This window comes from Musca autumnalis, unplaced genomic scaffold (assembly GCF_047663935.1).
Source record: "Musca autumnalis isolate F117 unplaced genomic scaffold, ASM4766393v1 scaffold_2, whole genome shotgun sequence".
NCBI classification, from domain to species: Eukaryota; Metazoa; Arthropoda; class Insecta; order Diptera; family Muscidae; genus Musca; species Musca autumnalis.
The window spans coordinates 252,283,208-252,344,155 of NW_027411755.1; the positions used below are offsets into that span (position 1 = coordinate 252,283,208).

Below are 60,948 nucleotides of genomic sequence, written 5' to 3' on the forward strand. Positions count from 1 at the left end.
ATAAAATAGAATAAAACTACAGAAATAAGAGGAATGACTAGGGGAAGGTAAATGATAGTGAGAAGTAAGGAAAGGTTGGGGTGGGGTCAGAGTGTAGCAAAACAAAAACTTATTTTTATATTAATAAAGAGATTTTCACTATCGTCCCTGGTCTAGTTGGTGAGTTGAAGGCATCAACAAAAACATTGGTGACCATGAAAACCCTTTTTATATTTCCGGTTTCCTGTTTCATTTTAGCATTTCCCTTTCTAGTCCTGTCCTAGTTACTCTTTCTCCTTTTTTGCCCATAGACCGATCTGGCCTTTTATTGTTTTCCACATTGCCTTTGATGATGACCAAACGATTATGGCGTAAAAACGTGTAAAATTTGCCAACCAGCCAAGCCTGGTAAGCTATCCAGACATTCCAATATACATAAATCCAACTAGTAAGGGAAGTAGTTGTTGTTGTTAGTCCTTGGTGTAGTTTTTCATTGCATTTAGGATTTTTTCCTATAATTTTTCACTTTGGCCTTTGTGCATCTGTGTCTGGATGGATAGGATAGGTGAAGGTGGCTTTGCCTTGTCATGAATTCCCTACTATTTTCTTTACATTGTGAATTGAAAACGTGATTTATTTCTTAAGAAGATTTTTTTCAATTGATGTTAAGTTCCAACTTCTTTTTCGCAGTCACAATGTAAGAGATAATGACTTTATTGCAAAGAAAAATAGAACAAACAATTCAAATCAATAATTTTGAACTGACTTTGGTGTTGTAAATAAGTAAAAGTGATAGGCAAAGAAAAGTGCGTATTAAAAATGAATCATCATCATGGGTATAGAAGACCAGCAAATGGAATTGAGAACTGAACTTGAATTAAAATTATTGGATGACAACTTTCTCGTAAACATACTGGTGCATCTGAACGTATACGTAACAACAGCAGTAATACGCTCCCAATTCCATTACCAACAACACGCTATCCAAATTATTTTATATTTTAATTTAATTTCTATATTATTTGTTATTAAATTTAAAATAATTTTATCAACTTCCATTTAAAGTTATCATTGAAAATCCACAAAATAACAGCAATAACACATAATTGTATATTATTAAATATGACAAATCAATTAGTTAATTAAAAACTGGAATGTTTGAAATGAAGTCAATAACATCCACGACAATCACACAAAAACACAACAACACAACAACAACTGTTACGACATAATTTGTGGTTGACATATTTCATCATCATTAACGGATAATGGCAAATAAAATTAACCTGGAATAACGGACAGTAAAAGTTACAACAAATTGAACTCGGGCACATGTATCGTCGATCTGGACACACAGTAACGGCAGCAGATACACAAACCAACATGACTGGCATCCATTATTTGCCTGTCGACAACAATTTTCATAAATATTTTGAAAATGCCTTTAAATAAAAAGAGAGATGAATGAACGAACACAAGCAGCGGGGTGGAAATGATGCTACAACCTCCCGCCTCTCATGTCACACGGTGGCGAATTGTCAACAGTATCATTGTTTGTGGTTCATAATTACACATAAATAACAAATAAAAATAAGTAAATCAACGACACAACTAGCAGAGATGAGATGTACGGGGTTTATGGCAAGCAGAATTTATAATATCCGCCTTTATAGGCGAACTGAAGCCCGTCATTATAGAAGGGGTGAAGTCCGTAATTATATACGTGATTACCGGTGAGTTGAATCATGTCTTTATAGACGAGCTGAAGCACGTATTTATAGACGAGCTGAAGTACGTCTTTATAGACGAGCTAAAGCACGTCTTTATAGAGAGTTGAAGCACGTCTTCATAGGAGAGCTGAAACATGTCTTTATAGACGAGCTGAAGCAGGTCTTTATAGACGAGCTGAAGCATGTATTTATAGACGAGCTGAAACACGTCTTTATACACGAGCTGAAACACGTCTTTATACACGAGCTGATGCACGTCGTTATAGACGAGCTGAAGCACGTCTTTATAGACGATTTGAAGCACGTCTTTATAGAAGAGCTGAAGCACGTCTTTATAGACGAGCTGAAGCACGTCTTTATAGAGGAGCCAAAGCACGTCTTTATAGACGAGCTGAAGCACGTCTTTATGGAGTAGGTGAACCACTTCTTTATAGAGGAACTGAAGCACGTCTTTATAGACGAGCTGAAGCACGTCTTTATAGACGAGCTGAAGCACGTCTTTATAGACGAGCTGAAGCACGTCTTTATAGACGAGCTGAAGCACGTCTTTATAGACGAGCTGAAGCACGTCTTTATGGACGAGCTGAATCACGTCTTTATAGACGAGCTTTATAGACCAGCTGAATACCGTATTTGTAGACGAACGTCCTTATAGACGAGCTAAAGCACGTCTTTACAGGCGAGCTGAAGCACGTCTTTATAGAGGAGCCAAAGCACGTCTTTATAGACGAGCTGAAGCACGTCTTTATGGAGTAGGTGAACCACTTCTTTATAGAGGAACTGAAGCACGTCTTTATAGACGAGCTGAAGCACGTCTTTATAGACGAGCTGAAGCACGTCTTTATAGACGAGCTGAAGCACGTCTTTATAGACGAGCTGAAGCACGTCTTTATAGACGAGCTGAAGCACGTCTTTATAGACGAGCTGAAGCACGTCTTTATAGACGAGCTGAAGCACGTCTTTATAGACGAGCTGAAGCACGTCTTTATGGACGAGCTGAATCACGTCTTTATAGACGAGCTTTATAGACCAGCTGAATACCGTATTTGTAGACGAACGTCCTTATAGACGAGCTAAAGCACGTCTTTACAGGCGAGCTGAAGCACGTCTTTATAGACGAGCTTTATAGACGAGCTGAAGCACGTCTTTATAGACGAGCTGATGCACGTCTTTATGGACGAGCTGAATCACGTCTTTATAGACGAGCTTTATAGACCAGCTGAAGGCCGTATTTGTAGACGAACGTCCTTGTAGACGAACTAAAGCACGTCTTTACAGGCGAGCTGAAGCACGTCTTTATAGACGAGCTTTATAGACGAGCTAAAGCACGTCTTTATAGACGAGCTGAAGCACGTCTTTATAGACGAGCTGAAACACGTCTTTATAGATGAGCGGAAGCACGTCTTTATAGATGAGCGGAAGCACGTCTTTATAGACGAGCTGAAGCATGTCTTCTATAAGAAGGCCTTTGGTTTTCTACGAGAAGATCAACTGCCCTCCAATGCCCTTCTATGAGATTACCAGCTGGTTTTCTGTGAGAAGACCTAATAAATTTCCGTAAGAAGAACTATTGATGCTCCTTGGCTTTCTATGAGCAGCCCTGTTAGTCTTCTACGAGAAGACCTGTTGGCTTTCTGTGAGAATACGTATTGATTTTAATGAGGAGACCTGTTCCTTCTTCAAGGAGAAATCCATTTATGTAAGCTATAAGAATAGCTGTGTTCAGGTATGTGTGCATTTTTGACAGTCCATCTCTGTTCTGTATTCCCAAACATAAGCTGAAGCTTGTAACTAAAATATAATGGTCCATTTCACGCACTAAATAATATCAGATCATCATCCAAAATCGTAGCCCTCTTCTTCGACCTAAAGTCTTACCTTGTGCAAAATTTCGTAACTATTGAGCTATAATTGCGACCTCCAGCATGCTAATGACAACACTACAAACAAATAAATGTATATATTAGGCTGTAACTCTATTATCTGACCTCATACATCAATATAATTAGCATCAATGGAAAGGTCGAGAGATCGTCTACCAAAAAAACTCACGTGGGCGAAATGTGTCTTCAAGGAATATAGATATGAGCTGTATATTAACAATTTTAACAAATTTTCACACATAAATTTAAAAACCTGAGAATCCGATCCTTCGAGACGATCGGACTATTTTTGCGATTTACAGAGCAGCTAGAAAATCGGATAAAAAATATGTTTTTGGTCCACTTCACCCGCTAAATAGTTCACGATCATCACCAATAAAAATAGGGGTACATCCTGGTATGAATCTGAACTCCATGCAAAATTTCGTGACGATCAGTCCACAATTGTGGCCTTGAGTTTGATTACAATTTATAATGGACAGACGGACGGACGAACACACATCTCAAAATAGCTTTATATCGTCGAGATATGATATGGTATCACATGGTCGGCCCAGTCGGACTATAACCCTCTCTTACTTGTTTATGCTTCAAATAAATAAAATGAAAAATAATTATTTTTTGTTCGGAAGTTTAAAGTAAATTTTCTGAGTTAATATAACATGAAGATGCCACACAACAAAATACTGTAATGATTGTATTCCGTCAAGCTAGAAGACCTAGTTTCTTGGAAATCTATTCTACATTCCGCTGGAAAACAAACATTTTGTTTGTCAAGTAACTAAATTAATTGCACCAAAAGGTCTTCCTCTTGCGCAACTACCTTCAATACACTTTTCTAACCAAACACCATCCATATGTAGTTACAATTGTCACAGAATAACTAACCTAGCGCAAATATCAAACATTAAAACACCTTTTAAATCAACTAAATTACAATATGTCACTTCTTAGCATTTCAAATAGAATGTTTATTGAATAGCAATAATGAATTTCCTCATTCTTCTTCTTGGTATATTGGATTTGCTGTGTGTTCCTAAGCGACTCATTTATGACCTTCTTTAACCTATAAAATGTTAATGAAGTGGTGATAATGATATCCATCCTGCAAACCAAACATGGCATGGCATATCATTCACATTCCATGCACATACTTTGAAACAAAAACACACGAGCCTATTTACGGATTTATTTTCCTACATTCTTCGGTGTGTGTTTGTGAATGTGTAAATGCATGCGTGAGTGGGTGTGTCAGAAGTTTCTTGTTTTCTTGGTATGTTTGTGAGACAAGATAATTTTGACTTTTAGCTAATTGACTAATCAGCTTCATTTACCCTAATGAGGTAACATATGTAATACTATACCCGAGCAAATGAAAAATAAAAAGGAGAGGAAGAATAATGGCAAATTACCTTCCAAACAAATGTTAACACGTTTCACATTAATTTCTGAACAAAAAACAACAACAAAGTGGAAACAAAAAAATCATCTTTAAATCATCAGTAATCGGTAAATGGGAGCAACCTTCGACCCGTTCCACTGAAATTATCCGCACCAACACGATTTATATATTTGGTTGCTAAATATGAATGCCTTGTTTAAGCTATTGTTCTTAAGCAAAGGGAAATTTGGAAGACAAGCCCATGGAAATGCCACACACACAAACATATGTATGTGTGGATGTTTTTTGTCGATTCTAATGTTTCCATTTAAGCACCTTCAGTTCAAAGAAGTGTTGACGTTTGGAAATTAATAAGTACCTGACACACCATAAAATTAAGGCACCAGTTGGTTCATGAAAACCCAACCATAAAAACAGGTAGAAGACGAGGAGTGATTTGATCTGTGAACTTTCAGTGACATTTGTATGTCGAAGTTTATTGCAGCTTTCTTAACAAATACAATACGTTTGTGTATGTATTTACATACATATCGACACCTCCAAATAATAGTATGCTAAGTCTAAAAAGTGAGTTTTGCAGGAGAAGCTCTCAAAGTGTGGAAATTTTTTTGAACTTCAGTACTATGCTAAGTCAATATTTGTTTATAACTTCTGTTCGGATTGACCGATTATTACCAAAATTTGACAGAATTTAAGTTAAAGGACGCTCAACACCTCCAAATAATAGTATGCTAATTCTGAACAGCGAGTTTTGCAGGACAAGCTCTAAAAGTTCGGAAATTTCTTTGACCTTCAGTACTATGCTAAGTAAATATTTGTTTATAACTTCTGTTCGGATTGTCCGATTATTACCAAAATTTGACAGAATTTAAGTTAAAGGACGTTAAATATAAAAATGTGAAGAACTTGAAAACATGCTAAGTCGACTTAGCATACTATTGTTTGGAGGCGTCGATATATTATATGAGGTTATACGTAATAGACTAGTCTAACAAGTAAGAGAGGGTTATAGTCGTACAGGGCCGACCATGTGATACCCTACTCCACTACACCTGGGCACTATTTTCCAAGGAATTTCTTTTATATGATTGCGACATATTTTAGCCGTCCGGTCATACACACATAAGTTGATATACATGGTACAATACCATAGATATAGAACAAACATACATATATACGCCGTCATTACTGGAAACGTAAGGTATTATTTTCCGTATTTTATAATGAACAAGTAAAAAGTGTCAGTCGGCTTTGCCGACAACATAGCATGTCAATAGCACATTTCAAATTGCTGTTTGTTACTTCAGTTTAGTCGATATCCGTGGATAAACATCGGGAAAGTTTACATATCTTGGTTTGCAATTTTATGAAGTATATTTCAAGAAAAAGTTTGGCTTCGATAACGTACCGTTATATTTTTTTTAATTTTCTTTCAAAAATCCCAAAAGTTGTACGGTTTAAATTGTTTCATCGGAATAGCACATTTTTTAATAACTTGAGCAAAAATGTAAATTCTTAATGCTACTGTTACGATTCTTTAAAATTGGAATAAATAAAAGCTATTTCAAGTTTAAAACGCTAAAATTGGTCGAACAATGACTTTAATACCGGGGAAATAAGACCTTATGAAACCTGTGGATTTTAATTGTCTATAATACGTTAACAATAAATTGACAGTTTCTTCTTAGTTTAAAAAAAAAAAAAAACTAAAGAAAAACGAAGGAATGAAGAGAGATGGTGCAAAATAAACTTGAAATTTTACTGAAAATTGGGTATTTTTGATCGAGAAACTTCAAATTCTACGACTTCTATTCCATAATACGGGTCAATGATGGCATTAAGATAAGTTAATCAATCCGTCCGGAGTTGTTTTTTTTTTTCATTTTTTTTTCTCCCATCGGACGCCTCCCCAGGTGGTGGATAGGGAAACGCTCGTCAGATATGGAGGGTACCGCAAAAATAAAATATGCGGGGCGAACCAAAAAACAAAAAATGGAGAAGGCAGCGTCTGATCAAGAATTGGCGGCTACAAACAGCGTCTGTACTTCATAGGAGCGGCTGAATGAAAGAAGGAAAACTATAAACCCTTTAGAAGGCAACGGGAAACCACTAAAGTAAATACCCTACAAAATCATACAAATGCAATGAATACAACAAATAACACACTGCCCTCAGTCTCCGGCCAATCGAGGGTGCTAAGAATCCCCGGAGGTAAAACCAAATTCAATATCGGAACCTGGAATGTAAGAAGTCTCTATGAAGCTGGAAAATTAGCTAATACCGTATCCGAGATGGACAGACTTAATATAGATATTCTTGGCGTATGTGAAACCTGGTGGCCAGATAGCGGCGATATATGTACTCGAAATGGTAAAATGTACTACTCAGGAAATCTCACAAACAATCACAGAAATGGTGTTGGAGTAATATTGAAACAAAATATAGCAAAATATGTTAAAGGGGGGTTCATCCCAAAATCTGACAGAGCTATGCTTATAAAGCTGGAAACCAAACCAATTAATATAAATATCATACAGGTATATGCTCCAACTGCCGACAAAAGCAAAGAAGAAATAGAAACATTTTATAAAGACATTGAAGATTTGGTGAAATTAACAAAACCCCACGAAATTACTATTGTACAAGGTGATTTTAATTCAAAAATTGGCAAAGGAAATGTTCCCGGTATAACAGGGCCATATGGATTAGGAGAACGAAATGAAAGAGGGGACCGTTTGATTCAGTTCTGCCAAGAATTCAACCTCAAAGTGACAAACACGATGTTCAGCCTTCCAGCGAGAAGATTATACACCTGGAAATCGCCGCAGGATAGACCAGGAAACATCGTACGTAATCAAATAGACTACATACTAATAAATCGGCGCTTTAGCTCGTCAGTAGTAAAAACCTCAACATATCCTGGGGCAGATGTCCCATCAGACCATATTCTTCTAATAATGAAGCTCAAGATAAAACTATCTGCCGTTCCCAAGAAAAAGACTCGGAAAAGGCTAAATACAGAACTACTAGGAGATCCCAGAATTAAAGCGAGTGTAAAAGAGAAGATAAACGAGGAACTATCTAATGTTGATAGAAATGATGTGGAACACATATGGGAAAAAGCAAAAAATACAATGAAATCAATCTCTGAAAAAAGCCTTGGCAAAAGCAAGAAGTCCAATAAAAATGATTGGATGACAAACGAAATACTGAAACTAATGGATGAGCGACGCAAACACAAAAATCAGAATTACGAATTATATTACAACATCAATAAGGAAATAAAAGCGGAAATCAGAATGGCCAAAAACAAACAACTGAATTTGCAATGCCAAGAAATCGAAAAGCTCCAAAGTTTACACGACGATTTTAATCTTCATAAAAAATTAAAAGAAGCAGCGGGAGTATTTAAAAAAAGAAACCTAACTGTCTTATACAATAATGACAACAAACCAATAATATCAATAGAGGACAAAAAGAAAGTATGGAAAGAATATATTCAACAACTGTTCACTGATAATAGTCGATCAGACAACAGTGAACAAATACAATTGCCACTTTCAGGAACCCGTATAACAAGAGATGAAATAGAGTCCGCTATAACATCACTTAAGGACAACAAATCGCCGGGTCCTGATGAGATTCCATCAGAAATATTAAAACTTATAGATTCCAACAATGTCGACTTACTAACAATACTATTTAACGAGATTTATGAGACGGGAATATATCCTCAAGATTGGTTAAAATCAACTTTCGTAACCATACCCAAGAAAAGCTACGCCAAATCATGTAATGATTACAGGCTAATAAGTCTTATGAGCCACGCTTTAAAAATATTCCTCAGGATAATCCACAAGAGAATTTATGAAAAATGCGAAAAATATATGGGCATATCTCAATTTGGTTTTAGAGAAGGTATAGGTACTCGTGAAGCAAATTACAAATTATTATTCAAAAATGTCGAGAAGTGCAGAAAGATGTTTTCTTATGTTTTGTCGACTATGAAAAAGCGTTCGACAAGGTACAACACGACAAACTAATTGATATCCTGAAATCAATTGGTATTGACAGCAAAGAAATCAGATGTATCAAAAATCTATATTGGTACCAATCCGCACAAATTGAAGTCGATGGAGATATAAAGGAACCTATTCATATATCGAGAGGCGTAAGACAAGGATGTATATTGTCTCCACTGTTATTCAATATCTACTCCGAAAAAATTTTTGAAGAATCCATCAACAAAATGTCCAAAGGCATATTCATTGGTGGTAGATACATTAATAACATACGATATGCTGATGATACTACAATATTAGCTGACAGTATCTCACAACTACAAGAATTAATGGACAAATTGGTAACATGCAGTAACAAATATGGCCTAAATATAAACACAAAGAAAACAAAATATATGATTGTGAGCAGGAGAAATAGCCACAACAACATTTCCCTAAAAATACAAAACTTCTTAATTGAAAGAGTCCAAAACATTAAATATGTTGGAATAGACATAAATGACGAATGGAATTGCTCCAAAGAAATAAGAAGGTGTATTGAAATTGCACGAAACTCATTCTTTAAATACAAGAAAGTTCTGAATAGCCATGATATTAACCTGGAAACAAAATGTAGATTTGTAAAAGCATATATATGGTCAACATTATTATATGCTATGGAAACATGGACAATAAAAGCAGTAGATGTGAAGAAATTAGAATCCTTCGAAATGTGGGTATACCGCCGAATTTTAAAAATTCCATGGACGGCCTTAATTACAAACAATGAAGTGATGCGAAAAATGAATCGAAGTAGAGAGATCATGATAAACATCAAGAGACGAAAAACAGCTTACCTTGGTCATATCATGAGAAATTCAAAATACAAAATACTGCAAGATATCTTAAAATCGAAAATAGAAGGTACAAATCCTAAAGGCCGAAAAGAATTATGTTGGATTGCGAATATTCAAGAATGGACAGGATTTCGAGATGTTGGATACCTACTAAGTGCTGCCAGAAGTAGAGACATATTTGCCGATATTGTGAACAATTTATGAATTTATCTAATATTTATACCCTATACCACAATGTGGAAAAGGGTATTATAAGTTTGTTTTGGTAAAAATTCATGTAACACCGCGAAATATTCGTCGGAGACCCCCAATGTGGTATACCAATCTTCATATCTCGACGAGATAAAGCGATTTTGAGATGTGTGTCCGTCCGTCAGTCCGTCCGTCCGTCCGTCTGTCCATTATAAATTGTAAACACGCTCCAGGCCGCAATTATGGACTGATCATCACGAAATTTTGTATGGAAGTCGGGTTCAGATCAGAATAGATCCCTATTCTTATTGGTGATGATCGTGAAATATTTAGCGGGTGAAATGGACCAAAAACATAATATTTATCCAATTTTCTAGCAGCTCTGTAATTGAGGCTTACAGAGCTGCTAGAAAATAGTCCGATCAACGAGTAATTTTAAATAAGGTAAGAGTATATCACAAAGGAGAAGCTTGCAATTTGAGATGGCGATCGGATAATATTTAGAGGGTTAAATGGACCAACACTTTTGTGTGAAAATTGTGAAAAATTTAAATATACAGCTTATATCTTAATTCCTGGAAGTGACATTCCCGACAAGTGAGATATACTTGAAAGTGGAACGCTTGACCTTTCAATTGATGCCAATTATATTGGTGTGCATGATCAGATAACAGAGTTACAGCCTAATATATTCCGTTATTTGTTTGTAGTGTAATAATAAACTCGCTAGAAGTCGCAATTATACATCAATAGTCACGAAATTTTGCACCGAGTAAGAGTATAGGTCGAAAAAGATGCCTACAATTTTGAATGATGATCTGATATTCTTTAGCGGGTCAAATGGACCATTACTTTTGTAAGAAATATAAAAATTTTATTTTTGGTCGATATTTTAATTCCTTGAGGACATATATATTTCGCAAAGTAGCCTACATATGGGAAAAAACTACTGACCTATCCTCTGATGTAAATTGCAATAAAGTGTTTGCTAGATAACGGGCCTACTGCCTAATATATAATGGGTTCTGTGTAGAGAACCACAGTTTTATCCCATGCTACATATTGTCTCTCCAAAAGTTTATGTAACAACACGAAATATTCGTCCTAGACCCCATATTTGGTATGCCAAAATTCATATCTCGACGAGATAAAGCGATTTAGCGATGTGTGTCCGTCCATTAAAAATTGTAAACAAACTTAAGGCCGCAATTATGGACCGACTGTAACGAATTTTTAAGGAGGTTGGGTTCGGGCCAGAATAGAAATGATTAGTTTTTGGTGATGATCGTGAAATGTTCAGGGAATGAAATGGACCAAAAAGAAAATTTTAACCAATTTTGTAGCGGCTCTGTAGGTCAAAATAATAACCCACAAAATTTTGAACAAAGTTTGTGTTTATGATGAAGAAATTGTACAAACCAACGTGCAGATCAGAGAATACTTAGCGGGTTAAATGGACTGAAACTTTTGTGTGAAATTGGTAAACATTTCAATAACGTAACTACATAAGTGGGTTTCATTACATTTTAGTTTGTCTGAACTAAATTTTCCTTTCCTGCTACAAAAATGTCTTTGTCATGCTAGATAACTTTTTGGTTTTGGTCATAACTATTATACATTACGTCTCTGATATTTGATAATTAAATTTTCACAATCATTGAAAATAAGTTCCGTGGAGAGCGAATGCCCAGGGATAGTGGTATAGGGTATCCCATGGTCGGCTCCGTCCGACTATAGACTTTTCTTACTTGTTTTATTTAAAATCGAATTTTTATTGTAATTGTATTGATCGCTAAAATTCGTATGACGAATAGGCAAATAAAGAAGAAAGAAGAAGAATCATTAAAATATCAGGTGATTGTTATTGCTCTGGGTCTGAGCCAACATACTTTCAAGAAAAAACCAGGTCCTTCCTATACAAAGCGATTCGAGAGATGGCCCTAAACTGAACTTTTCTGAAATTTTGTGTGGGGGTACCCGAAGGAGTTGACCGATTGAGTCCATATTGAAACGTTATCTAAGTATGGTACACGTTTCACGATTGACAAAGTATGGACCAAATCGGTTACTCCCTTCAAAAGTTATCGTGCGCACAAATTTTCCGAACATTTTCGAACTTTTGAGGGGGAGGTACCGGAAGGAGTTGACCGATATAGCTCATCTTCGAACTTAAACTAAGTTTGGATAAAATATTGCAAAAACCAAATTTTGGACCGAATCGGTTGATCCGTTCGAGAGTTATCGTGCGCTCCAGCCAGACAGACGGACGGACAAATTGTCTGAAACGGATTTCGTCCAAACATACTTAGTGTCTAAAACCATTATTTCGATGAGGCACCTTTTTCCCGTATGAAAGTGTATATACCCTCGTTAGCATAAATGCTGAGGGTATAATAATGTTGTGCAACATCTATGCACTTACATATGTATCTACATATGTATGTAGCAATGAAATATTCTGTTACACATTTACATAACAATATACTTTATCATTGTCTGACTGCTGATGTTACATTCATATGTAGTGCATAGATCCGGACGGAGTGCTTCTCTTTCCCCATGAATATTGCAGTGGAATTACATCACTACCCCCACTATGACATTTGGAACATGTCTCGATGGTGTTACTGTCGCTTTTGCTGTTATTGTTATTGTTTTGCGAACACATCAGCTCCGACCGATCACAATGCATTAAATGCAACAATGCACATTTGATGGAGATTTAACATGACATTACACACATACGACAGCATCAGCAGAACCACATATTATTCCAAATAAAAATCTACAACTATGGTAATGGGGATAATATAAAGTGAAAGGAATAATTGTTTATTATGTGTATTATGTAAATAATAAATAACTTAAATATTAAAAAATGGTAAAGGCGTATGAGTGACGAAGATAAAATAAAACATAAAATTCATCATACGCCTAATAGAAGTACTTGTAGTAAAACACATAATAATTTTGTGGGGTTTGGAGAATAAGGACACTTGTGCCTTCATGTTTTTACTGCTGTAGAACTTGTGCGTTGCGGAAGAGGTACCTGAAAGAATGGACCTAAGTCAGTCAATTCTGTAAGTGGGTCTTATTTTTTTAATCATTCCTTTCAATAGATATTGCGCCCACAGACACTTCATTTGTTTGGATTTAGAGCTTATGGGTACAAGGTACTCCTTCGGTCAACATTTTCGAAGGATCTGCGAACAGACCTGCACTTAAACAAAAATGTTGAACTTTTGTGATGAACATACCCTTAGAAGTGGACAGATATTACCCATTATCGAACCTAAATTAAGTTTGGACAAAATATTACGAGATCCAAAGTTTGAACTAAATCGGTTGCACCATTTATGAGATATCACGCATACCATGTTAGCGAATATTTCTGATCTTTAGTGAGGGAAGTATCAAAAGGAGTGGAGCGAGTACCATCTACGAAATGTGTCTAAAATTTGCAGAAATATTAGGATATTCAAAGTTTGGAACAACGCAGTATCCAGTATGTAAATTGTCGTGCACACCATCCACTACATATAGTGGCCGTAGGGGGTTTTTAAGCTTTCCAACAAATTACTCAGCGAGTGGGGACTTGCCCCCGAAACAAGTTGTTTCGTCACAATGTGATTCATAGTACTGTGATAACTATCCGCAAGTTTAACATTTTATACGCAGGCAGGTCGCATCCTGTTAAGTGCAATGATTTGCAAACGCGAATCGTACAGACCGATTTCGATTTTGTCGATGACGCTTGTGGCTTTAGTGATCGCCTGCGTTAGAAATAGCTATCCAGTTGCCGATTTTCACCATGGGTTCCGTAAGCATCACATCACGACAACAACGCTGCACGCCATCTCCACGCATATGTATTTGTCGAGGACTCAACCAGAGCAAGCCGTGTAATAGAACAATGATTAAGCATCCTATCGAAGCAACACATTAAGCAGAAAAATTAAAATATCAAATTCTGTTACAACAAGTAAAAAAGTATCAGTCGGCTTTGCCGACAGAGATATACCCTCAGCCTGTGTGGATTGAAATACTTTTTTCCCCAAAAAATGCATTTAGGGGGTTCTCAAAGAATTTGCGGGGATATGGATAGATAGGGCTTTTTTATCACACTAACCTAGGAAAAACATAATATCGCTGTAAACAGGGTCACTAGGAAAACCTTCGGTAAAAATATCCAAGGGATCCTCGGACCACACAAAAATGTTTAACATTTGTGTGGGTGGTACCACAAGGATTGGGCAGGTAGGGCCAAAATTTTAACATAAACTAAGTTTCGACAATATTTAGGGATCCAAAGTTTGGACCAAATCGGTTGCTACGTCTATGAGAAAACGCGCGTATCATTTTAGCGAATATTTTCGAACTTTTGTGGGGGAGGTACCGGAAGGAGTGGATCTATAAGCACCACCTTCGAATTTCATCTAATATTCGAAGAAAATATTACAATATCCAAAGTGTGGACGAACGCAGTATTCGGTTCGAGCTCTCCAGTCACTGCATATGGTGTCATAGGTTTTTTTACAACTTTTGGGCTGTTTTCTCAAGAAATATGGGCTGTTTTCTCAATAAAAAAACATTTACTGTCGTAATTGAGGCAGCGAATGCAAGTTGCTTTAACAAAAAACAAAGTGATTCGATATCAGGTCTTAAAGTGAACTTATCCGAAATTTTGTGTGGGAGGTACCTGATGGAGTGGACAAATATAGTCCACATTTGAACCTGATCTATATCTGGTAGATATATTAGGATGTGTAAAGTATAGACCAATTCGGCCACTCCCTTCAAGAGTTGCCGTACGAACAATTTTTCCGAACATTTTTGAACTTTTGTGGGGGAGGTACCTGAAGGAGTGGACCGATATGGCTTGTCTTCGAATTTAAACTAAGCTTGCACAAAATATTAAGAAGGCCACATTTTGGACCGAATCGGCATATCCGTTCGAGAGTTATCTTGCGCTCCAACCACTACACATGGTGTCATAAGGGCTTTTTGCACCTTTAAGGTTATTTTCTCAGGAAGTATGGACTTGCCCCTGATGAAACTTGTGCCGTCGTATGGCAGGCAGTGAATACAAGTTGATGCATCAAAAATCAAAGCGATTCGAGAGCAGGTCCTAATCTGAACTGTGGGAGGTACCCAAAGGAGTGGACCGATTGTGTCCACATTGGAACCCCATCTTTGACTGGTAATAATTTTAGGTTTGCTCGGTTGCTCCCTTCAACAGTTATCGTGCGCACAAATTTTCCGAACATTTTTGAACATTTGTGGTGGAGGCCCATCTTCGACCTTAAACTATGTTTGGAAAAATATTACGAAAGCCAAACTTTGGATCAAATCGGCTTATCCGTTCGAGAGTTATCGTGCGCACCAGCCAGACAGACGGACGGACATTGCTAAATCGACTCCAAATTGTCTGAAACACATTTCGTCCAAACATACTTAGAGTCTAAAACCATTATTTCGATGAGGCTCATTTTGCCCGTATGAAAGTTTATATTCCCTCGTTAGCATAAATGCCGAGGGTATAAAAAGAAGGAAATAATATCGTTTGAATTGTGTGTGGTTTTGTACAGCATATTACCATAATCTAAGCAACAGTAGTTGAAGCGTTAACGTTCATCTTCATTCATGGCGCACACCAACAAACGCAATCACACCCAGTAAAATGGGTTACTACAAAGAATATGCAGATATATAACAACAAAAAAGTACAGGCAGGCAATACATAGCAGCTGACTAAACGTAACGAAATAAAAACGATGTGTGATACAAACAACAAAAGTAAAAACAACGTTGACAAGTGCTATGGCAGTAACGGTAGCAGTTACTGTTTATACCCTCAGCCTTTAGGCTAAAGAGGGTATTTACACTTTGATACGACCAAAAATGTACCTCATCGAAATAATGGTTTTAGACCCCAAGTATGTTTGTACGATATCCGTTTCAGACAATTTTGAGTAGATCTAGCAATGTCCGTCCGTCTGTCTGTCTGTCTGTCTGTCTGTCGGTCTGTCTGGCTGGTGCGCACGATAACTCTCGAACGGATCAATCGATTCGGTTCAAATTTTGGGTATCGAAATATTTTGCGCAGATTCGATTTAAGTTCGAAGATGGGCTATATAGGTCCACTCCTTCAGGTACCTCCCCCACAAATGTTCAAAAATTGTCGCAAAACTTGTGCGCACGATAAATCTTGTAGGGAATAACCGATTTGATCCATACTTTGCACATCGTGTAATTTCTACCAAACTTAGATGAGGTTCCAATATGGACTCAATCGGTCCTTCGGGTACCTCCCACACAAAATTTCGGAAAAGTTCAGTTTAGGACCTGGTCTCGAATCGCTTTGATTTTTGTTTACGCAAGTTGTATTCGCTGTCCTCTATACGACGCTGTAAGTTTCATTAGGGGCAAGTCCATACTTCCTGAGAAAATAGCCTGTAAGTTACAAAAAACCCTATGACACCGTGTGTAGTGGTTGGAGCGCAAGATAACTCTCGAACGGATCTGCCGATTCGGTCCAAAATTTGGCTTTCGTAATATTTTGTTCAAACTTAGTTCAAGTTCAAAGATGAATTATATCGGTCCACTACTTCCGGTACTTCCCCACAAAAGTTCGAAAATGTTCGGAAAATGTGTGCGTACGATAACTCTTGAAGGAAGTAACCGATTTGGTCCATGCTTTGCACATTATGCAATTTCTACCAGACTTAGATGAGGTTCCAATATGGACTCAATCGGTAAACTCCTTCGAGTACCTCCCACACAAATTTTGGGAAAAGTTCAGTTTAGGACCTGCTCTCGAATCGCCTTGGTTTTTGTTGTAACATCTTGTATTTACTGTCCCCTATACGAAGGTACAAGTTTCATTAGGGGCAAGTCCATACCTCCTGAAAAAATAGCCTGAAAGTTGAAAAACAAACCCTATGACACGGTGTGAGATGGTTGGAGCGCAAGATAACTCTCGGACGGAAATGCCGATTCCGGCCAAAATTTGGTCTTCGTAATATTGTTTCCAAACTTAGTTTAAGTTCGTAGATAAGCCATATCGGTCCACTCCTTCAGGTACCTACCCCACAAAATTTCAAAAATATTCGGAAAAATTGTTCGCACGATAACTCTTGATGGGAGTGACCGATTTGGTCCATACTTTACACATTCTCATAATATCTACCAGATATAGATCAGGTTCGAATATGGACTATATTTGTCCACTCCATCCCGTACCTCCCACACAAAATTTTGGATAAGTTCACTTTAAGACCTGCTATTGAATCACTTTGATTTTTGTTGAAGCAACTTACATTCGCTGCCTCAATTACGATGGTAAAAGTTGTTTTAGGGGCAAGTCCATACTTCTTGAGAAAACAGCCCGAAGGGTGTAAAAACCCCCTATGGCACCCCCATGTTCTATGTCGGTCCATTCCTTTAAGTACCTTTTCCGCAACATTTTTGAACTTTAATCCTAATCAACATTTTTGTCGGTTCATACTACCAAAATTTTGAAACCCCCTAAATACATACGTTTTTTGTGAAAAAAGTGTTTTAATTTGCACAGGCTGAGGGTATATCTCTGTCGGCAAAGCCGACTGATACTTTCTTACTTGTTTTAAGAGGAATCTGTTGGGATGTCTACTGTTACTGGTGCTGCTGATATTGCTGCGTTAGTAGAATTGAGCATCTGTTTGTGCTACATAATCGTTTCTACTTATGCGAAGTTTTATTGTTGAACAGTAACAATATTTGCCTGCTTATTTTGGTTCTCCCCTTTAAGCAGTTTTTTGTGGCACTTTCGCCACTTGCTTTGGTATGTGGAATGTGATTTTTCGTCGTATTCTCGTATTTTTCACTTTTTCGTTACTCCCTGCCTGGCTTCTTGGTATTTCAATTTCGTTTTTCTTCTTTTTTGAGAAATGGGGATTTGCGTATATTTCGATATGGTTTGCCAGCGATAAGCTGAATAATCAAACATGTAAAGATCTTTTATAATTTCCTAGCTTTTCTTTTTTACGTCAAAGACTTAACGTATTCGCAATTTTGCGATAGCAGAATAGGGTAAAACTTACACTAGCGGTCATCTGAATAGGTTTGAATTTTTTTCTTTTTATATGTTAAGGTATCTTCTGATGTGTTCGTATTGCAGATCCATACTATTGAGTTTTTGAGAGTCCTATACTATGCCAACATTCCCAAGAAAAAACTTGACGGTGTTCCCATATTTTCGGAAAATATCCCAATTATAATAAAAAATGTACAAAAAAGTGACCAATTTTTGCGATCATCAGAATAGGTTTGAATCAAATAAAATTGAAAAATTGTACTATCCAAGCAAATATTGCGCAGTTTTTTGGTTTAGTTTATTAAAATGGAACATTCTGATAAATCCTACAACAAATTTGACCGGCTTTATTTGGAACGTGGGTTCAATTCTCAACATTGAAAAGTTACCAAAAACTTTCAGATAAAATCAAGAAATATTCAAACCAAAACGTTTTATAAACTTGCTTTAAATGACTTTTTGATTTCGTTAGATCTGTTCTGAGCTTCGAAAATTGTCTGAAAGCAAATACCAAGTGTAGCCATATTATTAGGATCGATAAAATAGAAAGGTCATTGAAAATAGTTGATATTTTAGTACAAGTTTCATTTTTTAACTATCCTTGCAGTACAAATTTATGTGCTATCATGCTCACAAATCCACCACAGTTGCCCACATGTATCATAAATGTTCGAAAATTGGTATGGAAGAATGTTTCTTCGACGACAATAAAGTAGAAAATTGTAATTCAAATTTAAGTCAAAGGGGCATGATATCACCTACTGTTATAGAGCTGTAATACCTATATAGTCAGGTCAAAAAGTTTTTTTCTGTTCACAAGTCATAAAACAAACACGAATAAGTACAAAAGAATGGACTACTGAGGTTATACAGCACTATAAAAGTCGGCGATATCATGCCCCTTTGACTTAAATCTGAATTACAATTTTCTACTTTATTGTCGTCGAAGAAACATTCTTCCATACCAATTTTCGAACATTTATGATACATGTGGGCAACTGTGGTGGATTTGTGAGCATGATAGCACATAAATTTGTACTGCAAGGATTGTTAAAAAATGAAACTTGTACTAAAATATCAACTATTTTCAATGACCTTTCTATTTTATCGATCCTAATAATATGGCTACACTTGGTATTTGCTTTCAGACAATTTTCGAAGCTCACAACAGATCTAACGAAATCAAAAAGTCATTTAAAGCAAGTTTATAAAACGTTTTGGTTTGAATATTTCTTGATTTTATCTGAAAGTTCTTGGTAACTTTTCAATGTTGAGAATTGAACCCACGTTCCAAATAAAGCCGGTCAAATTTGTTGTAGGATTTATCAGAATGTTCCATTTTACTAAACTAAACCAAAAAACTGCGCAATATTTGCTTGGATAGTACAATTTTTCAATTTTATTTGATTCAAACCTATTCTGATGATCGCAAAAATTGGTCACTTTTTTGTACATTTTTTATTATAATTGGGATATTTTCCGAAAATATGGCAACACCGTCAAGTTTTTTCTTGGGAATGTTGGCATAGTATAGGACTCTCAAAAACTCAATAGTATGGATCTGCAATACGAACACATCAGAAGATACCTTAACATATAAAAAGAAAAAAATTCAAACCTATTCAGATGACCGCTAGTGTATGTTATATGCTGTTAACGTATTGTGTTGTTGAATGATGGAGAACGGAGAAAGGGGAGGGGCGTATAAACAATCCACTTTGGTTGTACTTAATAATCATACGCTCCGTAGAAAATTTATAATGCACTCGCTGGAAGTTTTATAAATGGGTCTGGTTGTTCAAGGATTTTGTGGGGGTAAAAAATATTTGGATGGGATTTATGCGTTGAATATTTAGGAGAAAATTTTAAGTAGGGCATATTATGCAGAATATATTGTTTTTTTTTTTTTAATAAACAAATATAGGTAGTTGAACAACGTATTTTACACTAAATTGTTTTGGCCCAAAAGCTCCTGACACCCTTAAATGTTGTTAAGTGACACAACTCTCTTTTTTTGGTATGAATCTTTAGAAAGGAGAAGTTATCACATGTCATCTGCAGAACACAAAAAATCTTTACAAAATGCTATTAGCATAATCTCAATCATAAAACGTTTATAATTAACATGTCTTTTAATTTTCATAAACCTCTTAAAATATTTATTTATTTTTGTTTTTTTGCTTTTTTTTTTTTTTGAACAAAAATACTGACAATGATTCACAGTGTCTATCCCGCTGTCCTTCCTTTCACATTTCAAAAACTAAAACAAAGTTTTCATAGCGGCGCGTAAGCGAAAAACTATAACTGTAAATCTATCAAGCAGGCATCAATCAACGGGTAAAATATGTGTGTGGAGAATAACGTCCTCCAGACAGAATAAATAAAACAAAATTCTAAAAATATTCCAAACAAAACAAAGAAAATCCAACTGCAACACCATGAATACAGTTAGAAAAAGTTTAACTTGAACCCATGGAAAGCAAAAAATAATACCAAAACTTCTTTTGAACAAGATTTATTATTCATGTGGATAAGTATTGCTTTCGAGGCAGACCAGTGCGGAAACCTTCAACATTGTAATTGTGTTGGACTTGAGTAAGTTCAAAGAGATTTTGAAGTGTTGTTTTGGAATAGTTACAAAATAAATGCGATGATTGGGGTTATATGAAGTGGTATAATAAATTTAAACAATTACCATGTTGGACTCTAAATCACCCTCTACCATGAAATGTTCTGAACTAAATTAAGAGCCTCAATTGTAGAATTTCCGCTAATAATACCGTAAATCGGGAGGTACCGTTATATGAAGGCTAAAACATAAACCCATGTGAAAAAATTTAGTGAAGAAATTTTTATACCCTCAGCATTTATGCTAACGAGGGTATATGGTAAATTTCAAATTTCCTTTACAATTCCATCGAAAAAAAAATTAAAAAAAATTTGTACAAGCACATTCACGATTTTTGGTACATGGGTTAAGAAAAAAATCGTGGTTTCAAATCTGACGCGTTCACAAAATCGGATGCTGCGCCCAAAAGTTAGGGGGGATTTTATTCCCTTATAAAGAAAATAATTTTAAAAATTCCCTTTGTGTTGTAATAAGAAAATTTATATATAAAGCGTTAACAGCATTTAATATCTATCCGTAGATGCCTAAATATTTACTAAATGTATTTCTATTTTCGCGAAAAATCAAGAAATACTGAAAAAATCTTGGAGTAAATTTAATTTATTCTAATTTAGAGTCCAAATAAAACTCGAAAAAATAAATTAAAAATACGTACAGATTCTGGACAACGCGTAGAAAAATATGAGACCAAAATTTTAAAGATAGGATTTATAACTGCCATATTACAGCAACAACAAAAGGCGAAAACTTATTGTTGGAATATTATTTCAAAAATATATTTTTTGTTCAATACAGAAAAACATTTTTGGGAGTTATTCTACTACTTCGCTTAATTTCGATGCAAGGACTGACGGACCTTGCTGAAACTTCTTCAGGGAAAATGCGATGATAAACCCGAAAGTGTATTTGCATACTTTGATAAACAATAGGATTATGAAATAGAAAATAATATTGAAATTACATCCAAAGAAAAAACATAAAAGTTAAAAAAAGTATAATTCACGAATTCGTTAAAATCAGTTAAGGCGCATGCGCTTTTCAGATACAGCTAGTGCATCTCTATCAATATGTAGCGATTTTTCCACTTTTCATTCAGCGGCCAAAGTGTGCTGTCAGCTGCATCTTACTGTTCAAAAAACCTTAATGTGGGTAAAAATTGCGTGATCTACATAAGATTATAAGGCGCATCCGATTTCAGTGACCGCCGATAAAAAATACGTCATTATAACAAATCTATATATATAAAATAGAAAAATGTTTGTATGTTTGTTTGTTTGTTTGAAATTTATAGACTCAAAAACCGCTGAACCGATCTTGCTGAAATTTTCAGGGTATATTACTACATCGCCTGAAAGTAGCATAGGCTATAAAAAGTTTCGAAATTCCGCTCTGATCCGGAGATATAGCATCAGAATCGGAGGTACCTCCAAAAAATTTAAAATTGTATGCAAATATCTATAGAACGGTTAGAAATACAGGCTCCAAATTTGAAATGTGTGATGGATTTTAGCCTAAAAATAAATGTGCCAAAACATATCGAAATCGGTCCAGATTTGGATATAGCTCCCATATATATTTTCGTCCGATTTCAAGTATTTGATGTACCAAACACGCTATATATGTCCGATTTCCATGAAATTTGGAATGCGTGACGGAACGTGGCTTAAAACAAAATGTACCAAACTATATAGAAATCGGTTCAGATTTGGATATAGATCCCATATATATTTTCGTCCGATTTCAAGTATTTGATATTCCAAACACGCTACATATGTCCGATTTCAATGACATTTGGAATGTGTGATAGAATTGGCCTATCTTCTATATATATATATATATATATATATATATATATATATATATATATATATAAAATTTAAATTTGTTTGTACGTTTGTTTGTTTGTTTGTGCTTATAGACTCGAAAACCGCTGAACAGATCTTACTGAAATTTTTAGGGTACATTGCTACATGGCCTGGAATGAAAAAAGGCTATATCATTTTTTGATATTTCGCGTTGATCTGGAGATATAGCATGAAAACCGGAGGTACCTCCAAAAAATTTCGATTTTGTATGCAAATATCTTTAGAACTATTACAGATACAATCTGCAAATTTTGTATGTGTGACAGAATTAAATTTAAATTAACCAAACCGGTTCAGATTTTGATATAGCTATATTTTCGGCATACATATATTTTCGGCCGATTTCCTTATTTTATGTACCAAACATGCTATTTATGTCTAACTTCAATGAAATTTGAAATGTGTGACGGAACTTGGTCTGGAAATAAACGTGCCAAATTATATCAAAATCGGTTCAGATTTGGATGTAGCTCCCATATATATTTTAGGCCGATTTTCCGCATTTGATACACCAAACACGCTATATATGTCCAAATTCGCTGAAATTTGGAATGTGTAACATATCTTTGATCAGAAATAAATGTGCCAAATTATATCGAAATCGGTTCAGATTTGGATATTGCCCCTATATATATTTTCGGCCGATTCTGTAATTTATGCACCAAACACTGTATGTATGTCCAATTTCGCTGAAATTTGGAAGGTCTGACGGAATTTGGTCTATACATAAATGTGCAAAATTATATCGAAATCGGTTATAATTTGGATATAGCTCTATTATATATTTTCGGCCGATTTGCTATATTTTATGCACCAAACACGTTATTTATGTCCAATTTCAATGTAATTTGGAATGTGTGACGGAATTTGATATAGAAATGAAGGTGCCAAATTATATGGAAATCGGTTCATATTTTCGGCCGATTTCCTGTAATTTATGCACCAAACACGCTATGTGTGTCCAATTTCGCTGAAATTTGGAATGTGTGACGGAATTTGGTCTAGACACAAATGTTCCAAATTATATCAAAATCGGTTCAGGTTTGAATATAGCTCCCATATATATTTTCGGCCAATTTCTTGCATTTTGTGCACCAAACACGTTATGTATGTTCAATTTCATTGCAATGTGGAATGCGATCGGAATATAGCTCCCATATCGGAATATAGCTCCCATAAATATTTTCATGTTTTTGTTACATATGTCTAATTTGAATGAAATTTTGAAGATACTTAGAAGTCATCATTATATACACAAGTACGAGTACTTATAGTTGAGAAGGAATTGACCAAGGCTACAGCATTAAATATTATATCTTTGAGAGACTTCTTAAGAATAATGTTTTAATATGATATAACTAAATCATTATTTGAGTAAAAATTTTGAATACGAGTGGGAGTTATCGTAAGAGTAATTTCAGATATCACAATATGTTAATATGTATATGACCTGGAAATAATAAGTCCCATTTATAAAATAAATTACAACTATCATCAAACCTAAGGTTCTCAAACCTGGTTCTATTCTTAATTTTATTCACTCCAAATCCAATCTGTACAAATAAAGAGAAATTAATACTGTAAGAGTATATAACTACCGTAGGAATACTTATAGTCGAAAAGGCTTTAGGAGGAGTGTTACCTTCTGAAACATACAAAAATACCATAGTAGCTCCAAAACAGCCCTGAATGGGTAGAGAACGCCTTCATATCTCCTATATTTATACGTTAAAATATTAAAAAAGCATTGCATTATATTTTATCTAAGTCGGGGTAGCAAAGCGCACCGGGTTCAGCTAGTTTTAAACAAATTCTTCAAGAGCCGCGGATGTGCTACCAAATTCTATTTTATATGAAATACGAATATTACTCCAGAATCTCGATAATTTATGCCACACAGTTTTGGAAAATAATATCATCGGGAATAAAAGGTTCCATTTATGTAAAAATAACAAAAGAAAATCGCGGTTCAATGCGCGGAATCATCAAAATATAATATTGCAGAATTTCCTACTTTCAAGGTATCTATAACCGCCGTTTTAGTGGATGGATTTGAAAGCGGAAGGGTTCATTACATCCGGCGCGTAAAAAAACTAAAATCACGCGGGGTTCAAGGGTACCTAAGTCACAGTTGTAAATTTTGAAACCAAAAAATAGGTTTTTAAAGAAAATTTACGCACCAAAATCTCGACTTTGGACTTCTATTACTAGGAAGCTGTATGAAGCACATTCAAGAGATATACATCAAACGACGTGGAATCACGAGTTCTAAAACCCAGATTTCAAAACTTCAAAATGTCAGCATCGATTTTAGGGGGATGCAGTGTATATATCGAAAAGTCATACATTAGAACCATGTTGCCCAAGGGGTATTCTTCAATTCTTTCTTTAGGCTCAGGTCTAAATTTTCCGTGGTTTGACCAGAAACCAAGAAAGAACACAAAAAAACTTGTAAACTTCAACACATTTTTATCCATTTTTGATATTACCACCAACACAGCTTCCACATAAATTATTTTTTATGTGTCATTTTATGCGACCCCGGCTAAAACACTTTAATTAATATAAATATATTCATATTGTATAAAATATATTGACAGTTCGCGACTTATTAAATGGTGAACCTCAACTTCAACGATTGTAAAACATTTTTGAATATTACCATATACACTTTCATACGGGCCGAATGTGCCTCATCGAAATAATGGTTTTAGACCCCAAGTAAAGGGTGTTTTTTAAGCTCGATAGAACTTGAAATTGTAAAAAATAACACAAAACATTAAATTGTAATCAAAAAAAAAAATTTTTTCGAAAGATCAATACGTGACATTAACATTTGAAAATGATTTCGGGCATATGGGCACCGCGGCTGTTCTTGACGAAGTGCATTCTGGACGTCCAATTTTTGGCCACTTTTTCGAGCACTGCTGGCCGTATGTCACTAATAACACGAACAATGCTGGCCTCCAAGGCATCAATTGTTGCTGGTTTATCAGCATAAACCAGTGACTTCACGTAGCCCCACAGGAAATAATCGAGAGGTGTCAAATCGCACGACCTTGGAGGCCAATTGACAGGTCCACTTCTCGAAATCAACTTATCGCCAAATTTTGATTTCAATAAGTCGATGGTTGCGTTCGCCGTATGGCACGTAGCTCCATCCTGTTGAAACCACATCTCCTCCGGATCAATGTCATCCATATTTTCAAACAAAAAATCATTGATCATGGTGCGGTAACGATCTTCATTGACCGTAACACGAGCTCCGGCCTCATTTTTGAAGAAATAAGGTCCGATGATGCCACCAGCGTGAAAACCGCACCATACGGTGCATTTTTCTGGATGTAATGGAGTCTGTAGGGATGTGGATTGTTTTTGCATCCTCTAGAGAGTATGTGGTACGAAATCTATCCACAGTTCGACGAATGGCTTGTTCAGATGGATGATTATGTACGCCATACAAATGACGAAGTCGTCTATAAGTTGCGCGAATCGACGACTGATTTTCAAAGTAAATTTGGATAATTTCGTAGCGTTGTTCAAGCGTGAGTCTATTCATGATGATTTGTCAGAGTATACTGAAACAAGTAAAAAAAGTTTCATCAAAATTTAATTTTTTGTGTTACTTTTTACAATTTAAAGTTCTATCTAGCTTAAAAAAACACCCTTTATGTTTGGACGAAATCCGTTTCAGACAATTTGGAGTCGATTTAGCAATGTCCGTCCGTCTGTCTGGCAGGCGCGCACGATATCTCTAGAATGGATTGCCCGATTTGGTCCAAAATTTGGCTTTCGTAATAATATTTTGTCCAAACTTAGTTTAAGTTCGAAAATGTTCGGGCACGAAAACTCCTAAAGGAAGTAACCGATTTGGTCCATATTTTGCACTTCGTGAAACTTCTACCAGACATAGATGAGGTTCCAATATATCTATCGGTCCACTCCTTCGGGTAGCTCCCACACAAAACTTCGGAAAGTTCAGTTGTTGCGCACGAAGTTGCACATCGTGAAACTTCTACCAGACATTTATGAGGTTTCAAAATGGACTCTATCGGTCCATTCCTTCAGGTAGCTCCCACACAAAATTTCGGAAAAGTTCAGTTTAAGATCTGCTCTCGGATCGATTTGATTTTTGTTGCGCCGATTCGGTCTAAAATTTGGCCATCGTAATCATTTGTCTGAACTTAGTTTAAGTCTGAAGGTGAGCCATATCGGTCCATTCCTTTAAATGCCCCTCCCACAAAAGTTCGAAAACATTCGGAAATTTTGTGCCCACTATAACTCCTGAAGGCAGAAACGGATTTGTTCCATACTTTTCACATCGTAATATTTCTACGAGACATAGATCAGGCTTGAATATGGACTATATATGTCAACTCCTTCAGGTACATACCACACGAAATTTCGGAAAAGTGCACTTTAAGGCCTGCTTTCCAATCGCTTTTATCTTTGTTGTAACAACTTGTATTCACTGCCCCCATTACGAAGGTACAAGTTTTATCAGGGGCAAGTCCATACTTCCTGAGAAAATAGCAAGAAAGTTGTAAAAATGTGTAGTAGATGGAGCGCACGATAACTCTCAAACGAATCTCGTAATATTTAGTCCAAACTAAGTTTAAGTTTGAAGATTGGCAATATCGGTGCGCTGCTTCCGGTACCTCCCCCCACTCCACAAAATTTTAAAAATGTCATAAATTGTTGACCAGAAGATATTTTTAGATGGATCTGCTTGCGCACAGAACATTTGTTCCATAAGTACAACTAAGCATAGATGTTCACCTTCCCCGATCATTTGCACTCCCTTCCCAGTTAAAGAGGTATCACGGTTTTCGATGTCATCTTTCACCTTTTCTTTCCATCTACCAACTACCAAAGGACTATGAAAAGGCTAATATTTGACAAAGATGTGGTAGGTGTCGATCTGTTTCTCTTATATATATCATTGACATACACCTTTCTTGGAGACGGGACATAACATTCTCAGGTTCACATTGTCGGAAACGCGTTCCTCCTGCCTGATGGTGCTAACTAGCTGATGCATACACCTTCTCGGCGTGTCGCCTCCGGTTTTAAACAGCTCGGCTGGTACGCCATCAGCTCCTGCTGCCTTCTTATTCTTCAGCCTGTTTATTGCTGTCTTTAACTCATCTTGGCCGGACGGTATGCATTCAATACCATCTTCTGGGATTGGGACTGTGGTATCTTCGTCGTATTCGCTGCTATTGGATACCAACAGTTTTGAAAAATGTTCTTTCCATATCTTGTGTACACTATCTGTATCAAATTGCTTTGCTGGTCTCTACAGGAGGATGTGCCTGTACCAAAGCCATCAGTTTGATGCTTGACTCTTTGGTAGAATTTTCGGACTTCTTTCTGGCTCATGTACATCTCGATTTTTTCACACTCCCGCTTTTCCATCTCTCTCTTTTTCCTGCGGAAAGGCGTTTCTCCTCTCTCTATTGCTCCCTGTATCTCTCTCGTGCGCTACGCGTTGCTACGGATTGTAAAGTAGCCCTATATGCCGCATTTTTCTCTTCGGTGGCAGCACGACACTCCTGATTATACCATGGATTCCTTGGTGGAGGTCTCTGGTATCCAAGTATGGATTTTGCGGCTGTTTGCATGGAGTGGGTAATAATTTTCCATTGCGCTGATATGTTATCAGAATGAGGAGTGCTTTGATTAAGCAATTGGGCTAGTTGAGTGGAATATGCTGTGGCTATCTGTTGTGATTGCAGCTTACCGATGTCTAACTTTCATGTTGTGTCTCTTCGTACTTTGCAGCTAAGTAAGAGCATCGATAACATTCGATTTGAATACGACTTCACATATGTATGTAGGAAAGACTCGGTTTATCTGATTTAAACTGTACGTATCAATTCTGTGAGTATGTGCGTCTTGGTTTAAGATGGGCCTTCACACCATCTCCAAGTGTTTGGGCGTTGCTCCAATTTGACTGTCAACACTTTTTCTTTGTCATTTTTTATTTTTTGTTTGGAATGAATGGAAAGCAAAAATATGTTTCCGTTACAATTATGGCTTCGTTTCCTGTCTATATTCATTAACTTCCGTCTACGGCAATAATTTCTTGCATTTCGATTTTTTTTCTGTTGATGTTCTTGTTGTTTTTTTATAAATTGATGCTTATCTGAATGCTTGGATGCTCCAGGATGGTATGGCTGATTCTTCAAGCTGTTGTTGGTGTGGTTGTTGTAGCTGCTGTTTTGCAGGCATTTTCTGCTCAGTTATTTTTTGTCTTTCCTTCATCGTTTTTCTATTTTCAGTTCAACTCACTTCGAAATCGTATTGAGTTGGAGGTTTTCCCAACTGTTACACACATTCAACATTCAGTTGCTCCATGCCATCCATCCGCTGTTCCTCCATTCATTCATTTTTTTCTTCATTATCAGAATATAATGGTTTTTCCATGTCACCAGGCATAAAATATCACTTTCTGCAGTTTTGCATTCATTCCCTCAGTGGTTGGCGGAGAAACATTCGTTGTAAATTTTTCACTTCCAACTGTTGTCCTTCCCCTCTTCCCCGCGAGTATTTTCCATGCTGCTGCTGTATTTTTAATGTTTCACAAATTTATGCCTTTTTTTTTTTGCATGTGAACGAAGTGAAAAGTATCCCATATTATATTGGAATATTCTATAAGAATTGTTAAAAGGAAAATGACAAACGGGAAATTTACTATTTCAATTGGTGTAATACCGACATGCAGATGCATGAATACATATAAAAATGTTGGCATGCATGTGTGTGTTAAGTTTGGAGATCGATGACAGCAATGAGTTATTGATTGTACAGATTTATGTGTCTGTCTACACATATTCGGAAAAGTGACACTTTGGAATTGGATGCTTTAAATAATATGGAAAGGGTAGAATATATGCATATGTTCCTACGAACATCCCTGACAGAACGAGGGAGACTTCTCTCTAAAAATTATATCAATTCACTCAGTGAAAAAATAATACTTATCTCTCAAGATTGGAACACGGTTCTCAACGAATATAATCTTGAACCTCTTCAGACCAACACATTTGTTTCAATCCCACGGCAGCGGGTTCTCTGTACCGGATTGGCCCGGGACCACACAACATCAGCGTTTCGGTCATCGGCTGCCACCTCAGTCTAATGTGTTTGTATTTGTTTCGTTTTTCTGTGCTGGGAGCGGCATAACCCGGAATGTCAGCTCCGGATTCTTTTGGTCCGTGCCGGGACGGATGAAACCCCAGAACCAATATATTTGTGCTCGGTTTGTCACATCCACATCTTCAGCCATATCCAATCTTCGGTGAGATGCAATAGATGTCAGGAGTGAGTGCATTTAAGGGGTTGCTCTGGACTTGTCCACGCGAGGGACTACGATAGGGACTATGTTGCTGCATGCTGCGCGAACACAGGCCCCAGTGAGTCGTCGTCAGATTACGAAACTCCTTCGTCGTCAGATTATGAAACTCCCTCGCAGTCCACCCAACAGCAGCCGCACGCGCAGCTTGAGCCTGCCTCTAACGACCTATACATGGAATGTATGGCGTAGCAGTCAGGTGTGGAACTGCCAAGATAGAGTTGCTGAACGAATACATCCCGCCAAGAAACAGCTGTATCTCAGATTATAAGCCTGACATTAGCCCGGTTTTTGAAGGGCATACTCGTCTGGTCCTGGGGGACTTTAATGCGCATCATGAGATGTGGCATTCGGCCCCCAAACCGACCAGACGTTTGACGTTTTGCTTTACTTCGTTCGTCAATCATGGGAAAGCTGATTGGTCGAGTTTCAGAGAGTTCACCAATCACCGCTTCAGAGAATTGCCCAATCCTTCTGATGTTCGGGTAGCGGAAAGGACGTTCAGAGACATCATCAATGCTGCAGCCGCTCGCCATATACCTGCCGGTCGAATACCTGAAGTAAGACCAAATTTCCCAGCAGAGGCGACGGGATTAGCAAATGAGCCTGATGAGCTTCGTCGAACCAACCCCGACGACCCCAGAGACAGGGAGCTGACACAGGAAGTTAACATGCTGGTCGGCACACATAAGCGGAACAAGTGGTTAAATCATCTGAAGAGTTGCAACATTGGAGCCGGTATAAGTAAATTGTGGGCAACGGTTAAGTCACTCTCGAACCCCGGAACGACGTTACGTTGACTGACTTGAAGATGTGTGCAAGTTACTCCAATCGACAGTTTGCCGAGCACCCCGAGAGTGACAGGGCGAAGAGAAGAGTGTTACGTCGCATTAGATTTCTTCCTGCCGAGGATGAACCATCACCGTTTGCAATGGATGATGTTGCGAATGCCATCAGAAACGCTAAATCATCCAAAGCGTTGGGCCCTGACGGAATTTCCATGATAATGTTCAAACAGCTGGATGAGCCGGGAGTGGAGTATCTCACTAAAGTTCTCAACCTGTCGCTAGGCACCCTCATTGCTCCCGAAGTCTGGAAAATGGGCAGGATGGTCCCGCTACTGAAGCCAGACAAGGATGCCAACAAAGGTGAATCGTACAGACCGATTTCGTTTTTGTCATCTATAGCGAAGACCCTTGAGGCCTTAGTCCTCCCCAGCATTAGAAATAGCTATCAAGTTACCGATCATCAGCATGGATTCCGTAAGCAGAACAGCACGACAACAGCGCTGTACCCCATCTACACATATATTTGTCGAGGACTCAACCAGGATCGGCCTTGTGGTAGAACAGTGATGGTGGCGCTTGACTTATCTGAAGCCTTTGATACTGTCAAGCATTCCACGCTGTTCGAGGACATCGAGCAGACAACCCTCCTGCCAAGTGTGAAACGTTGGATAGTCAACTATATGTGTGGTCGCCAGTCGTATGTGGAATTCAGGTACAAGAAATCCAAGCCCCGTAGAGTGAAACAAGGAGTTCCCCAAGGAGGGGTGATATCTTCGGAACTGTTTTACCTCTACCTTTCCTGTATTCCGCCCCCTCCAGACGGCATTGAGATCTTAACGTATGCGGATGATTGTACGATCCTGGCGTTAGGTACCTACGACATCTGTGAGAGACTGAACTCCTATTTAACCGATCTAAACACCTTTCCACGCTATATGCAGATAGCCGCTACTAAATCGACGGCCTCTCTGCTCACCACATGGACGGCGCAGTATAGAAGAGAATTGAATATCAGGGTCGATTGTAGCAGAATTCCGACCACAAACTGTCCAAAATGCTAGGGGTCGCATTCGACACCACTTTCACGTCGTCCTCGCATGCCACAAGGTCCTAGCCGGCAGCACTTGGGGTGCAAATAAAGAAACCTTGTTGACCACGTATAAAGCGATAGGTCGGTCTGTGGTAAGCTATGCGGCGCCAGTTTGGTCCCTGCATTTATGGTACACGCAGTGGGATAAGATTTAAATTTGTCAGAACGCCGCCCTGAGAACAGCAACAGGGTGCCTCCTCAAATCTACAGTGGACCATATACATGAGGAGGCAAAGATTCTTCCAGTACGACAACAAAATGAGATGCAGTACTTGCTCGGATGTTACCGTGAGAGCCATCCCAATCACCAGAAGGATATTCATGCTCTAGAGACGGCGGTCCAACAATATAGGAGAGAACCTCTAGATCAACAGGCATATCAGGCAGGTTTGAATAGCATACACACGGACACTGTTGCTAAGACCATAAGCAATTATACGGGTATGTTCTGGGACACATTTCACGCCTCAAGCATTTCGTTCACATTATTCACGGTTATTTTTCGAGTGTTTTATGGATGGACTAGGGTGTACTCTTCTTTTTACATACCCTGATGATTCTTAGGCCCAAAAAATTCGGAAAAAATAGGAGTAAATTGGGTGAACAAAATGCTTGAGGCTTGAAGTGAGAGGTGAAGTGTGTAGCAGAACATACACGATTGTGTGAATGCAGTCATCGGAGTATATCCCCCATCTATCGCAGCTGAAGAGCGTCAGCTGCCACGACAAACCAGAGTAGTTTTGGCTCAATTACGCTCGGGATTTGCAGTCGCCTAAATTCCTATTGGGCGGGAACGCACGATACTAAGCACCTATTCAACTGCCCCTACTCATCGGACCCGATTGGATCTGTGGTTACATCCCATCGAAGTAGTCACCTTCCTGGAACTTGAGATAGACCCAGAGCCAAATTGAACAGGAGAACGAACATAATAATAAAACACTGTTACAACAACAACACATTTGTTTATACTATTTCTTTAGCTTTGAAACCAAACAATGCTGAGTTTGATACTACTCCGAGCGGAGAGCTTTCCAGGGAGCTCACATTTAAGGATTTGATATTAAATAATTTCTTTGTTGCATTCTTCGACCTTAGACGAGGAGCCCTTGGAAGGTAATCAGTGTTTCTTTGCTTTCAGAGTTGATCAAGATTTTTTGCTTCCTGTAACACCAACGATCGTCCCAACACCGGTCTCCCCTTAGGCCGCCATCAAGCCATCTGCTTTTTTACATGTATGACATCAGCTGTTCTGTATATTAGTATACCCAAAGTGACAACATATATGTGAAAAGGCAGATGGTCTGATGGCGGCCTTAACTGGCCTTCAGTTTCACCCCTTTGTATGGTAGATTTCAACATTAGTCATGACTGCGTCCATGCACCGCAGGAAGACAAGGACGATCAGACCAAAGATATATTTTACGAGCTCCTACAAAAATGTACTGCCGGTATGCAACATTTGACATTCATATTCTACGTGGTTTGAATTCCGAAAATTGGAAATGAGAATATCCTTGACCTAACTAACCTAACCTTGACCTAACAGCGGCAAAACATATGGTAGGTATTAACAGGAAGCCGTTGGCCGGAACACGGATGTTTTATGGTTTCGCATCAATCGGGTGTCGAAGAAGAGGAAATGAGGGACTTCATAAGTCTGAAGAATATCATGGTTGCGGCGGTGCAAGCTCAATAGCAACAGCAGCTTACAACGTTATGATGGTTACAACGTGGAGGTGGAGGTGGTGATCAATGTAGACCTACATCACTTAACCCTTGTTCTAATGACCATACATGAAATGTATGGGAGTAGCAGTCAGGTGTGGAATGCTGAGTTAGAGTTGTTTACGTATGTTTCCCGCCAGTAAATAGCTGTACTAGAGGTTATAGGCTTAACATTATACCGATTTTGGAAGGTCCTAACTGACTGTGCATATCATGAGTTGCGGTATGCAATCCTAGGTAATGCCCAGAGGGTTATAGCGCAGGCAGGGCAAATTTATTGCCCGGTCAAGGAGAACACCTCTAACAGAATCAGGGGACAGTGTCAGAGTTCGCAAGACATTACCTTCGTGTCACCTTGTCTGACAAGTGATGTCATCAGGCAACCTGTAATTTTTCTTGGGTCAGACCATAATTGTCTCCATCAGCATACCGCCCGAAGTCATCACTTTAAACGCCGCACTTTCATCAATCATGGGAAAGCTAATTGGCCTAGCTTCAGAGAGTTCACTTATCATCCCTTCTTAGATCTGATCAACCCTTTTAATGTTCGGTTAAAAAAAAGATGTTCCGAGACATCACCACTGCTGCAACCGTTCGCTGATAGAATACACGATGTGAGATCAAAATTTCTAGCAGAAATGAACTTCGTCAAAAACATAGGAAGGAATTGTTCTAGTTTCAGATTGTTCGCCAATCAACGCTTTGGAGAAGTGTCCCATAATTCTGATGTTCTGGTAGCAGAAAGGACTTTCTTGGACATCATCATTACTGCAGCGGTCACTAGTCAAATTCCTGAAGTGGGACAAGTTTTCGACTAGACATATAAATGTGATGAGCTTCATCGAGTCAACCTCAGTGACCTCTTAGTCAGGGAGCTGAACCTTATACGATTGCATAATGAAAACACTTCTGGTTTCGATAACATATTAGCGCAGTGGTAATTAATCGTCAAAGAGAAGATTGCTGTCGGAACATGTGGCTAGATCATCTCAAGAGTTTCAACATTGCAGCCGGAATTAGAAAATGTTGGACAACGCTTAAGCCACTCTCGAACCCTACAAAGGAGAAAAATAGAACCTCAGTAAATATCGAGAAAGATACGCTCACTTATCCCAATATGTCCGAAAGTTATTTTAATCGACACATTGTCGAGCGTCTCGATAGTTACAGGACGAATGGAAGAGCACATTGTCGGCTAAGAAAGAAATTGTGGAACCACCACAATTTACAATGGCTGATGTTGCGCATGTCATTTGGAATGCTAAATCATCCAAAGCGTTGTGCCCTGACGGATTCTGCATTGTAATGCTGAAACAGCTGATGATTCGGGAGTTATGTTTCTTAACAAAGTTCTAAAACTGTCGCTAGCTACCCACATACTACCCGAAGTCCGCCACTAAAGCCAGGATGGATGCCAGCAAGGTAAATCTTGCAGACCTATTCCGGTTTTGTTGCACGTAGCGACGACTCTTTTCTTTTCACCAGCGTCAGAAAAAGCTATGCACGCTATCTTCATACATACCAGTCAAGGACATAACCCGAACAAGTCGTGCAATAGGATAGTGTTGGAGGCGCTCAACATATCGGATCCTTTGAGCAGACTACCCTTGGGCCAAGTTGAAATCGTTAGACAATATCGACGACAGTATTACGTGGAATTCTGGATCAAGAAGCACCGAAGAGCGCAACATCGAATTACTCAAGGTGGGGTGATATCTCCGAATCTGCTTAACTTCTACCTTTCATTTATCCACCCCCTCCATACGGATTGAGATGAAATGTAGGAACAAAGTCTTCTAGTCCTTAGCCGATTGCAGAAAAAGAAACCTTGTTGACCACACACATATATCGCGATAGTTCGGTCTATGGTAAGCTATGCAGTGCCAGTGTGGTCCGCGAATATAAGTGCAACCCAATGGAAAACTCTTCAAACATGTCAGAATGCCGCCCTGAGAACAGCAACAGGATGCCACCTCATATCTTCAGTGGGCCATCTGCATAAGGAGGGTAAAATTATTCCTGTACGGCAACACAGTGACAGACTTTGGTTGCAGTATTTGCTAGGGTGTTACTGTGAGAGTCATCCTTATCACCACCCAGCAAAAAAATCCTCCCAAAATAATGGGTTTTGTAAGTGATTTTTGGCAGCCAATCCCCCTACTAACCCATTATTTTAACAAGGGCATGTCGCACAGAATTACTATGACCACTAGAATAACTAGCTATGAAATTTTTTTTTTTTCAAGTTCAACACATTTCATATTTTTATTTTATTTTGCTCCTTACTGGATTTGAACACACGAACTTCTGCTTTGTAGCCGAACACCCTACATACTAGGCCACATACACGAACACTAAGGGTTGTTTTAATGTTTACATGTGCACCACCAACTGTTCATTGGGTTACAAAATGACTAACAGATCCGAGTTTTTGCTAGGCATACATTGGATAGGACATCCTCCCACCCATGATCTAGAGAAAGAGAGGACCTACTTAAAAAATGAACCCCTACGTAAGCAAGCTTATCAGACAGAATTTAACAGCATTCACACAGATCCAGCCGCAAATACCATAAGCAACTATCGTGTGAATGAGGACACTCCGCTGAAGAGTAATAAAACCGCATATCAGCCGTCTAATCGTGGATTTTTTAAGAACATCTTTTTTATCGCATATCCCCATCTAAGAGTGAATTTTAAGAAGATCTTTTCTATCGCCTATCCCCCATCTAAGCGTGGATTTTTTAAGAAGATCTTTTCCGTGGTCTATCTCCCATCTAAGCTTGGATTTTTTAACAAGATCTTTTCCATCGCCTATCTCCCATCTAAGCGTGGATTTTTTAAGAATAACGTTGCACAGATAAACAGCTATGCCAACACCCTTTAGTTAAACCTTGCCCATTATTACCTTATCGTTATGCCAATGTTAATTGAGTGTTAACCCAAATTTCTCTGAATGCAAATTTCGACAGAATATTATAAAATTTGCATATGACTCAATCTTAGACAAAAGATTTACTGACAAATTTTTCAGTGACATCCCGCTCCCACTACTTCTGTACACAATGGAGTCTGCTGTCGGTCTGTGTATTTCGAGCAATCTTGTTTTCGCCTTGTATGGTACTTGAAAATGTCAAAATCTTGCAGATAGAAAAATGTAGCGTAGCAATCATATTTGTATGTGGCTTCCTTAAAAGACTACAAAGGCGATTTGGTGACTTTAGTAAGTGTGTGTGTGTGCGCTTTGACATCCCTTTGTTTTTGCTTATAGGAGAATGCTCAACAAAACGAAACGTAAAATATGAAAAATTGATTCACATTATGCGACGTTTCTGCTCAACTTCTTTGTACCATAAAAGCAACCTCCTTAGTAGGAGAACAAAAAGAGGGTTGGCATTTGATTTCCCTTTTTCTTGCTTTGGGAATTCTTGCTACCACTGCCGCTGTCATGTAAAAATTTTGAATTTTAATGTTGTAATAACTTAATTTGCTGTTGTTTTTCGATTTTTCAATCGTTCTTTCCAGTCTTGTTTTCGTGTTTTTTCGACATGGAAAACACTATGCAACACTGAAAATGCAAACAATATCTAGCATGAAATTTTTTAAAGTACATATTTAGACTACAACAACTAGACTACTAGTTGGGTTTTGTCCTGTCAGATCCAGTTCGGATTTTATGGCCTCATCTAAACCGGGCTAAAACTACACTTTTTTGTATTTTTCAGGACTACATCTCAGAAACGAATAGGAACTTGGCATTGCTGTCTTTAGCATTATTGTAGCTCTAAACTAGTAGAGCTTATCTGTTGAAGAGACCACAAAAGAAAAACTTAATCTAGGCCATCAAAATCGATAAAATATAGAAAATTTTACATAATTTGTGGAATTCTGGTCGGTATCAGCTAAACTATTAGGAGTTGAACCAAGTAGCCTTTTGCAAAAATCATCCAAATAATGTTCTCAGCAATTCTTGAGAACATTCTGAAACCCTAAAATGGTTATTTCATGTTGTTTCAGCGGTATATTTTATCATATCTTTTACAACACCTATTTCAAACACAGTTCACAGCAACAGATTACACTATGCAACACTGAAAATGCAAACAACTTCTAGTATGGATTTTTTGAAAGTACACATTTAGACTACAAAAACCCTAGTTGGGTTTTGTCCTTTCAGATCCAGTTCGGATTTTATGGCCTCATCTAAAGCGGGCTAAATCTACACTTTATTGCATTTATCAGGCCTTTATCTCAGAAACGAATAGGAATTTGGCCTTGCTGTCTTTAGCAATATTGTAGCCCTAAACTAGTAGAACTTATCGTTTGAAGAAACCACATAAGAAAAACTCCATGTAGGGCATCAAAATCTATAAAATATAGAAAATTTTGCATAATTGCTGAAATTCTGGTCGTTATCGGCTAAACTATTGGGAGTCGAACCAAGTAACCTTTTGCAAAAATCTTCCAAATAAAGTTCTCAACAATTCTTTAGAACATTCTGAAACTCTAAAATGCTTACTTCATGTTGTTTCAGCGGTATTTTGCATCATATCTTTTACAACACGTATTTCAAACACAGTTCACACCAACGCACTGTAGGTCAAACGGGCCATTTTGTTGGCCAAAAGTCTTAAAGTTAAAACAAGTATTTGGTTTAAGTTAATAAAGCGTTTTTAGATTCAGGGAGAAAAATGGAACAACGTGGGCGAAAAAATTAATCCTTTATGGACCAAATACACAACTGGTACCTTAACCCTTTGGGAGCAAAAACTGGAAGGAGTGTTATTTATCTACAGAATTGAAGGCATCGACGTCCGATAAGTCCATAAGCTTTTTTGTTGTGTGTCGTTTTAGTTTTAATGTGAATATGCCTTAAAATTATTACCTTGAAAATCCCAAAATATGATGTGACATATTTTGACTATAACTCTATATATTTATAAAAGATTTGTAAATAATTTGACTTTAGAACACAGCAGAATGCTGTAGACTCCAATTTGGCTAACAATATTTGGTAAGAGGTTTAATCCTGACTTCAAAAACATCAATATTATGGAAAATATGGTAACCTAAAAAAAGTTGTATAATTCTTGTCGAGCAAATTTACGCAAAATCACATAAAATTTTCTGCATTCGGCACGAGTTAATGAACCAATTTCAATTTTCACTTTCATTGCCGAACGTTGCCGAGACTTTAAAAGCTTACATAACCTCAAAATGTTCTACTTTCTTTGAAAATTCAATGTTAACACCCATTTAATAACTATTTATACACATAAATAATGATAATAGGGCATTTTTGATAAAAGATATCGAATACTTTCTAATCAAATCGTTACTTATGTTAATATTGTGATTTTGTTTCACCCTGAACGTATACAAGTAAACATATTTCGTTAACAAGTTTTTAAAGATATTTGGATAATACATATTTGGCAGCCTGCCATGTAACGGTATTATTTCTCATACAAAAACAAAATTTATTTTTATTGTATTTGAAGTGTTTCCTACATGTAACTAACACAAAATAAGTAAAAATACAAAGTGCGAAATCTGACTTTTGGCCAGTAAAATGAGCTGTTTGACCTATAGTGCAACGGTTTATTCTCGCATTTCGGATTTCACTACATTATTGACATTTTTATTAAATCGTCGTTGAAAAATGTACTAAAAACAACGGGATAGAGGACAACAATGACGTGTTCTGAAGAGTTGTGTATTACATTCCAGGGAATATTTTTCCAAAATAAAATATTCAGAAAAAATTAACGGTTTTGGAGATACGGTGAGAAATGTATAAAAATTATGGTATTTTTGCATATATTTTGAAATTTGAGGCAATAAATGTAGTTTCTCGAGTTCATTATTTCTCCAAATACTTTATTCTTGTCCTTATCTACAAATTTGCTTCAGAGGTCAGAAGAAGATTCGCATTGATTTCCGAGATATAGCCCCGAATTTCTTTAAAAACTCAATATTTAACCATGTTCAGATGGGGCCATAATATCCGAGCTGAATCTAACACAACAAAACCCAATTAGGGTTTCTTGTCGTTTGGGTCTGTAATTTCAAAAAATCCTCAGTTCGAATTGTTTGCACAAGATTACCTTAAAAATGTTGCACAGTGTTATTCCCGCATCTCGTATTTCACTACATAATTGATATATTTAATAAATCGTCGTTGAAAAATATAGTGAAAACAACGTGATGCTCTTAAGAGTGGTGTATTCCATTCCAGCGAATATTTTTCTAAAAGAAACATTAAGAAAAAATTAACAGTTTTGGAGATATGGTGCGAAATGGAATTTTTAGATATATTTTGAAATTTGAGGCTATAAATGTAGTTTTCATTTCATTATTTCTCCAAATATTTTATTCTTGTCCTTATCTACAAATATGCTTCAGAGGTCAGAAAAGATTCGCATTGGTTTCAGAGATATAGCCCCAAATTTCTTGAAAAACTCAATATTTAACCATGTTTAGATGGGGCCATAAAATCCGAGTTGGATCTGACACAACAAAACCCAACTAGGGCTTTTTATCGTTTGGGTCTGTACTTTCAAAAAATCCTAAGTTCGAATTGTTTGCACAAGATTGTTTTAAAAATGTTGCACAGTGAAATCAAATCTCAAGATGATGATATTCCTTGTAGTGGCTGTGAGGAAAAAAAGTAAGGAATTGTTTGCAACTCCTTGTAGGACTTTGCAAATCTTTTATCTTGTTTTATTTGTTTTCCCATTATATTATAGTTAGTTGTTGCTGCTGTTTCCCATTATATTCGGTTTGTTTTTTATACCCTACACCACTATGTGGTAAGGGGTGTTATGTGTTAGTACATTTGTATGTAACATACAAAAGGAAGCGAGATAGACCCATAGTTCCTTCTAGGGATATACATAGAATCACTTTCTGAGTCGATTTATGCATGTCCGTCCGTCCGTTCGCAACATACAGGTCGCATTTGTTGACCGATTTCGCTGAAAATTGGGGAATACCATTTTTTTAGCCGTCCGAAGATCAAGTTCGAAGATGGGCTATATCGGTCCAAGTTTTGGTATAGCCCCCATATAACGGTACCTCCCGATTTAAGGTATTTTAAGGATCTTAGCCGCATTTGTTGCCCAAACCAGCTGAAATTTTAAATTTGAGGTTTCCAATGACCGCGAAATTGCTCCACTAAAAATTCTCAAGATAGCTCCACGGTTCGGTATAGTCCCCATATAACGATACCTCCCGATTTAAGGTATTTTATGGATCTTAGCCACATTTTTTGCCCAAACTAGCTGAAATTTTACATTTGAGGTTCTCAATGGCCGCGAAATTGCTCCACTAAAAATTGTCAAGATAGGTCCACGGTTCAGTATAGTCCCCATATAACGATACCTCCCGATTTAAGGTATTTTATGGATCTTAGCCACATTTTTTGCCCAAACTAGCTGAAATTTTACATATGTGGTTCCCAGTGGCCACGAAATTTCGCCACTTAAATTGAGCCAAATTATATCGAAATCGGTTCAGTCCCATATATATGTTCGCCCGATTTCACGTATTTGCTGCACCAAACACGCTATATACGTCCGATTTTGATGAAATTTGGAATGTTTGACTGAATTCGGTCTAGAAATAAGTGTGCCAAATTATATCGAAATCGGTTCCGATTTGGATATAGCTCCCATATTTATTCTCGGCCGATTTCACGTATTTTCTGTACCAAACACGCTATATATTTCCGATTTCGATGAAATTTGGAATGTGTGACCGAATTCAGTCTAGAAATAAATGTGCCAAATTATATCGAAATCGGTTCAGATTTTGATATAGCACCCATATATATTCAGCTCCAAACACGATATATAAGTCCGATTTCAATGATATTTGGAATGTGTGACTGAATTCGGTCTGGAAATAAATGTGCCAAATTATATCAAAATCGGTCAAGATCTGGATATAGCTCCGATTTATATTTTACACATTCACAGTGGTGTAGGGTATTATATAGTCGGCCCCGCCCGACTTTGATCCTTTCCTTACTGGTTTTTATTTTTATTTTACCACTCTGCTTTCTTTTGTGTGTATGTATGTAGATTGTAGATTGTGTTATCAGTTGTATTCATTATTTCTACTTGGTTTACCATAAAGCATATGAGTATGAACACTGCACGTTTTCTAATGATTCGGAGGCACTGAGAGAAATTTTCGAAGAGATTTCAAAATACAACAATATAGATGACTGATGAGTATGAGGGCAGTTCGGAAACTTCTTAGCCTAGCACAAAAATCGCGGTATAAATAGAAAAAAGTTAAGTGTTTTGGAAGCTTCCATCTCTGTTATGAACACATGTTAAATTTTGTTTCGATATAGAAACAGGTGTTCAAAAAAGACGCATCCGCAATTTTTTACAATGGAAAAATTAGAAATGCGTGCTGTCATTAAATATTTACATAAAAAAAGGTTTATCGGGACAAGAAATTCATAATGATAATGGTGAATGTGTTAGGTGAAAGTGCTCCTTCATATGCATCAGTAAAAAATCGGGTTGCTGAATTTAAACGTGTTCGTACAAGCATTGAAGATGAACCACGTAGTGGACGTCCAAATACAGCAACAACAACCGAAATTGTAGCCAAAGTGCATGATATCGTATTAAATGATCGACGAATAAAAGTGCGTGAAATTGCTAATATCATGGACATCTCAAATGATCGAGTCCATGGCAACGGTTTTTTGGGACTTCAAAGGTATTTTATTAATTGACTATCTGCAAAAGGGTAAAACAATAAATTCAGAGTACTATTGCAACCTTTTGAATCAATTAAATGTACAAATTCGAGAAAAACGTTCTGACTTACAACACAAAAAAATACTGTTTCATCAAGACAACACATAAGCGCACAAGCGTGTTTTAACAATGGCTAAAATCAACGAATTAAAGTACGAGTTGCTTGACCACCCACCTTATTCTCCTGATTTAGCTCCCAGTGACTTTTACTTGTTCCCAAATCTAAAAAAAATCCTTGCTGGCAAGCGTTTTACCTCAAATGAAGATGCAATTACAGTTGTGAACCACTATTTTGAAGACATTGGGGAAAACTATTTTAATCAAGGGATAGAATTGCTAGAAAATCGTTGGACTAAGTGTATTGAAGTTTCAGGGGATTATATTGAAAAATAAAACTATTTTTGAAAAACTATCTATTCTCTTTTATTGATAGGCTAAGAAGTTTCCGAACAGCTCTCGTTGTGGGAAAATTATTCTTTAAAAAATCCACGCTTGGATGTCTGAAAAATATTCCTAACAATCCACGTCAGAATGGCTGATGGGCTATGGAAAAATATTCCTAAAAATCCAGGTCTGTGTAGCTGATGGGCTTGGAAAAATATTCCTTAAAATCCACATCTGAATGGCTGAGGGGCTGTGGCAAAATATTTTTAAAAATCCACGCTTAGATGGCTGAGGGGCTATGGCAAAATATTCTTTAAAAATCCACGCTTAGATGGCTGAGGAGCTATGGCAAAATATTCTTTAAAAATCCACGCTTAGATGGCTGAGGGGCTATGGCAAAATATTCTTTAAAAATCCACGCTTAGATGGCTGAGGGGCTATGGCAAAATATTCTTTAAAAATCCACGCTTAGATGGCTGAGGGGCTATGGCAAAATATTCTTTAAAAATCCACGCTTAGATGGCTGAGGGGCTATGGCAAAATATTCTTTAAAAATCCACGCTTAGATGCCTGAGGGGCTATGGCAAAATATTCTTTAAAAATCCACGCTTAGATGGCTGAGGGGCTATGGCAAAATATTCTTTAAAAATCCACGCTTAGATGGCTGAGGAGCTATGGCAAAATATTCTTTAAAAATCCACGCTTAGATGGCTGAGGGGCTATGGCAAAATATTCTTTAAAAATCCACGCTTAGATGGCTGAGGGGCTATGGCAAAATATTCTTTAAAAATCCACGCTTAGATGGCTGAGGAGCTATGGCAAAATATTCTTTAAAAATCCACGCTTAGATGGCTGAGGGGCTATGGCAAAATATTCTTTAAAAATCCACGCTTAGATGGCTGAGGGGCTATGGCAAAATATTCTTTAAAAATCCACGCTTAGATGGCTGAGGGGCTATGGCAAAATATTCTTTAAAAATCCACGCTTAGATGGCTGAGGAGCTATGGCAAAATATTCTTTAAAAATCCACGCTTAGATGGCTGAGGAGCTATGGCAAAATATTCTTTAAAAATCCGCGCTTAGATGGCTGAGGGGCTATGGCAAAATATTCTTTAAAAATCCACGCTTAGATGGCTGAGGAGCTATGGAAAATTATTTTTAAAAATCCACGCTTAGATGGCTAAGGGCCTATGGCAAAATATTTTTAAAAATCCACGCTTAGATGGCTGAGGGTCTATGGAATATTTAAAAATCCACGCTTAGATGGCTGAGGGTCTATGGAATATTTAAAAATCCACGCTTAGATGGCTGAGGGTCTATGGAATATTTAAAAATCCACGCTTAGATGGCTGAGGGTCTATGGAATATTTAAAAATCCACGCTTAGATGGCTGAGGGTCTATGGAATATTTAAAAATCCACGCTTAGATGGCTGAGGGTCTATGGAATATTTAAAAATCCACGCTTAGATGGCTGAGGGTCTATGGAATATTTAAAAATCCACGCTTAGATGGCTGAGGGTCTATGGAATATTTAAAAATCCACGCTTAGATGGCTGAGGGTCTATGGAATATTTAAAAATCCACGCTTAGATGGCTGAGGGTCTATGGAATATTTAAAAATCCACGCTTAGATGGCTGAGGGTCTATGGAATATTTAAAAATCCACGCTTAGATGGCTGAGGGTCTATGGAATATTTAAAAATCCACGCTTAGATGGCTGAGGGTCTATGGAATATTTAAAAATCCACGCTTAGATGGCTGAGGGTCTATGGAATATTTAAAAATCCACGCTTAGATGGCTGAGGGTCTATGGAATATTTAAAAATCCACGCTTAGATGGCTGAGGGTCTATGGAATATTTAAAAATCCACGCTTAGATGGCTGAGGAGCTATGGCAAAATGTGTTTAAAAATCCACACTTAAAAGTCCACAATTAGCCATCTAAGTGTGGATTTTTAAAATTACTATTTTGCGGTAGCCCCTCCGCCATCTGAGCATGCATTTTTAAAAATATGTTGCCATAGCTCCTCAGCCATCTAAGCGTGGAATTTTAAAAAATATTTAGCCATAGACCACCAGCCAACCAGACGTAGATTTTAAAAATATTTTCCAAATATTTTTCCCATGCTTAGATGGACGGGCTATGGAAAAACATTAATAAAAATCCACGCTTACGAGTAAATGGCTATGGAAAAATTATTGTTTAAAAAATCGACTCTTAGTTGGAAGAGGGGAATGCTGAAAGTCAGTGAAAAAATATTCTTCTCCTCTCTGTGTGATACGTGACAACATTAGCATTTGGCCCTTTAGCGGCGAATAAAGAAAACTTTAATACACATTTTAAGGGTTGTAAAAAAGATTGCCTAGACACAAACCTTTTTGGCCAAACAAATACAACTCACCATATCCATTGCCGCTAATAAAGACCCAAAATAAAAGCTTTTTCTGTAGTGTCACAAAAAGCTTTACATAACGTAAATGACCAATTCAAATGTCGGTGTTCAATATTGCCACTCGAATACGTCACAAGATTTATTCATAGAATGTTCTACTTTCGATTGTTTTGTAGTTATATGGGGGTCAAGGTACTTGTTGCGGGTCTTATCATAGTTTCGAAAGTGAGTTACTACTCATTTATTTTATTGATATCAATATATTTAGTTTTGGACTTATCTTATGCACTATAATACACCCCCAAAGGCATTATCAAAATCTCGGTCCTATCAAAAATCTCCACTTTTCGCAACTTCGTGTATTTTGCAAATAAATTAATGGCTACCGAAAATAATCTTGGCAATCTTTAAAGTGGGGCATAAACACAGAATATTAGAATAAATGTTCGAGACTTTTGTTTTTCTAATTGAAAGAAATAAAAATCTGCCTGCCAGGGGGGTATACTGAGATAACATGTATGTTTCTAATCGTATCGAAATCAAAATATTGATATGGCACCGAAATAGAAATTTAAGATCGGTTGTTGAAGGAACTTAGGTATATAAGAACCCTTCATTAAAAAATCATAATTCAATTAAAATCACAAAGACATGAGAGCGGCATTAGGTATTTCTGCAGCGGCAGTACTACTTTTGGCAGTTTTTTCTGCTACCGTTGAAGCCGGAACCAGGCCCATCTCGGATTGTGTGAGTATGAATTTTTATAGTATAGAAGGCAAATTGTTTATAGTAGAATGTTCCTTTGTAGGCCGAACGTATCCGTGATGATGGCTATCCCGTAGAGACCCATCAGGTGACCACTGATGACAGTTATATTTTAACCGTCCACCGTATTCCCTATTCACCCAAATTGAACAATGCTGGAGTCAAGAAACCTGTTGTCTTCCTTATGCATGGCATGTTGAGTTCTTCCGTCGATTGGGTTCTTATGGGTCCTGGCAAGGCTTTGGGTTACATACTCTCCGATGCTGGTTATGATGTCTGGATGGGTAATGCCCGTGGCAATACCTATTCCAAGAAACACAAAGTTTGGCCAACATATTGGCAAGTATTCTGGGATTTCACCTGGCATGAAATTGGTATCTATGATGTTCCCAACATGATCGACTACATCTTGACCAATACCGGCCAACAGAAATTGCAATATGTTGGTCATTCCCAAGGTACCACTGTGTTCTTTGTCATGACGTCCGAAAAACCAGCCTACAACAACAAAATTAAATCGGCTCATCTATTGGGTCCTGCTGCCTATATGGGTAACATGAAGAGTCCTTTGACTAGAGCCTTTGCCCCCATCTTGGGTCAACCCAATGCCATTGTTGAGGTTGCCGGTTCCATGGAATTTATGCCTAGCAATAAATTCAAGCAAGATTTGGGTATTGAAATGTGTCAGGCCACATCACCCTATGCTGAGATGTGTGCCAATGAAATCTTCCTTATTGGTGGTTATGATTCCGAACAACTGGATTATGTAAGCCACAATCTTCTCAAGCAAACGCAGCATTATTTAACGTTATTTCTTGTGTCATTTTAGGAACTTTTGCCACACATTAAGGCCACATCGCCAGCCGGTGCTTCGGTCAATCAAAACATTCACTTCTGTCAATTGCACAACTCCAAGAAATTCCGCAAATTTGACTACAGCGTTGTTCGCAATCCTTTGGAATATAACGGTGCTCTCTTCCCACCAGATTATGTCCTATCCAATGTCAAGGCCCCCGTAATGTTGTATTATGGTGCCAACGAATGGATGTGTGATGTATCCGATGTCCGTCAATTGCGCGATCAATTGCCCAACATGAAATTGGACTATTTGGTACCTTTTGCTAAATGGGCTCATTTGGACTTTATTTGGGGTACTGAAGCCAAGAAATACGTCTACGATAAGGTCTTGGAACAAATGAAATTGTACGAAAGTTAAATAGACTGATTAAATAATTGATATTTTTTATTTTTATAATTTTTAATAAAGAAAATAATATACAAAACTTTTTCATTGCATATTATAATATTTTTCCTCTCATCTAAGACCACTAAGCGTTGATTTTTTACATAAGATTTAGATTTTTTAAAGAAAATAGTTAAAAATTATACAAAAAAATAGTTCTTAAAAATTAAATTTAAAAATTATTTTTTAAAGAAAATATTACAAAAATTAGAAATTTAAAGCAAATTTAAAAAATATTTTTGAAATTGCATTAAGTGGATATTTTAAAAAATTAACAATTATATTTAAAAAAATTAAACTAAATTTAGAAAATTATTCGTTAATTTTTTTTAATTAAATTAAAAAAATGTTTTTTCAATAGCACTAAGGTTGGATTTTTTTGAAATTATTAAAAAATTATTTTTTTTAAATTGCACTAAGCGTAGTTTTTTTAAAAAAATTTTAATACTAATTCAAAGTTAAATTTAAATTTTTTTTAATTCGGCTAAGCATGGCATCTTTAAAGAATATATTATTACAAATTCAAAGTTAAATTTGAAGAAATATTTTTTTAATTCCACTAAAGAATACATGAATAAAAATTCAATTTTAAATGATTTTTTTTTTCTTTTAATTCCACTTAGAGTGCATATTTATGAATATATCTAAAAAATATATATATACATTTAAATTAAAAATTAAATTAATTTTTTTTAAATTTCTTAAACGTCAGTTATTTTAATAAGAAATTTAAAATTTATTTTTAAAATTGTACTAAGCGCGGGAGTTGTTAAAAAAAACTATAAAAATAAATAAACTTAAAAACAGTTTTTAAATTGCACTAAACGTGGATATTTTTAAGAAAATATTTAAAAAAAAAGTATATAAAATTATATAAGCGTGGATTTTTAAAGAATATATTAATTAAAAATTCAAAATTAAATTTCACAAAGTGTAGATTTTTAAAGAGTCTGTTTTTAAAAGTGAATTTATTTTAAAATTATAATTTAATTATTAAATAAAACAATTAAAAATCGAGGACCTATTTAAAGAAAATATAAAAAAATAATCAACAACATTATTTTTTAAATTCCACTGAGCGTGGATTTTTTAAATAAAAAATTATAGTAAAATTTAATTAAACTAAGCGTAGATTAAAAAAATACAAGTCAAATTTTAACAATAATTTTTTTTAAATTGCACCAAGCCAGAATTTGTTAAAGAATATGATTAAAAAATTATTAAAGAAAAAATAATTTTTAAAAAATAATAATAAATTTTAACTATTAAAAGTTCATTAGCCCTCCGATTAGTAAGAAACTCCCTCAGGAGCATGTAATGTATTCCAAGGATATTTTACCTTCAAATGTTTAAAACATTTAAAACGTTTGAAATAATCTTTGCTGAACGAGGAAACAATAAATTACACTGAGCAACATGAAAATTATTAACCATATTCTGACACCGCAGCGTGATAGAAGATCAAAAAAACGAGGACACGTGTATCGCCGTTTTTTCGTAAATCATCAACTTTCGCGGTTATAGGCCTCCAAAGTTTTGGGGCTTTGATGTAAAAAGGGTCATTTAGTCGGGACTATATCTTCCAAACCGTTAGGAAATTTGAATTCATCTCAGAGGCAAAGTTGTAGCTCTTGTCTTAAAGAACAAAAACACATATAATCCATAAAACTTCACCTGCAAGGTCAAAATCGCCATGGTCAAATTTCTTTTAAAATATTTTCTAAAGTTTTGTTATACAGCTATCAAACCGATCAAATTTGATGCAAGTAATCAACTACAAAAATGTACCTCAGATCTCAGTAAACATCTTTCTAGAATATACGAACTCTGTATAGACGGTACTTAAAGGTCAAAATAGCAAAGCAATTGTGATTTGTATCCTGTTTTCTCTGGTTCTGGTCCACAGATACTAAACAGTTCAATATTCAAGAAAACAACCAACTACAATAATGTAGCAAAGACATCAGTAAAAAACTTTCTGGAACAGGCGAAATGTCTATGAACAGTACTTAATGGTAAAAATAGCAAAAATATTTTGAAAATATCCAATTTTTATACTTTTTTCTCTGACTCAGGTCCAAAGATACGCAACCGCCCAAAAATTAAAGTTACAGTCAACTACAAAAATGTGCCTTAGATTTCAACAAACAAGTTTCTAGAACAAATGAAGATTCTAGAGAAGTTTTAGACGACAAATATAGAGATATAGGAAATAATTAGGTAGCCTGGAAAGCTGTTCTCAGTCGTCAACCCGTCACATTTGCCTCATATGAATTCATTTATCTTAGATGTCAAATTATTATCTAGTAAACATCCGTTAATAATGATTTAAATTTACAAAATTATATGTTTTTGTTACTACTCGGTAATCCGGAAAATTTGATAATTGGGACACCGCCGAAACATGTGGTGTCCGGATTATAGAAATTGTACTGTATATAACAAAAATAATAATTAAATTAAAAATTTAGATTTAAATTCCACTAACCGTGGATCTTTTTTAAAGAATATATTCGCCAAAAATAAAAATTAAGTTAAAAAAATATTTGTTTTAAATTTCACTAAGCATGGATTTTTTTAAATGATATACATTATAGTCTCGATAATCCGACACTCGCTCATCTGGACAAAGCGGAAATACGCGTTTTAAAATAAATTGCACTAAATTTTATTTATTTTTATTATTATTATTGCTATATACAAATTAAATACATTTTTTTAAATTGCCCTAAGCGCAGATTTTTTTTAAAGAAAATTTTAAAAATATAAATTTAACAAACTATGTTTTTAATTAAAAATTAAATTAAAAAAAATTAAACTTAGTGGCTGTTTAATTTTTTTTAATTAAAAAATAGTTTGTTAAATTTATATTTTTTAATGTTTTTTTAAGAAAATAAATTTTAAAAATATTTTTATTACATTAAAAAATTAAAAATTAAATTAATTTTTTAATAAAAATTAAAGGTTTTAATAAAAATTAAAGGTTTTTATATAAAAATGAAATTAAACAAGTAAAAAAGTATCTATCAGTCGACTTTCAGCCTCAGCCCATGTGAATTGTATCTTTCATCTACGGACAAACCTAATGTATTTAGGGTCTTTTCAGAATTGTGTGGCCACTTTTGGATATTTGAACTTGCCGACAAAAATGTGGATTAGGATTAAAGTTCAAAAGTCTTGCGGAGGAGGTACTTAAAGAAATGAACCGACATAGTCCATTATGGAAGTATATCTTATTTTGGGAGTCATATCTTTTCGATAGTAATCGCGCCCACTAGTCATTTCAGTGGATTCTCGTATAACTTTTGGATCAGTATGCAGGAAGCATGGACTTGTCCACAAAAACATAATATCGCTGTAAACAGGACCACAAAGAGTATCATCGGTATACATTTCCAAAGGATTTTCGACCCTAAACTGCACTTAGACACAAATGTTGAACTTTTGTGAGTGAGGTACCCTAAGGGAGGACCGATATGAGCGATTTTAGAAATTAAACTATATTTGGACTAAATATTAGGAGATCCAATGTTTGGACCAAATTGGTTTTCCCGTTCAAGAGATATGGTGCATTACATTTTAGTTACATTTTTTTTAAAATTTGGGGGGATGTACCGGAAGTTGTGGACAAATATTGCCTATCTTTGAACTGAAACTAAGTTTGGACAAAATATGACGAAGGCCAAATTTTGGACCAAATCGGTTGATCAGTTCGAGAGTCATCGTGGTCTCCAGCTAGACACTGTCTAGCAGACAGACAGACGGATGGGCATGGTTAAATCAACTCCAAATTGTCCTTCAGGGATGTTGTGGGAACATATGTATGTATGTATGTGGGTTTTTAAAAATTAAATTTCATAAAAAAATCATATTAAAATTATTGTTTAAATTTCACTAAGCTTTGATTTTTAAAAATTAAATTTAAAAAAAAATATTTTTTAATGCACTAAGCGTGGATTTTTAAAAAATAAATTAAAACATGTTTGATTAAAAAATATATATTTAAAAAATTATGTTTTATGTTAAAAAAATAAATTTAAAAAATAATTTTTAAAGAAAATATTAAAAAAATTTAAATTAAAAATGTAAATTTAAAAAAGTTACTTTTTAAATTGCATGCGTGGATTTTTATATAAAAATTAAATTTAAAAAAATATTTGTGTAAATTGCACTAAGCTTGGTTTTTTTAAATAAGTTAGGATTTTTTATATTAAAAAAGAAATTTAAATTATTTTTTTTAATTAAAAAATAAAATTAAAAAGATTTTTTTTTTTAATTTGCACAATGCGGGATAAAAAAATTGCGGATTTTTTGAAAAAATATTAAAAAAATAATTGTTTTTTTAATTAAAAAAATTTAAAATTGAATTAAACAAAATGTTTTAAATTGCACTAAGGGTGAAAGGAAATAACAAATACGTTTTAAAAATTGTATTTTTAATTAAAAAATTAAATTTAGAATTAAATTTTTTAAGAAAATATTTAAAAAAAAACTGAATATTAAGCGTAGTGTTTAAATTGTATAGAAAATAAAAATCCTATTTAAACTATCGGGCATGTTCTGCAATTCACCGTGCATCCAATTCACATCACACATGCACTTCACCTGTGAAAGCAATTGCTGTTCTGTATTTCACGTGAAAAGAGCTTTCATATTTCACAAAAGAACTTTGGAAAGCTTTATTAGAGCTTTCAAACTTTATCATGAAACAATGAAAAAATATCAGTCTGTGTTGGCGCATCAACGAATACACATGCGTGTGTGGGTATGTACGCTTTGTTCTTTTGATTGTTTACGAAACAGACGTAAACAAAGAAACGAACTCTTACAAGAGCGCGTACATGTTGAATTTAGTACTTCAAGAAAAAATACATTTTTATATCATATTTTGTTAAGAAAATTAAATATTTCTTTAAATGCTCATAGAAAACAAATTAAATTTTAGTTCCATGCAGTTTTTTGTAGAAATTTTCAATTATTTTCTTTAAAAAGTAAGGATTCACTCAGCTCTCGCCATCAAAATTTCAGTGTGAGGAATACACCCCAACTAGGTGTAAAGTGTGTTGCAGAACAGCTTTAGGTGTGTTCGATACACGTGAGGTGCAGAGGTGAATGCCAGAACATGCCCGAATATTTATTAAATTGCACTAAGCGTGAATTTTTTAAGCAAATATTTTAACAAATTTAAAAATTAAATTTCAAACATTAGTTTTTAAATTGTACAAAGCGTGGATTAAGAAAATATTTCAAAAAAAAATAATAATTAAATTTAAAACATTATTTTTTAAATTTCACGTATTCTTTCATTGTCTATCTGCGTGGACTTTTTTAAGAATATTTTCTCATGGCCTATCACACCATCTTGGAAATCTGCGGCGATTTGATTTTAAAAACAAAACAATTCCTACCAAAATTCAAAATAATAAAAAAAAGTTCTTATCTTTTCTACGGACTGATCATAAATACCAGACCCCCTAGAAAGGTTTATGACTGTGGCAGAAAGTTAGAACGAAGAATCACGGTATAATATGAAGGGGGTACTAAAAACAACCTAAGGTGTTAGTCAAAATATATCAACTTCTTTATCATATCGCAATGCTAATCAAAACATTGATATTTTTGCACAAATCCAATCCCTTGTCAGATTAATAAGGTTAGCCGCAAGAGATTGGTTATAAAAGACCTTTCGGGGCCAATCTAACACTTATTTTAAGTGTATACGACATGAGAGGAACACTGATTACGGCAGGAATACTGCTATTGGCAGTGTTTTCTGCTACCGTTGACGCCGGTTCGAGGCCCATTTCGGATTGTGTAAGTGAAGATTTTCCTCTAAGAGACATACGATTCGTTATACTAAAACAATAATTTTTCTTTAGGCCGAACGCATTCTTGACGATGGCTACCCAGTGGAGACCCATCAAGTGACCACCGATGACAGTTATATTTTAACCGTCCACCGCATTCCCTATTCACCCAAATTGAACAATGCTGGAGTCAAGAAACCTGTTGTCTTCCTTATGCATGGCATGTTGAGTTCTTCCGTCGATTGGGTTCTTATGGGTCCTGGTAAGGCTTTGGGTTACATACTCTCCGATGCTGGTTATGACGTCTGGATGGGTAATGCCCGTGGCAATACCTATTCCAAGAAACACAAAGTTTGGCCAACATATTGGCAAATATTTTGGAATTTCAGTTGGCATGAAATTGGTATCTATGATGTACCCAACATGATTGACTATATTTTGAGAAATACCGGAGAAGAGAAGCTGCAATATGTGGGTCATTCTCAAGGCACTACTGTTTACTTGGTGATGATGTCCGAAAAACCAAAATATAACGATAAAATTAAATCGGCTCATTTATTGGGCCCTGCTGCCTACATGGGTAACATGATTAGTCCCTTAACGGTGGCTTTTGCCCCCATCTTGGGTCAACCCAATGCCATTGTTGAGGTTGCCGGTTCCATGGAATTTATGCCTAGCAATAAATTCAAGCAAGATTTGGGTATTGCAATGTGTCAAGCCAAATCTCCCTATGCTGAAATGTGTGCCAATGAAATTTTCCTCATTGGTGGTTATGATTCCGAGCAATTGGATTATGTAAGTATAAAATATTCACAAACAAAGGGAATCAATTAACGTAATTTGTTGGGTCTTTTTAGGAACTTTTGCCACACATCAAGGCCACCTCGCCAGCCGGTGCTTCGGTCAATCAAAATATCCACTTCTGTCAATTGCACAACTCCAAGAAATTCCGCAAATTCGATTATAGCATTGTTCGCAATCCTTGGGAATACAATGGCTCTCTCACTCCACCAAATTACAAACTGTCTAATGCCAAGGCTCCCGTGATGTTGTATTATGGTGCCAACGATTGGATGTGTGCCGTTAAGGATGTCCAGAAATTGCGTGACCAATTACCCAACATGAAATTGGATTATTTGGTGCCATTCCCGAAATGGGCACATTTGGACTTTATTTGGGGCACTGAAGCCAAGAAATATGTCTACGATAAGGTCTTGGAACAAATGCAATTGTATGAAAATTAATAAGAAATAAATTCTTTATCTTCCATTCTAAAAAATAAACAATCCACTTCACTTGGAGTTCTATGGGAAGGGGGTCTGCTGACTCACATTGTTAATTAAAGTACATATGTTGTGATAAGTCAAGTGGCTCTAAAATCTGGTTATAGATTGATTAATCAACTCTAGTGTCGATAGTGTCAGAATAAATAATCATTATTCATTCATTTTATAATAGCTCCAGTGGCAATAGGTCAGAGGCAGATAAGAAAGGAGACAAGTTTATTTAAAGTACATTATTTGAGCCTGGAACATAATAAGACTTCCAATGACACCTAATGAAAGTGGTAGAAGAATCTCTAAACTTATGCTAATAAAACGTCTGTACTGCAATGGAAAAAGTTGAATATACAGATACCTTCGGTGGCAGCGAATCGAATAAACAGTCCCTTACAAATTAGCGAGTCTGGTTTTGTATTAGTAATTGGATTAGATAGCGGCAGTAATTGACATACTCAATTGCAAATGGAATCACCCCTCGTACAGAAAAAAAGAGCTCTATGACAAAGTACTGTCCACTCCATGATAAAAATCACAAAATCAGTATCTGGGTTGCGGAGATTTGGACCAAAGAATTAATTATACTCTGATAAGTTTCGACATAAAGAAGTAATCCGCAATTAATAGCAGAAAATCTGTAGAAAAGGCGCGAACCAAAATGAAGACCAACAATTCTGTCAAAGTGAGAAATATTTCCTCCTTGAGAGAAGAGCAAGATTATCTAGTTGTGTTGACAGTAATGTCACAGAACCAATCCCATATGGTGGTATGCTGCCCTATCAAAATGGGAACCTGATTAGATATGAACGTATGTTCCAATCTCAGTGGATGGTCCATGGAATATGAAATTGTATACAGCTACTCTGTGAACAACTAATCCATGGTTGATCTAATCGAAAAATGACTAAAGTAGATATTGTAGACAGAAAAATTATCTACAAGTTTGGTATATGTAATTTTTTTCCTAGAAGGAACCATTCTAGAGATATAGCTGTTCTACAAAACACATGATTTTTATGCACATATTCAGACGAACCGGGTAAAATATCCTTAGTAACTGGGTCTGACAACTTTCGGACCGAATACTGCGTTGGTTCACACTTTGCATATCGTAATATTTCTTCGAATATTAGATACAATTCGAAGGTGGTGCTTATAGGTCCACTCCATCTGGTACCTGGCCCACAAAAGTTCGAAAATATTCACTAAAATGGTACGCGCGATATCCGATAAATGGAGGAACCGATTGGGTCCAAACTTTGGATCTCAAAATACTGTGTCCAAACATTGTTTATGTTCAAAAGTGGGCTCTATCGGTCCACTCCTTGAGGTACCACCCACAAAAATATTAAACATTTTTGTTTAAGTGTTCGAGAATCCTTGGAATTTTTTTATCGAATGTACTCCTAGTGTCGCTTTTTACAGCGATAACATGTTTTTCGTGGGCAAGTCCATGTTTCCTGATATGCTGGTCCAAAAGTCTGAATTTTATGGTGACCAACTAAAATATATCTATCGAGACGAATTACTCCCAAAATAAGACCCACTTCCAAAATGGTCTATGTCGGTCCATTCTTTTAGGTACATGCCCTGCAAAATTTTTGAGCTTAAATTCTGAAAACCCCCTAAAACATATGTTTTTTTGCTAAAGAAGTGTTTCAGTTCACCACAAGTAAAAAATTATCAGTCGGCTATGCCGACAGAGATATACCCTCAGCCTATGTGAACTGAAACTTTCTTCTACGGACAGATCGAATGTATTTAAGGTCTTTTCAGGATTTTTGGACTTTTGAACGTGCCGACAAAAATGTGGATTAGGATTAAAGTTCAAAAGTGTTGCGGAGGAGGTACTTGAAGGACCGACATATTCCATTATGGAAGTGAATCTTATGTTTGGAGTCATATATTTTCGATAGTTATCGCGTCCACTAGTCATTTTAGTGGATCATGGACTGGTCCACGGAAAACATAAGTTTGAACTAAGTTTGGACAAAATATGAAGAAGGCGAAATTTTGGATGAAATCGGTTGTTCAGTTCGAGAGTTACGTGTTCTCCAGCCACTATATATGGTCGCATAGGGAATTTTTACAGCTTTTTAACTATTTTCTCAAGAAGTACGGACTTGTGTTGAAACCTTTTCTTTTTAGGGCAGCGTGTGCTCTTCCCAGAAATGTCTATACACAAAATGTGTGTGGTAAATTATCATATGACGGGCTTTCTAAAATGTTTTGCCTTTATAGAATCAAGAATTTCCAATGATATCCCGTTATAACGTCAATAGATCAGTAGTAGATATATTTTTCGAGACCCAGACTTCTGACTTTTGCTAATAAACGACATAATTGCACTCTAGACTCTGAGTTTTATTAAATCCAAAACTTAAATGTCAAGAAATTTCAATTATTTCCTAAGTTTCTGACTCTTGCACCCATGCTCATGCCCCTCCCCTAGACGCACCATTCCACCAATGAAGCACGTATGACTGATATCAGTTTTAAAATTTTACTCACTTTTAAACTTCCCAAAACCAAAAAACAAATAATTTGAATCATATCAAAAATGATATTACAAAAAATATTAAAGATTTTTGCATGCGATTTGGCTCAGTTGCATATGTTTTGACTATTAAATTTTAAGGCAATGTCCGTCCGTCTGTCTGTCTGGCTGGAGCACACGATAACTCTCGAACGGATCAACCGATTCGGTCCAAAATTTGGCTTTCGTAATATTTTCTCCAAACTTAGTTTAAGTTGGAAGATGGGTTATGTCGGTCCACTACTTCCGGTACCTCCCCCACAAAAGTTCGAAAATGTTCGGAAAATTTGTACGTACGATAACTCTTGACCTGACTTAGATGAGGTTCTATTACGGACTCAATCGGTCCACTCCTTCGGGTACCTCCCACTCAAAATTTCAGAAACGTTTAGTTTAGGACCTGTTCTCCAATCTATTTGATTTTTGTTGTAGCAGCGTGTATTCACTGCCTCCATACGACGGTACAAGTTTCATCAGGGGCAAGTCCATACTTCCTGAGAAAATAGACTGAAAGTTGGACAAAACCCCTATGACACCATGTGAGGTGGTTGGAGCGCAAGATAACTCTCGAACGGATATTTTGTCCAAACATAGTTTAAGTTCGAAGATAAGCCATATCGGTCCACTCCTTCTGGGACCTCCCCCACAAAATATCAAAAATGTTCGGAAAAATTGTTCGTACGGTAACATTTGAAGGGTGTGACCGATTTGGTTCATACTTTACACGTCCTAATATATCTACTAGATATAAATCAGGTTCGAATATGGACTATATTTGTCCACTACTTCGGGTACCTGCCACAAAACATTTCGGATGAATTCACTTTAAGACCTGCTCTCGTATCACTTTGATTTTTGTTGAAGCAACTTGCTTGCAGTCGCTGCCTCAATTACGACGGTAAGTTTTTTCAGGGGCAAGTCAATATTTCTTGAGAAAACAGCCCGAAAGTTGTAAAAATCCCCTATGGCACCGTATGTAGTGGCTGAAGAACTCAAACCGAATACTGTGTTCGTCCACACTTTGGATATCGTAATATTTCTTCGAATATTAGAAGAAATTCGAAGGTGGTGCTCCGTTCCGGTACCACCCCCAGAAAAGTTCGAAAATATTCGCTACAATGGTACGCGCGATATCTCATAAACGTAGCAACCGATTTGGTCCAAACTTTGAACCTCTAAATATTTTGTCCAAACGTAGTTTATGTTCAAATGTGGGCCCAATCGGTCCAATCCTTGGGGTACCACCCACACAAATGTTCAACATTTTTGTGTGGTTAAGGGTCTGTTCGAGGATCCTTTGGAAATTTTTACCGAAGGTTTTCCTAGTGACCATGGTTACAGTGATATTATGTTTTTCATAGGGAATGATGGTACAAAAGCCCTATCTATCGATATCCCCCACAAATTTTTGAGCTTTTATCCAATACATATTTTTGTCGGTTCATGCCATAAGTTAAAAAAACTGTTCAATCCACATAGGCTAATAGTACGTTTAAACGCCTGTTAGACTATGAACTTATACTATGATTTAAACTCAAATAAAATCCAGTGGATTTAGAACTACGATTTATTTGACGTATATACTAATGAATTGTCATTTGAAATCGAGTGGATTTATAAGTCTAAACGTACTATAAAGGTATATCTCGGTCGGCAAAGACGACTGATACTTTTTTACGTGTTAACTTTTTTGTAAATAATTTTTTTGACCACTGGGGTTCTCAATTTACAGCCAATTTAGCCCGAAAATGTAGATGAAAAGTATAAAGTAGGCCTGTGCACACCAATACATACATTTTTTGTGGTTGTGTTTGTTTGAAAACACAATCATTTTTGTGGCTTCCCAACATGACATTTTTCAAAACAAACGCAAATGTTCTCTTTTCTAATTGTGTGAGTCAGCAAATTGTCACACCCCGACAGCACGTGGGACCCCAATTTATTATCAATGATATATAACCTCTTCCAAGTTTGAAACAGCTTCTCCTTTTCAATGAATTTTTAGCGACCCAAAAGATTTTTGCAACAATTCTACTTTGTGCGAGAAATTATCCATTTAGTGGAATGATCCGGAAACATTCAACTTAAAAATGTAACGAATTTTCATTTATGTTTTTCAAAATATTCAATCAAATGTGAAAAATATTAGCTTTTTTAAATTCCAATAAATTATAGACATTTGCTTGGTTTGTTTACATACCCGTGACACTAACATTACAAACAAAAACAAATTCCTATGTGGTTGTTGTTTAGTTGTAGTTGTTGTATAATTCACTTTACCCTATTTGTTCTACCATGTCCAAAAGTGAAGAATACCCAGTTGTTCAATAAATAGCAATTGTCTACTTTGACATAGGCATGTAACTAGTTACTCAATGATCTTAGTTACTTTACACCCAAAAATGGCACAATAAATAGCCTATAGCCCACTTTTGTCACTGGAAATGGGCTTCCTTGCCTATCATGTCAATTCACTAGTTGCAGGTAATGCGGCGTGTAATATATTGACTATTTTATAGACTACCGATGGATAGTGTAATAGACAATGTTTCTCTCTCGTAATCTCTTTTCAACATTATTTGGTTTTTTTTACAAAATAGAAAAAATATTCTGTCATTCTGTTTGTTTATTCATAATAAAACAAATTATTGATGCGTTTGTTGTGAAAAATTTAAGACGCAAAAAAGAACGTGTTACCAGCTAAATCATAAGAAGGATGAATAATTTAAGAAGAATATTTATAATGTATATGTGGTAAGTATTGATACATATCTTGTCACAATTCATTATCGCGACATTTCATTAAACTTGTATACATTTTATTTCAGGAACTCTTGAATGATCTGAAGGACACAGGAGAAAACACTTTCCAAGGATCAAATAAACATCAGTCGCTGTATCAAGTAGTCATACACTAGTTCCAGAATCAAGGACCAAGATCGGTATGTATACAAGATTATATTGTCTTTTGTAAAATATTTGCACTCCATTTATTAAAATAAAGTGTGGCTAATGCATATATATCCATTAACCCATTTTTCTGACCTCAAGTTACTAGTGTTGTTGGCTATCATTTCTGACTACCGAATTGACTGGTTACTCGTAATGCACTGAGGAGACAATTGCCATTCACACGACTGTCGAATTGGGTGGTTACTGGTAATGCAGTGAGGGGACAATTGCCTTTCACATGACTATCGAATTGGGTGGTTACTGGTAATGCAGTAAGGGGACAATAGACCCCTTCCTATGACATCCCCACGTTAAATTCACCAGTCTATAACATTGCGAGTAGATTGGGTGGTAACTAGGGGTGTTTACCAGTAGCCAGCAAAATTGCTATTTATTCTCTAGTTACCCGAACAACTGGGTAGTTTTTTATTGAAAACAAAACTTGATTGTTTTTGTGACTGTTTTTAAATTTTATACATGAATTAATAATTTAAATTAATAAATGCTCGGTTCCAGAAACTGGAAAGTTCCATTATTATTGAAATTTTGACTATTTTCTTCTTAAAAAAAAATAAAAAATAGTAAATTCCTACAGGTTCTGAAACAGAGCAGAAGCTATTTTTATAACATTTTTATTATATTTTGAAATATCTGAATTTTCGAACTACTTACCAATTCCAATCTAAGATACAGAAAACAGATTATTGAGTTCAAAAATTGATAGTTTTTGTGGCAACTTATGGTATTTTATTTACTGGGCCCTGAAAATATGGCTGACTACCGTATCATCAGTTGGTTTACAAATTACTTCAAATTTGCAAAGTATTATGTTTCTTAACGCCGTTGTACTTAACAACTGCGAAGCTATGTGTTTCAAAACATCATAAATACACATTTTTAATGCAGGTAAAAAGCAAACATGTATCATTTTTATTTCTGATACATTTAAAGTCCATTTAGACTATGCTGGATTTAGCAATTATCTGGTTTTATTTGACATATGTTGTATGAAAATGACAACTTAAATCCACTGGATTTGCTAAATCCAGCATAGTCTAAATCAGGCATTAGTTGCATTTCCGTGGAACAATGTATGAGTGTGCAACTGAAATACATATTTTGACGAAGTTTAAACAACACAAAGCAACTAACGATACGGAAGTCAGCCTATAAAACTTATTATAATAAAGAAATAAATATGTTTGTGGATTTTTTGTTTTTATTTTAATTTG

General features: G+C 36.2%; 2 protein-coding genes across 2 annotated transcripts; both read left to right on the plus strand.

The window, feature by feature from the left end:
- Positions 1-45,784: 45,784 nt before the first annotated feature.
- LOC141392566 (lipase 3-like) lies at positions 45,785-47,114 on the plus strand. Its single transcript, XM_073965499.1, has 3 exons — positions 45,785-45,880; positions 45,942-46,664; positions 46,728-47,114. The coding sequence occupies exons 1-3, from the start codon at positions 45,785-45,787 to the stop codon at positions 47,112-47,114; spliced, it is 1,206 nt and encodes a 401-aa protein (XP_073821600.1).
- A 5,715-nt stretch (positions 47,115-52,829) lies between these two features.
- LOC141392567 (lipase 3-like) lies at positions 52,830-54,192 on the plus strand. The gene is made up of 3 exons (XM_073965500.1): positions 52,830-52,955; positions 53,021-53,743; positions 53,806-54,192. The coding sequence occupies exons 1-3, from the start codon at positions 52,866-52,868 to the stop codon at positions 54,190-54,192; spliced, it is 1,200 nt and encodes a 399-aa protein (XP_073821601.1). The 5' UTR covers positions 52,830-52,865.
- Positions 54,193-60,948: the final 6,756 nt, after the last annotated feature.

Excerpts from the sequence above, each read along its gene's own strand:
- LOC141392567 (XM_073965500.1), top strand. The coding sequence starts at position 52,866 with ATGAGAGGAACACTGATTACGGCAGGAATACTGCTATTGGCAGTGTTT. Across the intron at positions 52,956-53,020 it reads CGAGGCCCATTTCGGATTGT|GCCGAACGCATTCTTGACGA; the intron begins GTAAGTGAAGAT and ends ATTTTTCTTTAG. Across the intron at positions 53,744-53,805 it reads ATTCCGAGCAATTGGATTAT|GAACTTTTGCCACACATCAA; the intron begins GTAAGTATAAAA and ends GGGTCTTTTTAG.
- LOC141392566 (XM_073965499.1), top strand. The coding sequence starts at position 45,785 with ATGAGAGCGGCATTAGGTATTTCTGCAGCGGCAGTACTACTTTTGGCA. Across the intron at positions 45,881-45,941 it reads CCAGGCCCATCTCGGATTGT|GCCGAACGTATCCGTGATGA; the intron begins GTGAGTATGAAT and ends GTTCCTTTGTAG. Across the intron at positions 46,665-46,727 it reads ATTCCGAACAACTGGATTAT|GAACTTTTGCCACACATTAA; the intron begins GTAAGCCACAAT and ends GTGTCATTTTAG.